This window comes from Triticum dicoccoides, chromosome 1B (genome assembly GCF_002162155.2).
Source record: "Triticum dicoccoides isolate Atlit2015 ecotype Zavitan chromosome 1B, WEW_v2.0, whole genome shotgun sequence".
NCBI lineage: Eukaryota > Viridiplantae > Streptophyta > Magnoliopsida > Poales > Poaceae > Triticum > Triticum dicoccoides.
Window position 1 is genome coordinate 311,754,466 of NC_041381.1, and position 72,089 is coordinate 311,826,554.

The following is a 72,089-nucleotide window of genomic DNA, read 5'->3' on the forward strand; positions in this document are numbered from 1 at the left end:
AGTCTTACTCAACTTCACACCTTGTAACACAGACAAGAACTCTCTCTCCGACTGATCCATTTTTGAACTTCTTCAAAACTTTATGAAGGTATGTGCTTTGTGAAATTCTATTAAGTGTCTCGATCTATCCCTATAGATCTTGATACCCAATATATAAGCAGCTTCACTAAGGTCTTTCATTGAAAAAATTCTTATTCAAGTATCCTTTTATGCTATACAGAAATTCTATATTATGTTTAGTCAATAATATGTCATCCACATATAATATCAGAAATGCTATAGCTCTCCCACTCACTTTCTTGTAAATACAGGATTCATCATAAGTCTGTATAAAACTATATGCTTTGATCACCTCATCAAAGCGTATATTCCAACTCTGAGATGCTTGTACCAGTCCATAGATGGATTGCTGGAGCTTGCACACTTTGTTAGCACCTTTAGGATCGAGAAAACCTTTTGGTTGCATCATATGCAACTCTTCTTTAAGAAATCCATTAAGGAATGCAGTTTTGACGTCATTTGCCAAATTTCATAATTATAAAATGCGGCAATTGCTAACATGATTCAGGCTGACTTAAGCATCACTATGGGTGAGAAGGTCTCATTGTAGTCAACCCCTTGAACTTGTCAAAAACCTTTCGCGACAAGTCGAGTGTTGCAGATGGTGACATTACCATAAGCGTGTGTCTTCTTCTTGAGGATCCATTTATTCTCAATGGCTTGTCGATAATCGATCAAATCCACCAAAGTCCACACTTTGTTCTCATACATGGATCCTATCTCAGATTTCATGGCCCTAAGCCATTTATCGGAATCTGGGCTCATTATAGCTTTCATAGTTCGCAGGTTCGCCATGGTATAGTAATATGACTTCAGGATAGGATTACCGTACCACTCTGGTGTGAAACGTGCTCTGTTCGACCTACGAGGTCTAGTAGTAACTTGATATGAAGTTTCATGATCATCATGATTATCTTCCTCTCTAGTTTGTGTAGGCATCACGGGAATGGATTTCTCAGATGTGCTACTTTCCAATTCGAGAGAAAGGTACAATTACCTCATAAAGTTCTACTTTCCTCCCACTCACTTCTTTCGAGAGAAACTCCTTCTCTAGAAAGGATCCATTCTTAGCAACAAAGATCTTGCGTTCGGATCTGTGATGGAAGGTGTACCCAATTGTTTCCTTAGGGCATCCTATGAAGACGCATTTCTCCGATTTGGTTTTGAGCTTATCAGGTTGAAGCCTTTTGACATAAGTATCGCAACCCCAAACTTTAAGAAACGACAGCTTAGGTTTCTTGCCAAACCATAGTTCATATGGTGTCGTCCCAACGGATTTAGAAGGTGCCCTATTTAACGTGAATGCAGTTGTCTCTAATGCATAACCCCAAAACGATAGTGGTAAATCGGTAAGAGACATCATAGAACGCACCATATCCAATAAAGTACGGTTACGACGTTCGGACACGCCATTACGCTGTGGTGTTCCAGGTGGCGTGAGTTGTGAAACTATTCACATTGTTTTAAATGAAGGCCAAACTCGTAACTCAAATATCCGCCTCCGCGATCAGATCATAGGAACTTTATTTTCTTGTTATGATGACTCTCCACTTCACTCTTAAATTCTTTGAACTTTTCAAATGTTTCAGACTTGTGTTTCATCAAGTAGATATACCCATACCTACTCAAATCATTTGTGAAGGTTAGAAAATAACGATACCTGCCGCGTGCTTCAACACTCATCGTACTGCATGCATCGTTATGTATTATTTTCAGTAAGTCATTAGTTCGCTCCATTGTTCCAGAGAACGGAGTTTTAGTCTCTTGCCCATGAGGCAAGGTTTGCAAGTATCAAATGATTCATAATCAAGTGATTCCAAAAGTCCATCTGCATGGAGTTTGTTCATGCACTTTACACCAATATGACCTAAACGGCAGTGCCACAAATATGTTGCACTATCATTATCAACTTTGCATCTTTTGGCATCAATATTATGAATATGTGTATCACTACGATCGATATTCAATAAACCATTCACATTGGGTGTATGACCATAGAAGGTTTTATTCATGTAAACAGAACAACAATTATTCTCTGACTTAAATGAATAAACGTATTTCAATAAACATGATCTAATCATATTCATGCTCAACGCAAACACCAAATAACATTTATTTAGGTTCAACACTAATCTCGAAGGTAGAGGGAGTGTGCGATGGTGATTATATCAACCTTAGAATCATTTCCAGCACACATCGTCACCTCGCTTTCAACTAGTCTCTACTACTCCTATTTCGAGTTACTAATCTTAGCAACTGAACCGGTATCAAATACCCAGGGGTTACTTCGAACATTAGTAAAATACACATCAATTACTTGTATATCAAACATACCTTTTTCACTTTGCCATCCTTCTTATCTGCCAAGTATTTAGGGCAGTTCTGCTTCCAGTGCCATTTCCTTTGCAGTAGAAGCACTCAGTTTCAGGCTTGGGTCTAGCTTTGGGCTTCTTCATGGAAGCGGAAACTTGCTTGCCACTCTTCTTGAAGTTCCCTATCTTTCCCTTGCCCTTTTTCTTGAAACTAGTGATCTTGTTAACCATCAACACTTGATGCTCTTTCTTGATTTCTACCTTAGCTGGTTTTAGCATCGCGAAGAGCTCGGGAATCGTTTTTGTCATCTCTTGCATATTATAGTTCATCATGAAGTTCTAGTATCTTGGTGATAATGACTACAGAACTCTGTCAATCACTATCTTATCTGGAAGATTAACTCCAACTTGATTCAAGCGATTGTAGTACCCAGACATTCTGAGCACATGCTCATTGGCTGAGCTATTCTCCTCCATCTTGTAGGCAAAGTACTTGTCAGAGGTCTCATACCTCTCGACACGGGCATGAGTCTGAAATACCAATTTCAGCTCTTGCAACATCTATATGCTCTGTGGCGTTCAAAATGTTTTTTAAGTCCCGGTTCTAAGCCGTAAAGCATGGTGCACTAAACTATCAAGTAGTAATCATATCAAGCTTGCCAAACATTCATAATGTCTACATCTATTCCTGGAATAGGTCTGTCACCTAGCGGTGCATCAAGGACATAATTCTTCTGTGCAACAATGAGGATAATCCTCAGATCACGGACCCAATCCACATTATTGCTACCATCATATTTCAACTCAGTTTTCTCTAGGAACATATCAAAATTAGGGGAGCTATATCGTGAGCTATTGATCTACAACATAGATCTGCAAATACTATCAGGACTAAGTTCATGATAAATTAAGTTCAATTAATCAAATTACTTAAGAACTCCCACTTAAATAGACATCCCTCAAGTCATGTAAGTGATATGTGATCCAAATCAACTAACCCATGTCCGATCATCACGTGAGATGGGGTAGTCATCAATGGTGAACATCTCTATGTTGATCATATCTACTATATGATTCACGTTCGACCTTTCGGTCTCCAGTGTTCCGAGGCCATGTATGTACATGCTAGGCTCATCAAGTTTAACCCAAGTATTCCGCATTGCAAAACTGTCTTGCACCCATTGTATGTGAACATAGAGTCTATCACACCCGATCATCATGTGGTGTCTCAACACGACTAACTGTAGAGATGGTGCATACTCAGGAGAACACTTTTACCTTGAAATTTAGTACTGCCATACTAAGCAAAATAAGATGCATAAAAGATAAACATCACATACAATCAAAATATGTGACATGATATGGCCATCATCATCTCGTGCTTTTGATCTCCATCTCCAAAGCATCGTCATGATCTCCATCGTCACCGGCTCGACACCTTGATCTCCATCGTTGTGTCGTGGTCGTCTCGCCAACTATTGCTTCTACAACTATTGCTAATGCATAGTGACAAAGTAAAGCAATTACATGGCGTTTGCATTTCATACAATAAAGAGACAACCATAAGGCTCATGTCAGTTGTTAGATATCCTAAAAAACATGATCATCTCATACAATAACGTATACCACATCATGTCTTGACCATATCACATCACAACATACCCTGCAAAAACAAGTTAGACGTCCTCTACTGTGTTGTTGTTAGTTTTACGTGGCTGCTACGGGCTTCTAGCAAGAATCATTCTTACCTACGCATCAAACCACAATGGTGTTTCGTAAAGTTTGTTGTTTTAACCTTCTTCAAGGACCGGCCGCAGTCAAATTCGATTCAACTAAAGTAGGAGAACCAGACACCCGCCAGCCACGTTTATGCAAAACTAGTTGCATGTCTGTCGGTGGAACCGGTCTCATGTGCGTGGACATGTAAGGTTGGTCTGGGCCGCTTCATCTGACAATACCATCGAATCAAAATAAGACGTTGGTGGTAAGCAGTATGACTATCACCGCCCACAACTCTTTGTGTTCTACTCGTGCATATCATCTACGCATAGACCTGGCTCATGATGCCACTGTTGGGAATTATTGCATGGAAAACAAAAAAATGTCTACGCACACGCAATGATCTATCCATGGAGATGCATAGCAACGAGGGGGGAATGTGTCTACATACCCTCGGAGACCATAAGCGGAAGCGTTTCTCAACGCAGTTGATGTAGTCGAACTTCTTCGTGTTTCAACCGATCAAGTACCAAAGACACCTCCGCATTTTGCACACGCTCAGCTCGATGACATCCTCATCTCCTTGATCCAGCAAGTTGTCGAGGTAGTAGATGAGTTCCGTCAGCACAACGGCGTGGTGACGGTGATGGTGAAGTGATCCTCGTAGGGCTTCGCCTAAGCACTGCGAAAATATGACCGCGGGTGTAAACGGTGGAGGGGGGTGCCGCACATAGCTAATAATTGATTTGGTGTGTGCTAGGCGCCCCCCTCCTCATATATATAGGTGGGAGGAAGAGGGGAGAGGCCAAGGGGCGCCCCAAGTAGGTCTGAATCCTACTTGGGCTCCTGCCCTGCTGCGCCCCCCGTGCCATGTTTGTTGGGGGGGAAGGAAAGAGGGGGAAGGGGGAAGGAAGGGGGAATCATATTCCCTTTCTTTCCTTTCCTCCTTCCCCTTTTCTTCTCCACCTTGGCCGGCCCATATGGGGGTGCACCAGCCCCTGGTGGCCGGTGTTGGGGAACGTAGCATGCAATTTCAAAAAAAAATCTACGATCACGCAAGATCTATCTAGGAGAAGCATAGCAACGAGAGGGGGAGAGTGTGTCCACGTACCCTCGTAGACTGAAAGTGGAAGCGTTAGGTCAACACGGTTGATGTAGTCGAACGTCTTCACGATCCAACCGATCTAGCACCAAACATACGGCACCTCCGAGTTCAGCACACGTTCAGCTCGATGACGTCCCTCAAACTCTCGATCCAGCAGAGGGTCGAGGGAGAGTTTCATCAACACAGCAGCGTGATGATGGTGTTGATGATGTGATCCGCGCAGGGCTTTGCCTAAGCACTATGATGATACTATCGGAGGAGCAAACGGTGGAGGAGGGCACCGCACACGGCTAAGATAATGTTGTGCCTTTGGGGTGCCCCCTACCCCTGTATATAAAGGAGGGGGAGGAGGCCGGCCACCAGGGGCGCACCATGGAGGGGGGAGTCCTACTAGGACTCCACTCCAAGTAGGATTCGCCCCCCCCCCCACTTTTTCCTTTTTTTCAGAGTGGCAAAGGGGGAAAGGGGAGGGAGTAGGAGAAGGAAAGGGGGGGCGCCCCACCCCTTGTCCAATTCGGATTGGCAACGAGGGCGCGCGCCACCTCTCTCCTCCACTAAGGCCCATGTAGGCCCATTACTTTCCCTGGGGGTTTCGATAACCTCCCGGTACTTAGAAACTTATCCGAAACTTCCTGAAACCATTCAAGTGTCTGAATATAAACTTCCAATATATCAATATTTACCTCTCGACAATTTCAAGACTCCTCATCATGTTCGTGATCTCATCCGGGACTCCAAACAAAACTTCGGTCACCATAACACATAACTCATAATACAAATCATCATCGAACGTTATGCATGCACACCCTACGGGTTTGAGAACTATGTAGACATGATCGAGACACATCTCTGATCAATAACCAATACTGGAACCTGGCTGCTCATATTGGTTCCTACATATTCAACGAAGATCTTTATCGGTCAAACCGCATAACAACATACGTTGTTCCCTTTGTCATCGGTATGTTACTTGCCCAAGATTCGATCATCGGTATCTTAATACCTAGTTCAATCTCGTTACTGGCAAGTATCTTTACTCGTTCCGTAATGCATCATCCCATAACTAACTCATTAGTCACATTGCTTGCAAGGCTTATAGTGATGAGCATTACCGAGAGGGCCCGGAGATACCTCTCTGATACACGGAGTGACAAATCCTGATCTCGATCTACGCCAACTCAAAAACCACCTTCGGAGACACCTATAGAGCATATTTATAATCACCCAGTTACGTTGTGATGTTTGATAGCACACAAGGTGTTCCTCCGGTATTCGGGAGTTGCATAATCTCATAGTTAGAGGAACATGTATAAGTCATGCAGAAAGCAATAGCAATAAAACTTAACGATCATTATGCTAAGCTAACGGATGGGCCTTGTCCATCACATCATTCTCTAATGATGTGATCCCGTTCATCAAATGACAACCCATGTCTATGGTCAGGAAACATAACCATCTTCGATTAACGAGCTAGTCAAGTAGAGGCATACTAGGGACACTTTGTTTTGTCTATGTATTCAAACATGTACTAAGTTTCCTCTTAATACAATTCTAGCATGAATAATAAACATTTATCATGATATAAGGAAATAGAAATAAAAACTTTATTATTGCCTCTAGGGCATATTTCCTTCAGTCTCCCACTTGCACTAGAGTCAATAATCTAGATTACATAGTAATGATTCTAACACCCATGGAGTCTTGGTGTTGATCATGTTTTGCTCGTGGAAGAGGCTTAGTCAACGGATGGAGTTGATTCAGATCCGTATGTATCTTGCAAATCTCTATGTCTCCCTCCTTGACTTGATCGCGGATGGAGTTAAAGCGTCTCTTGATGTGTTTGGTTCTTTTGTGAAATCTGGATTCCTTCGCCAAGGCAATTGCTCCAGTATTGTCACAAAAGATTTTCATTGGACCCGATGCACTAGGTATTACACCTAGATCGGATATGAACTCCTTCATCCAAACTCCTTCATTTGCTGCTTCCAAAGCAACTATGTACTCCGCTTCACACATAGATCCCGCCACGACGCTCTGCTTGGAACTACACCAACTGATAGCTCCACCATTCAATATAAATACGTATCCGGTTTGCGACTTAGAGTCATCTGGATCAGTGTCAAAGCTTGCATCGACGTAACCATTTACGATAAGCTCTTTGTCACCTCCATAAACGAGAAACACATCCTTAGTCCTTTTCAGGTCTTTCAGGATGTTCTTGACTGCTGTCCAGTGATCCACTCTTGGATTACTTTGGTACCTCCCTGCTAAACTTATAGCAAGGCACACAACAGGTCTGGTACACAACATTGCATACATGATAGAACCTATGGCTAAGGCATAGGGAATGACCTTCATTTTCTCTCTACCTTCTGTAGTGGTCGGGCATTGAGTCTGACTCAACTTCACACCATGTAACACAGTCAAGAACCCTTTCTTTGACTGATCCATTTTGAGCTTCTTCAAAACTTTATCAAGGTATGTGCTTTGTGAAAGTCCAATTAAGCGTCTTGATCTATCTCAATAGATCTTGATGCCCAATATATAAGCAGCTTCACCGAGGTCTTTTGTTGAAAAATTCTTATTCAAGTATCCTTTTATGCTATCGAGAAATTTTGTATTATTTCCAATCAACAATATGTCATCCACATATAATATTAGAAATGCTACAGAGCTCCCACTCAATTTCTTGTAAATACAGGCTTCTCCAAAAGTCTGTATAAAACCATATGCTTTGATCACAATATCAAAGCGTATATTCCAACTCCGAGAGGCTTGCACCAGTCCATAAATGGGTCACTAGAGCTTGCACACTTTGTTAGCACCTTTTGGATCGACAAAACCTTATGGTTGCATCACATACAACTCTTCTTTAAGAAATCCATTAAGGAATGTAGTTTTGACATCCATTTGCCAAATTTCATAATCATAAAACCCGGCAATTGCTAACATGATTCGGACAGACTTAAGCATTGCTACGGGTGAGAAGGACTCATCATAGTCAACTCCTTGAACTGGTCGAAAACCTTTCGCAACAAGTCGAGCTTTGTAGACAGTAACATTACCGTCAGTGTCAGTCTTCTTCTTGAAGATCCATTTATTTTCTATGGCTTGCCGATCATCGGGCAAGTCCAGCAAAGTCCACACTTTGTTCTCATAAATGGATCCCATCTCAGATTTCATGGCCTCAAGCCATTTCGCAAAATCTGGGCTCATCGTCGCTTCCTCATAGTACGTAGGTTCATCATGGTCTAGTAACATGACTTTAGAATAGGATTACCGTACCACTCTGGTGCGGACCTTACTCTGGTTGACCTACGAGGTTCGGTAGTAACTTGATCTGAAGTTTCATGATCATCATCATTAGCTTCTTCACGAATTGGTGTAGGAATCACTGGAACTGATTTTTGTGATGAACTACTTTCCAATTCGGGAGAAGGTACAATTACCTCATCAAGTCCTACTTTCCCCCCACTCACTTCTTTCAAGAGAAACTCCTTCTCTAGAAAGGATCCATTCTTAGCAACGAATATCTTGCCTTCGGATCTGTGATAGAAGGTGTACCCAACAGTTTCTTTTGGGTATCCTATGAAGACACATTTCTCTGATTTGGGTTCGAGCTTATCAGGTTGAAGCTTTTTCACACAAGCATCGCAGCCCCAAACTTTAAGAAACGACATCTTAGGTTTCTTGCCAAACCACAGTTCGTATGGTGTCATCTCAACAGATTTAGATGGTGCCCTATTTAGCGTGAATGCAGCCATCTCTAAAGCATAACCCCAAAACAATAGCGGTAAATCAGTAAGACACATCATAGATCGCACCATATCTAATAAAGTACGGTTACGACATTCTGACACACCATTACGCTATGGTGTTCCAGGTGGCGTGAGTTGCGAAACTATTCCACATTGTTTCAAATGAAGACCAAACTCATAACTCAAATATTCGCCTCCGCGATCAGATCGTAGAAACTTTATTTTCTTGTTACGATGATTTTCTACTTCATTCTATAATTCTTTGAACTTCTCAAATGTTTCAGACTTATATTTCATTAAGTAGATATACCCATATCTGCTCAAATCATCTGTGAAGGTCAGAAAATAACGATACCCGCCGTGAGCCTCAACACTCATCAGGCCGCATACATCGGTATGTATTATTTCCAATAAGTCAGTGGCTCGCTCCATTGTTCCAGAGAACGGAGTCTTAGTCATCTTGCCCATGAGGCATGATTCGCAAGCATCAAGTGATTTATAATCAAGTGATTCCAAAAGCCCATCGGCATGGAGTTTCTTCATGCGCTTTACACCAATATGACCTAAACGGCAGTGCCACAAATAAGTTGCACTATCATTACTAACTTTGCATCTTTTGGCTTCAATATTATGAACATGTGTATCACTACGATTGAGAGTCAACAAAAATAGACCACTCATCAAGGGTGCATGACCATAAAAGATATTACTCATATAAATAGAACAACCATTATTCTTTGATTTAAATGAATAACCATCTCGCATCAAAAAAGATCCAGATATAATGTTCATGCTTAACGCTGGCACCAAATAACAATTATTCAGGTCTAAAACTAACCACGAAGGTGGATGTAGAGGAAGCATGCCGACGGCGATCACATCGACCTTGGAACCATTTACGACGCGCATCATCACCTCTTCCTTAGCCAATCATCGTTTAATCCGTAGCCCCTGTTTCGAGTTGCAAATATGAGCAACAGAACTAGTATCAAATACTGATGTCTACTACACAACCTTCTTCTTGTAGACGTTGTTGGGCCTCCAAGTGCAGAGGTTTGTAGGACAGTAGCAAATTTCCCTCAAGTGGATGGCCTAAGGTTTATCAATCCGTGGGAGGCGTAGGATGAAGATGGTCTCTCTCAAACAACCTTGCAACCAAATAACAAAGAGTCTCTTGTGTCCCCAACACACCCAATACAATGGTAAATTATATAGGTGCACTAGTTTGGCGAAGAGATGGTGATACAAGTGCAATATGGATGGTAGATATAGGTTTTTGTAATCTGAAAATATAAAAACAGCAAGGTAACTAGTAACAAAAGTGAGCGTAAATGGTATTGCAATGCTACGAAACAAGGCCTAGGGTTCATACTTTCACTAGTTCTAGTTCTCTCAACAATAATTACATAACTGGATCATATAACTATCCCTCAATATGCAACAAAGAGTCACTCCAAAGTCACTAATATCGGAGAACAAACGAAGAGATTATTGTAGGGTACGAAACCACCTCAAAGTTATTCTTTCTGATCGATCTATTCAAGAGTCCGTAGTAAAATAACACGAAGCTATTCTTTCCATTCAATCTATCATAGAGTTCGTACTAGAATAACACCTTAAGACACAAATCAACCAAAACCCTAATGTCACATAGATACTCCAATGTCACCTCAAGTATCTGTGGGTATGATTATACGATATGCATCACACAATCTCAGATTCATCTATCCAAACCAACACAAAGTACTTCAAAGAGTGCCCCAAAGTTTCTACCAGAGAGTCAAGACGAAAACATGTGCCAACCCCTATGCATAAGTTCTCGAGGTCACGGAACCCGCAAGTTGTTCACCAAAACATACATCAAGTAGATCACGTGAATATCCCATTGTCACCACAGATAAGCACATGCAAGACATACATCAAGTGTTCTCAAATCCTTAAAGACTCAATCCGATAGGATAACTTTGAAGGGAAAACTCAATCCACTACAAGAGAGTAGAGGGGAAGAAACATCATAAGATCCAACTATAATAGCAAAGCTCGCGGTACATCAAGATCGTGCCAAATCAAGAACAAGAGAGAGAAAGATCAAACACATAGCTACTGGTACATACCCTCAGCCCCGAGGGTGAATGTTATGGCGCTGCTAGAAGGAGGGCGCGAGAGGGCCGGCCGGGGGCCTTTTGCCCTTGGTCGGGCAAGAGGAAAGGGATTTCCTTCTTAATTCTTGCTTGATTAGATTGATACATCTCCTCTCTTTATATAGAGAGGTTTACTTGACTCCCAAGCAAGGCTTACTTGACCCCTAAGCAAGCGACCCTTATCTCTAATTAACCCTAAGACTAACGGGCCCATTAGGCCCATTACATACTCTAACACTACACCCCACCTGGACATGCAGCTTGTCCTCGAGCTGCAGCCTAACCAAGTTATAACCATGACTTGACGAAACACAAACCTAACACCTAAAAACAAGCCTTTTACATCTCCACTTGTGTTATTACTCTCAACCTGAAATGGACTGGGACACTTTATTTTGGACGTGCATGTGTACAGCCACCTGGATCTCATGGACACCACCTGACAAAGGAGTGCATGTGTATGGCTGTTGGTCTGCACTACACATGGAAGAGTGGAGGGCTTGCGATGGAGAATGTCGAGGAGAGGTACGCCCCCAACCGCTGATGTTGCAGACTTTGAGGTCGCTGCCCACGGGGAAAACAGCATGCCCGCCGCCCGTGGGGGAAACGTCATGCCCAAGATCCCCGAAGCAGCGGACGAGATCGAGGTCCTTTGCGCAGCGAAGGGCAACTTGGAGGAGCGGCAACTGCAGACCACGCATCTCCCGCGCACGCCGACTCGCTAGGAGGCCGTGCGCAACAGCCTGCAGCCTCACCACCGCCGACAAATGGAGGGTAGCGATCCAAGACGGAAGCGGTGACGACGGCGGCGGGGAGTTGATCTGCTGGATGTGGACACCCTGGGATGGCGGCGGCGCTGATGGGAACAAGGTTGTCGCAGTCCCGTCGTAGGGCATCCCATATTGGGCGGTAGCCACTACAGCTGCAGCAGCCATCATCGGTCAGCTCCGCCGCCCAGTATGGGATGCCCTACGACAGGACTGCAATGACCTTGTTCCCATCAGCGCTGCCGCCATCCCAGGGCGTCCACACCCAGTAGATCAATTCCCCGCCGCCGCCGTCACCGCTTCCGTCTTGGATCGCTACCCGCCATGTGTCGGCGGCGGTGAGGCTGCAGGCTGCTGCGTGCGGCCTCCTAGCGCGTCGGCGTGTGCTGGAGATGCATGGTCCGCAGATGCCGCTCCTCCCAGTTGCCCTTCGTTGTGCAAAGGACCTCGATCTCGTCCGCTGCGTCAGGGATCTTGGGCATGCGGTTCCCCCACGGGCGGCGGGCATGCTGTTTTCCCCATGGGCAGCGACCTCAAAGTCTGCGACATCGGCGGTTGGGGGGCGCACCTCTCCTCGACATTCTCCATCGCAAGCCCTCCACTCTTCCATGTGCAGTGCAGACCAACAGCCATACACATGCACTCCTTTTGTCCAGGTGGTGTCCATGTGATCCAGGTGGCTGTACACGTGCACGTCCAAAATAAAGTGTCCCAGTCTATTTCAGGTTGAGAGTAATAACACAAGCCAAGATGTAAAAGGCTTGTTTTTAGGTGTTAGGTTTGTGTTGTGTCGAGTCATGGTTATAAGTTGGTTAGGCCGCAGCTCGAGGACAGGTTGCATGTCCAGGTGGGTGTAGTGTTAGAGTACGTAATGGGCCTAATGGGCCCGTTAGTCTTAGGGTTAATTAGAGATAAGGGTCGCTTGCTTAGGGGTCAAGTAAGCCTTGCTTGGGAGTCAAGTAAACCTCTCTATATAAAGAGAGGAGATGCATCAATCTAATCAAGCAAGAATTAAGAAGGAAATCCCTTCCCTCTTGTTCGGCCGTGGGCAAAAGGCCCCCGGCCGGCCCTCTCGCGTCCTCCTTCTAGCAGCGCCATAACAGTGAACTACTCCCTCCTCATCATGGAGAGCGCCGGGATGATGAAGATGGCCACCAGCGAGGGATCCCCCCTCCGGCAGGGTGCTGGAACAGGGTCCCGATTGGTTTTTGGTGGCTACATAGGCTTGCGGCGGCGAAACTCGCGATCTATTGTGCTCTTGGATGTTTTCGGGGTATATGGATATATATAGGAGGAAGAAGTAGGTCGGTGGAGCTGCAAGGGGCCCACGAGGGTGGGGGCGCGCCCAGGGTGGCAGGCACGCCTCCCTGCCTCATGTCCTCCTCGCTTCTTTCTTGATGTCCACTCCAAGTCCTCTGGATCACGTTTGTTCCAAAAATAACTCTCCTGAAGGTTTCATTCCATTTGGACTCCGTTTGATATTCCTTTTCTGCGAAACACTAAAATAGGCAAAAAAACAGCAATTTGGACTGGGCCTCCAGTTAATAGGTTAGTCCCAAAAAATAATATAGAAGTGGATAGTAAAGCCCATTAAACATCCAAAACAGATAATATAATAGCATGGATCAAAAATTATAGATATGTTGGAGACGTATCAAGCATCCCCAAGCTTAATTCCTGCTACTCCTCGAGTATGTAAATGATAAAACCAAAATTTTTGATGTGGAATGCTACCTAACATATTTATCAATTTATTCTTCTCTATTGTGGCATGAATGTTCATATACAAAAGATTCAAGATAAAAGTTTAATATTGACATAAATATAGTAATACTTCAAGCTTGCTAACCAAGCAGTTTATGTCTTATCAAAATAACATAGCCAAAGAAAGCTTATCCCTACAAAATCATATAGTTTGGCCATGCTTCATTTTCGTCACACAAAATGCTCCCATCATGCACAACCCCGGTTTTAGCCAAGCAATTGGTTCATACTTTTTAACGCACTTCAGCCTTTTCAACCCTCACACAATACATGAGCGTAAGCCATGGACATAGCATTATGGGTGGAGTAGAGGATGATGATAGGGATTATGTGAGAAAACAAAAAAGGAGAAAGTCTCACATTGACGCGGCTAATCAACGGGCTATGGAGATGTCCATCAATTGATGTCAATACGAGGAGTAGGGATTGCCATGCAATGGATGCACTAGAGCTATAAATGTATGACAACTCATCAAAAAGAAACTAAGTGGGTGTGCATCCAACTTGCCTGTTCACGAAGACCTAGGGCATTTTGAGGAAGCCCATCATTGGAATATACAAGCCAAGTTTTATAATGAAAAATTCCCACTAGTATATGAAAGTGACAACATAGGAGACTCTCTATCATGAAGATCATGGTTTTGAAGCACAAGTGTGGAAAAAGGATAGTAACATTGTCCCTTCTCTCTTTTTATCTCTTTTTTTATTATTTTTTTATTTGGGCTTCTTTGGCCTCTTTTTTTATTTGGGCTTCTTTGGCCTCTTTTATTTTTCATAAAGTACGGATTCTCATCCCGATTTGTGGGGGAATCATAGTCTCCATCATCCTTTCCTCACATGGGATGCTCTAGTAATGGAAATCATCACACTTCTATTTATTTACAACTCAAGAATTACAACTCAAGACTTAGGACAAAATATGACTCTATGTGAATGCCTCCGGCGGTGTACCGGGATATGCAATGAATCAAGAGCGACATGTATGAAAGAATTATGAAGGTGGCTTTGCCACAAATACGATGTCAACTACATGATCATGCAAAGCAATATGACAATGATGGAGCGTGTCATAATAAACTAAACGGTGGAAAGTTGCATGGCAATATATCTCGGAATGGCTATGGAAATGCCATAATAGGTAGGTATGGTGGCTGTTTTGAGGAAGATATAATGAGGTTTATGTGGGATAGAGCGTATCGTATCACGGGGTTTGGATGCACGGGCAAAGTTTGCACCAACTCTCAAGGTGAGAAAGGGCAATGCACGGTACCATAGAGGCTAGCAAATTGCGGAAGGGTAAGAGTGCGTATAATCCATGGACTCACATTAGTCATAAAGAACTCATATACTTATTACAAAAGTTTATTAGCCCTCAAAGCAAAGTACTACTATGCATGCTCCTAGGGAAAGGGTTGGTTGGAGTTAACCATCGCGCGATCCCGACCTCCACTCATAAGGAAGGCAATCAAAGAACACCTCATGCTTCAAATTTGTCACACAAGGTTCACCATAGGTGCATGCTACGGGACTTGCCAACTTTAACACAAGTATTTCTCAATTCATAAATACCCAACTAGCATGACTCTAACATTACCACCTTTATATCTCAAAACAATTATCAAGTATCAAATTTATCATAGTATTTAATGCACTCTATATGAAAGTTTTTATTATATCCCTCTTGGATGCCTATCATATTAGGACTAAATTCATAACCAAAACAAATTACCATGCTGTTCTAAAAGACTCTCAAAATAATATAAATGAAGCATGAGAGATCAACAATTTCTACAAAATAAAACCACCATCGTGCTCTAAAAAGGTATAAGTGAAGCATTAGAGCAAAATTATCTAGCTCAAAAGATATAAGTGAAGCACATAGAGTATTCTAATAAATTCCGATTCATGTGTGTCTCTCCCAAAAGGTGTGTAAAACAAGGATGATTGTGATAAACTAAAAAGCAAAGACTCAAATCATACAAGACGCTCCAAGCAAAACACATATCATGTGGTGAATAAAAATATAGCTCCAAGCAAAGTTACCAATGAATGAAGACGAAAGAGGGGATGCCTTCCGGGGCATCCCCAAGATTAGGCTCTTGGTTGTCCTTGTATATTACCTTGGGGTGCCTTGGGAATATCCAAGATTAGGCTCTTTCCACTCCTTATTTCATAGTCCATCGAATCTTTACCCAAAACTTGAAAACTTCACAACACAAAACTCAACAGATAAACTCGTAAGCTCCGTTAGTATGAGAAAATAAATCACCACTCAGGTACTATTGTGAACTGATTATAAATTCATACTGGTGTAATATATACTGTATTCCAACTTCTCTATGGTTCATACCCTCCGATACTACTCATAGATTCATCAAAATAAGCAAACAACACATAGAAAACAGAATCTGTCAAAAACAGAACAGTCTGTAGTAATCTGTAACTCTCGAATACTTCTGTAACTCAAATATTCTACCAAATTAGGAAAACCTGAGAAATTTGTGTACCAATCCAGAGCAGAAAGAATCAGATCAAAATCACGTTTATGTGAATTATGAAAACTAATTTACTGGGTGCAAAAGTTTCTGATTTTCAGCAGGATCAACACAACTATCACCGTAAGCTATCCTAAAGGTCTTACTTGGCACTTTATTGAAAAAAAGCTATAAAACATGATTACCACAGTATCATAATCACGTGAAAACACAAAAACAGTAAAGGTAAATATTGGGTTGTCTCCCAACAAGCGCTTTTCTTTAATGCCTTTTAGCTAGTCATGATGATTTCAATGATGCTCGCATAAAAGATAAGAATTGAAACATAACGGGAGCATCATGAAGCATATGACTAGCACATTTAAGCCTAAACCACTTCCTATACATAGGGATTTTGTGAGCAAACAACTTATGGGAACAATAATCAACTAGCATAGGAAGGCAAAACAAGCATAACTTTAAAACTTTAAGCACATAGAGAGGAAACTTGATATTATTGCAATTCTTACAAGCATATATTCCTCCGTCATAATAATTTTGAATAGCATCCTGAATGAATTCAACAATATAACTATCACATAAAGCATTCTTTTCATGAGCCACAAGCATAGAATTTTTATTACTCTCCACATAAGCAAATTTCTTCTCATGAATAGTAGTGGGAGCAAATTCAACAAAATAACTATCATGTGAAGCATAATCCAACTGAAAATTAAAATCATGATGACAAGTTTCATGGTTATCTTTATTCTTTATAGCATATGTGTCATCACAATAATCATCATAAATAGGAGGCATGCTTTCATCATAATAAATTTGCTCATCAAAACTTGGGGTACTAAAAATATCATATTCATCAAACATAGCATCCCCAAGCTTGTGGCTTTGCATATCATTAGCATCATGGCTATTCAAAGAATTCATACTAACAACATTGCAATCATGCTCATCATTCAAATATTTAGTGCCAAACATTTTAATGCATTCTTCCTCTAGCAATTGAGCACAATTATCGGAATCCTTATTTTCACGGAAGACATTAAAAAGGTGAAGCATATGAGGCACCCTCAATTCCAATTTTTTTTGTAATTTTCTTTTATAGACTAAACTAGTGATAAAACAAGAAACAAAAAGATTTGATTGCAAGATCTAAAGATATACCTTCAAGCACTCACCTCCCCGGCAACAGCGCCAGAAAAGAGCTTGATGTCTACTACGCAACCTTCTTCTTGCAGACGTTGTTGGGCCTCCAAGTGCAGAGATTTGTAGGACAGTAGAAATTTCCCTCAAGTAGATGCCCTAAGGTTTATTAATCCATGGGAGGCGTAGGATGAAGATGGTCTCTCTCAAACAACCCTGCAACCAAATAACAAAGAGTCTCTTGTGTCCCCAACACACCCAATACAATGGTAAATTGTATAGGTGCACTAGTTAGGCGAAGAGATGGTGATACAAGTGCAATATGGATGGTAGATATAGGTTTTTGTAATCTTAAAATATAAAAACAGCAAGGTAAGTAGTAACAAAAGTGAGCATAAAGAGTATTGCAATGCTAGGAAACAAGGCCTAGGGTTCATAATTTCACTAGTGCAAGTTCTCTCAACAATAATAACATAACTGGATCATATAACTATCCATCAACATGCAACAAAGAGTCACTAATAGCAGAGAACAAACAAAGATATTATTGCAGGGTATGAAACCACCTCAAAGTTATTCTTTCTGATCGATCTATTCAAGAGTCCGTAGTAAAATAACACGAAGCTATTCTTTCCGTTCAATCTATCATAGAGTTTGTACTAGAATAATACCTTAAGACACAAATCAACCAAAACCCTGATGTCACATAGATACTCCAATGTCACCTCAAGTATCCGTGGGTATGATTATATGATATGCATCACACAATCTCAGATTCATCTATTCAAACCAACACAAAGTACTTCAAAGAGTGCCCCAAAGTTTCTACGGGAGAGTCAAGACGAAAACGTGTGCCTACCCATATGCATAAGTTCTCGAGGTCACGGAACCCGCAAGTTGATCACCGAAACATACATCAAGTAGATCACATGAATATCCCATTGTCACCACAGATAAGCACATGCAAGACATACATCAAGTGTTCTCAAATCCTTAAAGACTCAATCCGATAAGATAACTTCAAAGGGAAAACTCAATCCGTTACAAGAGAGTAGAGGGGGAGAAACATCATAAGATCCAACTATAATGGCAAAGCTCGCGGTACATCAAGATCGTGCCAAATTAACAACACGAGAGAGAGAGAGATCAAACACATAGCTACTAGTACATACCCTCAGCCTCGAGGGTGAACTACTCCCTCCTCGTCATGGAGAGCGCCGGGATGATGAAGATGGCCACCGGTGAGGGATCCCCCCTCCGGCAGGGTGCCGGAATAGGGTCCCAATTGGTTTTTGGTGGCTACAGAGGCTTGCGGCGGCGGAACTCCCGATCTATTGTGCTCTTGGATGTTTTCGGGGTATATGGGTATATATAGGAGGAAGAAGTAGGTCGGTGGAGCTGCGAGGGGCCCACAAGGGTGGGGGCGCACCCAGGGGGCAGGCGTGCCTCCCTGTCTCGTGGCCTCCTGATACGTCTCCGTCGTATCTATAATTTTTTATTGTTCCATGCCAATATTATTCAACTTTCATATACTTTTGGCAACTTTTTATACTATTTTTTGGGACTAACATATTGATCCAGTGCCCAGTGCCAGTTCCTGTTTGTTGTATGTTTTAGTTTCACAGAAACCCAATATCAAACGGAATCCAAACGGGATAAAAACGGACGGAGAATAATTTTGGAATATTTGTGATTTTTGGGAGGAAGAATCAATGCGAAACGATGCCCGAGGTGGCCACGAGAGTGGCCCACGCCACCCCTCCAGGGGGGGGCGCCCCCCTATCTCGTGGGCCACCCATAAGGCGGTTGATGCCCTTATTTGGCCACAAGAAAGATAATTTTTGGAAAACGATTTGGGCGAAGGTTTCAGTCCAATCGGAGTTACGGATCTCCAGATATAAAGGAAACGGTGCCAGGGCAGAATTCAAGAACGCAGAAACAGAGAGATAGATCCAATCTCGGAGGGGCTCTCGCCCCTCCCAAGCCATGGGAGCCAAGGACCAGAGGGGAGACGCTTCTCCCATGTAGGGAGAAGGTCAGGGAAGAATAAGAAGGGGGGCTCTCTCCCCCTTGCTTCCGGCGGCGCCGGAACGCTGCCGGGGGCCATCATCATCACCGCGATCTTCACCAACACCTCCATCATCTTCACAAACGTCTTCACCACCTTCCCCCATCTATATCTAGCGGTCCACTCTCCCGCAACCCGTTGTACCCTCTACTTGAACATGGTGCTTTATGCTTCATATTATTATCCAATGATGTGTTGCCATCCTATGATGTCTGAGTAGATTTTCGTTGTCCTATTGGTGGTTGATGAATTGCTATGATTGATTTAATTTGCTTGTGGTTATGTTGCTGTCCTTTGGTGCCCATCACATGAGCGCGCGCGTGGATCACACCATAGGGTTAGTTGTATGTTGACAGGACTATGTATTGGAGGGCTAGAGTGACAGAAGCTTCAACCTAGCATAGAAATTGATGCATACGGGATTGAAGGGGGACCAATATATCTTAATGATATGGTTGGGTTTTACCTTAATGAACGTTAGTAGTTGCGGATGCTTGCTAATAGTTCCAATCATAAGTGCATAGAATTCCAAGTCAGGGATGACATGCTAGCTGTGGCCTCTCCCACATAATACTTGCTATCGGTCTAGTAAAGTAGTCAATTGCTTAGGGACAATTCCGCAACTCCTACCACCACTTTTCCACACTCGCTATACTTGCTTTATTGCATCTTTATCTAAACAGCCCCTACTTTTTATTTACGCATTCTTTATTACCTTGCAAACCTATCCTATCACACCTACAAAGTACCTCTAGTTTCATACTTGTTCTAGGTAAAGCGAATGTCAAGCGTGTGTAGAGCCGTATCAGTGGACGATAGGACTTGAGAGAGTATTTGTTCTACCTTTAGCTCCTCATTGGGTTCGACACTCTTACTTATGGAAAGAGGCTACAACTATCCCGTATACTTGCGGGTTATCAAGACCTTTTTCTGGCGCCGTTGTCGGGGAGTCATAGCGTGGGGTGAATATTCTCGTGTGTGCTTGTTTGCTTTATCACTAAGTAATTTTTATTTGCTATTCTTAGTTGTTTTCTATATTTAGTTATGGGTAGGAAACGCAAAATACCAAAAAAAACTAGTTGTACCTACTACACCAATGGTTGAAGAACCACTCAAAATCTATCACACTCCTGAAGCTTTTTACTTGGATCATCTTCGATCCCTTTGTGCTCGTGCTGAAACCCCCACTAGTTTAGTTGAGGGCAAATCTTTAGATGAGCATGCTTGTTTTGTGTGACATCGTATATCTGAAAAAGGGAAACTAATATGGGATCAAATTCAACGTTTGCAATGCTATGCTTGGAGTTTATGTGAAATATGTGAGTTTACTTGTTGTTCTGAAGATCCTAAGAAACACCTACCCTATCAATGTTTGTTTAGTGATAATGGAATCGTATCTTCGTATACTAAGGGTGTTTACAGTTACTATGATGTTCAACAAATTGAAGAATTTGTTGCTTTTAAAGGTGAAAGTGCGTTATATCGACTAGAGGGGGGGTGAATAGGCGATTTTTATGAATTCTTCACTAAGGAATTTGCCGGTGAGGAAATTCCTTAGCGAAGAACTACTTGCAGCGGAATAAGTACTCAGAAGTAAGCATGACAAAATACACACATGGTCATCATGATGAAATGAAGACAAACACAGAGTATAGAAAGCGTAAACACAGGATAAAACAAGATGAAGACAAACAGACTGAAGAAATTGAACTGAGGAAATTGAGAAAGTCTTCAGTCAAAGTCTTCAAACACAGATATGAACAATCACTCTACACAGTAATGAAGAAATGAAAGAGTTTAGGAAATAGAACCAGTAAGGTTGGTGAAGACAATGATTTGGTAGACCAGTTCCAACTGCTGTCTCAGTTGTACGTATGGTTGGAGCGGCTGAGTATTTAAACTCGAGGACACACAGTCCCGGACACCCAGTCTCTGAGCACGCAGCTCAGGACACCAAGTCCTCACCATATTCTCCTTGAACTAAGGTCACACAGACCTCGTCCAATCACTCGTGGTAAGTCTTCAGGCGACTTCCAAACCTTCACAGACTTAGGTCACTCGGCGATCCACAATTCCTCTTGGATGCTCTAGACCATGATGCCTAACCGTCTGGAAGAAGCACAGTCTTCAAAGGTAACAAGTGTCAGATCCACGCAGGATCAATATCTTCAGTGATGCTCAATCACTTTGGGTTTGTAGGTGTTTGGGTTGGGGTTTTTCCTCACTCGATGATTTTCGCTCAAAGTCCTCGGAGGATGGGTTGCTCTCAAATGACAAGTGTCAGTTTCTCTCAGAGCAGCCAACCAGCTAGTGGTTGTAGGGGGCGGCTATTTATAGCCTAGGGAGCAGCCCGACATGATAAGACATAAATGCCCTTCAATGATATGACCGTAATGTGGATAAGATATTTTGGGACAGCTGGCGCGCAGCATAGCAACGATCGGAATTTTGACTCTCAAATTCCTCAGGCCTATCATGTTCCTCAATGTGTAGGCAATCCGCACTAGCGAATTCTTAACTCCTCAGTCAGAACAAATTCCTCAGCGACCAGAAGAACTTCGTCTCTGTCACTGAAGAAATTGACTGAACTGTATGAGATTTCCAATGGCTTCACTCGAAGGGATTGGTAGGTGTAGGATTTTGAGTTGAGCATCACATGGAAATTTTTCCTTCGTATTTCCTCGACCCCCTTTAACAGTACGGTGTTTCCTATGACTCAAGAAGGAGAAAAACAAAACTATGAAAACGAAAGTCTTCAAGCTTCATATTTCTTGCATGAATATCAAGTCTTCACGGACACACCAATTTCTTCACTTTCAAAGTCTTCACGAAAGTCTTCAGGAATACCAAGATCTTCAGTCGAAGATATTCATTTTTAGGGGTCGACTTTCTCTGTAAATACAAACTCCTCATAGACTTATAGACCTGTGTACACTCACAAACACATTAGTCCCTTAACCTAATTCTTCAATACACCAAAATCACTAAGGGGCACTAGATGCACTTACAATCTCCCCCTTTTTGGTGATTGATGACAATATAGGTTAAGTTTTCAACGGGGATAAACATATGAAGTGTAAGTACTGATATTGAGGAATTTGATTGCAAGATATAGAAGAACTCCCCCTGAAGATGTGCACAGTGAGGAATTTGCTTTTGAAGCAATGCACACTTGAAGAGTTGAATCATGGAGATCTCCCCCTATATCTTGTAATTCATACATGCATTTGAAATATAATATGAAGAATTTGAAATGCATGATGAAATATGGTGCCTGAAGAAATTCAGCATGCGTGCAATAATATTAACGAGGAACAAGCATGCAGAATCAGAGCATAGTGCATCAAAAGTATCAGAGCACCATCGGTTTTAAGATTACAACTCGATCCAATAAAAGTTTCAGAAGAGCGATAGTTGTAACTTAGCAAAAAAAGACCATATAATAGACCCGCTTGAAGACTAACTCAGATTTCTCCCCCTTTGTCATCGAATGACCAAAAGGATCGAAACTGAGGACTAACACCCCTGAAGAATATCAAGTTGATGGAGGAGCGTCAGCGTTGTCGGGGTCGGTTGTCGTAGTAGGGCCTGCCGCAGTGTCATCCAAGTCTTCATTTTCATCAGTGTCGCACGATGAAGAATAGGAGCTGGCCACCAAGGGAGGAACCTTGACCCTCTTGAATTCTTCGGTGGAGGTGCAGACCAGTCAAATTCTTCCTTGAGACCCATTGTCTTCAGATCTTATGCGCTCTAGACATGAGATAGAACAGCCCAGGTATGGTTGAAGGTTTCATGGAGGTAGTAGTGGTTTTTCTTCATTGCATTGTGTGTGGAGGTCATGTTCTGAAGAATTGAACCAAACTGACGCTTGACCCATTTATGATTGCGATCAATTTTCTGATGAAGAATGAGGAGCAACTCACGATTAGTCATCACCCTGGGAGCTGTGGCTTGAGGAATTTTCTTGGAAGAGGTGTTGGTGGCAGAGTCATGTGTGGCAGAGTCATCATTGTTGGAGTAGGATGCAGCTTTGCGAAATTGACCATCCAATGGACGAATGCCTTCATTTATCACAACGGTTGCCTTGCCTTTGTCATCAACTGAGGAAAATGTCCGTTTGAGGACTTCAATTGGAGGCAAATAGCTGCCGTGGTTCAAAGTATCAGCCTTGTAATTGCGTGAAGACCTTGTCCTGATGAACCTCATAATCCATGGTGCATAAGGCTTTAGCTCAAATGGTGACATAGCAATATTGGCCAGAGTCCTCATGAAGAAATCATGGAAGTTGACGGGAACGCCATGAATGATATTGAAAAGCATATTCTTCATGATGCCAACGACTTCTTCATCATTTGAGTCGTGGCCTTTGATAGGACTCAATGTCTTCGTCAAAATGCGATAGATAGTCCGTGGCACATACAGTAATTCCTTGACGAGGAATTTGGTTCGACGGGCCTGCCCTGGCTTCAAAGGCTTCATCAGCACTTGCATGTAATGATTTGTAAGCTCAGGTTCACTGTAGATGCAACGAGCACCATCAAGGGGAGCACTGAGTGGGAGGGCATGAAGCAAATTAGTTGCTGGTGCCCTGTAGTGAGTATTTTCTGACATCCAGTCCAGCACCCATGAGTTCACGTCTTTAGAATTTCCTATGTTGTGCAGCATTGCATAGAATTGAAGAATGAGTTCTTCATTCCAATCACAAATGTCAGTGCAGAAATTCAGCAATCCAGCATCGTGAAGAACACTGAGGACGGGCTCGAAGCCTGGCAGAGATTCCATGTCCACGTGAGGAATATGTGCATGATCGAAGACTTTGTCTTTGTCGAATAGCACGAAGGAATAGAAATTGGCTTGACTAGCAGTCCAGAAACGCCTCTTCCTTATGCGAGCAGAATCATAGGGATTGTAGTCAGTGAACAACACATGCTCGTTGAAGAAATATGCAGCCTTGAACTTTTGCTTATTTGAGAATGGATCCTTTGGCTTGGGCAGAGGAGTGTCAGTGAGTTGCATCACAACCTCAGGAATCGCAATCTCCGGTTCTTCAGGCTGAGGAATTTTTGGTTCCTCTTCAGTGGCAGTCTGCATGTTCAAAGTATCAGCAGCAGCAGTTTCTTCAGCACTAGTGGCTAGAATTTCTTCATGCACAGACGAGGTAGGATGAGTTTCTTCAGAGCCTATTTGAACGGTTGGTGCAGGGGACTGAGGTATTTGTTGTATTGGTGTAAAGTGCGGAGAATTGGGATGCTGACTTTCCCAAAAGTCATCATTCATCACAGGCGCAGTGCATCCAATATCCACGTCTTCATCTTCAATTTCTTCAACGCCAGCCTCTTCAGCTGTGAACTGAGGCATTGGCAAGGAAGCAACATGCATTGAAGGGATCGCATCCACTTCAATTTCTTCATCAATCTGCTCTGACGAAGCAGCAGAATGATTTTCTTCATCAGATCTGCTAGGGATCACATATTCTTCACCAAAAGGAACAAGGTCCTTTGATGGCAGGGAGGAAATTGGAACAGGATCAATTGGATTTTCAAGTGAGCTGGTCATAGGCTTCATTTTCTTAGGAGCTGAAGAATCTGTAGCAGATGATGCTTTCCTTTTCTTCACTGCAGCTCTCTCTGCAGCCTTGGTCTTCCTCACATCTGATGCAGATGGAAGGGTAGGAGTTGGTGTAGGCGCAGGAGGAGCTGAGGAATCTGTTTGAATTTCCTTGGGCGCAACTGATGCAGTTGCCCTGACTTCTTCATTTTCTTCAGGCGCACCACTAGTGGATGCCCTGGCAATGTCTTCAGCGGCTGGAATTGAGTCATCAGCCCTAGAACTAGCATTTTCATCAGCAGCCTGAAAGTCATCAGCGGTGCTGGCATGTTTTTCAGTTTGCTGAGTAGAGGCTTCAGCTTGAGGAATTTCTTGTTGTGATGGGGCTGCAACATTGGTGAACTTCTCAGTCAGTTTAACGAACCTGACTTTGGCTCCTTGCCAATCAAGATAATAAGCATTGAAATCATCGCTGAGGGCTTTGATTTTAGACTGGATCTTGAGGAGTTCATCAGTTGTCATTTTGACAATGTTTTTTCCTCAGGAACTTCTCTTTCCTGAACTGAGCCTTCTTGATTTGTCTAGCCTTCTCAAATTTCCATTTCTCTTCAGTGATGAAATGGGTCAGCATGTGACTTTGGCCAGGAGTCAAATGAAAATCAGGCATAGGAGTGTTTTGGTCCTTGTGCCAGAGATCAATGTAGTCGAGGATCACCTTTGGATCCAAAAGCAGTGGCACATTTGTGCCTTTGGCTCTAGCAGACCTTTCTTCCCTGTCTCTGATGATTTCTACAAGTTCATCATCATCAGCTTCATCGTCAGATGGCACTTGGAAGGCAACCTGTTTCTTCTTCAGATTTGGCCGAGGACCTCGACCAGCTGTTGCCTTTGTGTTCAGCAGAGTGGGGCCTGATGAAGAGTTTGGTGCAGCTGAGGAACTTGCTGAGACACCAGAGGCAATAGAGATGCCTGCAGTTCTTTGGCACGTGGCCAAATGTACAGGTGTTGAGGACTTTGCCAAAGCAACTGAGGACTTTGGGGGAGGAGCTGAGGACTTTGGAGGAGCAGGAGCAGCATGAGAAACTGGCCGTGAGGGCTTTGAAGATTCTGGCCGTGAGGGCTTTGAAGATTCTGGCCGTGAGGGCACAGTTGGTGAAGCACTTGTCTTGTGAGCGGGCTTCTTTGCCATTGATTTTCTAGGCCTGACGGAGGCCTCAGTGGCAGCAGCAGTAGCAGAGTCTTCATTGAATTTCCTCACTGCTTCTTTGGCTTGTCTTGCCAACTTGGCTTGGCGTTTGGCCCATTCTACAGGGAAATCCTCAGGTATTTCAAACGCAGTTTTGACCTCAGGCCTCTTTCCTCCTTTCTGTGGTTTCTTACCGTCTGCCATATTCTTCAGTTGAGGGATTTGAACAATCGAATTCTCTGAAGAAGTATGCAACTTTTCTTCGAGGAACGCTGCAAATGAGTTAAGTTGATGAGAACCTAGTGATTCAGCAGCGGACATGAGTACCAGTGAACAGAGTATAGTTGCGAGGAATTTGGAGAGGTCATATGCGTTCTCAGAAGGTTTTCAAAGAGAACAAGTTTGAGGAATTTGACCAGATGAGTCTTGAAGAATTTCACTAAGCGTTCTTTGTCTTAGGTTCCAGAGTTGTATAGATTGAGGATCCACACAATTGAGGAATCTTGAAGATAAATGATGCTTAGAGAAACGAATCAAGAGCAGATGACTAGTGAGGTGTTTTGTGTGTGAGGATTTGAAGAATAAAACACCTTTGAAGATTTTGTAGAGAAAATTTGAATCAAAGAGGGCAGTAAAAGTAACTTTTAGTTACCCTGATGAAGAACACGACAAACTGAGAAGTGTAGATTTGAAGCTCGTCAGTTCAGATCTTCCACGCCCTAACTTGGCGGAGGAAGACAGCTACGGCGGCGGAGTGAAGATTTCCGCGGCCGGCGCGAGTACGACGGCGACGAGGTCGAGGCAGTGAAGCTCTTCCTCACCGGCGACGATGGAGTAGCGGCAGCGCTAGGGTTTGAGAAGCTCGAGCTCGAGAGAGAGAGCGGTCGAGCGGAGTAAAGGAAGTGAGGAACGGGTGAGGGGTTATTTATAGTCGAAGTGAAAACTGTTCGCCCGAAGATTTAGAACGAACATGCCCCTGATCCTTTTCATTCGCTTGACATGCGTCACCCACGTATTGAAAAGTGGAGATCGTGTTAGATCGTGGGTGAATAGAAAAGTCTAACGTGGGATACGGGACGGTTTGAGTGGCAAAACTGAAAATTTGGATAAGATTACTTTTAAAGTTCTGTTCGCAATTTCTTCAGCCGACAAGGACACAGTGAAGATTTTGAACGAGTTTCAAATAGAACGCACATGAAGAATTTGTGAATAGATTGGGTTGAGTATAGCATAGAGGGGGAAGGGTCCGATCACATTCACTTAGCAAAAAATGCAACTTGAAGAAATAGCCATAAGTGAATGTTGTAGAGGACATAAACCCACATATATATATAGCCAATGAAGAAAGACGACAGAAACAGTGAAGATTTTGCAAAGTTGAAGAATTTTAAAAACTGAAGAATTTCAAAAACTAAGGAATTTCAAAAATGAAGATTTTCAACTTTGGTGGTGGCGTGACCCACCGTATAAGAATGATGATTTCAGACACCGCGTTCAATTGTCGTAGGGTTCTGAGAATCAAATTCTTCATTAATTTCTTCACACTTAGAGTGTTATTCTTCATTGATTGAAGAAAAACGTTTCTTCATGTGTTGCACATCTAAGTCATCAATTTTGCATAAGTGTTAGGATGAGTGTCCTTTTTCAAAGAACATTCAAAGACTCTAAGATATTTAGCTCACACCGCAACTTGCTAAATCTCTTCTCATCCAAGGGCTTTGTGAAGATATCGGCTAGCTATTCTTCAGTCTTCACATGCTCAATTGAAATGTCGCCCTTCAACACATGATCACGAAGAAAATGATGACGAATCTGAATGTGCTTTGTCTTCGAGTGTTGAACTGGGTTGTGAGCAATCTTGATGTAACTCTCATTGTCACAGTAGAGAGGCACATTCTTCATGTTGATGACGTAGTCCTTGAGAGTTTGCTTCATCCACAGCAATTGAGCACAGCAAGAACCAACAGCAATGTACTCAGCTTCCGCGGTAGACAGTGATACGCAGTTCTGTTTCTTCGAGGACCAATAGACCAAAGATCGTCCGAGGAAATGACAAGTACCAAATGTTGACTTGCGGTCCACACGATCACCAGCATAGTCAGAGTCAGAATATCCAATGAGATAAAAAGTAGAGCCCTTGGGGTACCATAGTCCTAGTGTTGGTGTGTGAGCTAGATATCGAAGAATATGCTTCACGGCCTTATGGTGTGATTCCTTCGGTGTAGCTTGAAATCGGGCACACATGCAAACACTAAGCATTATATCTGGCCTAGATGCACATAAGTACAATAAAGAACCAATCATGGAGTGGTATACCTTGTGATCGAAGTCAATACCATTTTCATCAGTGCATAGATGGCCATTTGTGGGCATAGGAATTTTGACTCCTTTGCAATCTTGCATGCCGAATTTCCTCAGAACATCCTTCAGGTATTTCTCCTCAGATATGAATATGCCATTGTGCTGTTGACGAATTTGAAGACCTAAGAAGAATTTCAACTCTCCCATCATAGACATTTGATATTCTTCACTCATCATATAGGCAAATTCATCACTATAACGTTGGTCAGTACACCCAAAGATAATATCATCAACGTATATTTGGCACACAAACAGTTCACCATCATAAGATTTATTAAAGAGAGTAGGGTCGAGTGAACCGGGTGTGAAGCCATTCTTCACGAAGAATTCCTTCAAAGTATCATACCACGCCTGAGGGGCCTGCTTTAGGCCATAGAGGGCCTTGTTGAGTCTGAAGACTTTGTCAGGATTCTTTGGATCTTCAAAACCTGGGCGTTGAGCAACATATACTTCTTCCTCAAGCTTACCATTGAGGAATGCACTTTTCACATCCATTTGATATAAAGTGATATTATGAAGGTTAGCATAAGCAAGTAATATGCGAATAGCCTCAAGTCTAGCAACAGGTGCAAAAGTTTCATCGAAATCAATTCCTTCAACCTGTGTGTAGCCTTGAGCTACAAGTCGTGCCTTATTCATCACCACAAGGCCATTTTCATCTTGCTCGTTGCGGTAGATCCACTTTGTGCCAATGATATTATGCTTGCGAGGATCTGGACGTTTGACCAGTTCCCAGACATTGTTGAGCTCGAACTGATGTAATTCTTCTTGCATGGCCTGAATCCACTCAAGCTCCAGAAATGCTTCATCTACCTTAGTGGGATCTGTGATAGAGACAAAAGCATAGTGCCCACAAAAGTTAGATAGATGTGAAGCTTTTGAGCGGGTGAGGGGACCTGGTGCTTCAATGTCATCGATGATCTTTTCAACTTGCACTTCTTTTGCAACGCGAGGGTGAGCTGGTTGTCGTCGAGGAACTTGATCAGTATTTTCTTTAGCACCATTTTCTTCAGTATTTTCCTCAGGTGCATTAGCTCGATGATCTTCGTGTTCTGGAATGAATTCTTCAGTAGGAATGACATCCTCAGTAGCCTTGAACTTGATAGAATCCTCAGGTGCTGGTTCATCTATCACAGAAGGTAGGTGCTCTCTTTGCGAGCCATTAGTTTCATCGAACCGCACATCTATAGTTTCAACAACCTTGTGAAGAGCGTTGTTGAAGACTCTGTAGGTGTGCGAGTCCTTTCCGTAACCAAACATAAAACCTTCATGTGCTTTCGGTGCGAATTTAGCATTGTGATGAGGATCCCTAATCCAACATTTAGCACCGAAGACTTTGAAATAACTCACATTGGGTTTCTTGTCAGTGAGGAGTTCATAGGCAGTCTTCTTGAAGAATTTGTGAAGATATACTCTGTTTGTGATGTGTCATGCGGTATCAATTGCATCAATCCAAAAACGATGAGGCGTTTTGTATTCATCAAGCATAGTGCGAGCCATCTCAACAAGAGTTCTGTTCTTGCACTCCACAACGCCATTTTGCTGAGGAGTATAAGGAGCAGATAACTCATGAGTAATACCAAGTTCATCAAGATATTTATTAAGACCGAAATTCTTGAACTCAGTTCCATTGTCACTCCTGATGTGCTTGATCTTCACACCAAAGGTGGTTGAAGCCCTCGAGGAAAATCGTTTGAAGACTTCCTGCACTTCATGTTTGTAAGTAACAATGTGTACCCATGTGTAACGAGAATAATCATCAACAATAACAAAGCCATATAGGGATGCATCATTTGTCACAGCAGAATAATGATTAGGACCGAAGAGATCCATGTGAAGCAATTCAAATGGACGAGTAGTGGTCATGATAGTCTTCGCTGGATGCTTGGCCTTGGTCATTTTTCTAGCTTCATAGGCACCACACAAGTGATCCTTGAGGAATTTGACATTCTCAATGCCAATGACATGCTTCTCCTTCGCAAGCGTGTGCAGATTCCTCATGCCAGCATGACCAAGTCGTCGATGCCATAGCCAGCCTTCTGAAGCTTTTGCAAGTAAGCACACGGCAGGTTGTGGTCCTGTAGAGAAATCAACAATGTACAAGTCTCCTCTCCTAAAGCCTTCGAAGACTTTGGAATTGTCAGCTTCCATGATCACAACACAACGATACTTGCCAAAGACAACAACCATATCAAGATCACAAAGCATTGAGACAGACATGAGGTTGTATCCTAAGGACTCGACAAGCATGACTTTGTCCATGTGTCGATCCTTTGAGATCGCAACCTTACCTAGACCCAATACCTGACTTTTGCCTTTGTCAGCGAAGATGATATGCTTCAGATGTGACGGTGATAAGGGAGCATCCATCAAGAGATTCTTGTCACCAGTCATGTGATTTGTACATCCACTATCAAGGACCCACTCATTTGCTTTGGGTTGATCATCCTGCAGATGAATTAGTGCAGCTTACAAACTCATATACTTCATCAGTGAAGAATATGACATTTGTATCATCAAGTCAATTTCATCAAGTAAATTGATCAGTAATCAGTATGAGGACGTGTGAAATGAAAGTTCATTTCATCATGATTCGCCTGCGTCCTTTCAGGCAGTTTGTCAGGCCCCCAGCAAATTCTTCAGACGTTAAAGCACGTCTGGAGACCTGACCCTGCGAAAGAAGTTAGTTCTTTTTCTTCACCACCCACATCTAAAGGGGTGGCAAAGAATTCATCACTCTGCGAGCACCATATGAGAAAGGTGGCATAGAAGCTAGTCCACTTCGCTTCACATAAGAGGGGTTAGGGTAAGCATATGAATAAGCAGAGAAATTCTTCGAGGACTTATGCACATAATGATTTGAAGAATAATGCACATATTCATAGCCCTTATCTCTACCCTGCGAAACAAAAGGGTTAGCGCGATGATGATCATATGAGGACTTTGATCCTTTTGAGGAATTTGATCCACGTGGGGAATTTTGTCCGTATGAGGACTTGGATCCATATGAAGAATTTGGTCCATATGAAGAGTTTGATCTAGGGTTCCTATTCTTCACTGGTGGTGTCATGAGGACATTCACCTGAAGACTTTCAACATAACTTTTGGGAACCCAGATTTTCTTCATAGGGGAACCGTTCCTGCAGTTAGTGCCAACATATCTAGCAAATACTTCACCATTCTGATTTTTGAACAGTTTATAGTTGGAGTCAAATGACTCATCAGAAGAATGAGGAGATTCACATGTAAAGCCAGATAAGTTAGATGGATCAACTAGAGGTCCCTTTGCAGCAACCCATGAGGTTTTGGGGTACTGCTCAGGCTTCCAATATGTTCCATCAGCATTGAGTTTCCTCTCAAAGGCAATACCCTATTTCCTAGGGTTTCTGTTGAGGATCTGCTTTTTAAGCACATCACAAAGAGTCTGATGCGCTTTGAAGCTTTTGTACATCCCTGTCATATACAATTCCTTCAGCCCTGCATCATCAGTGATACTAGCAATGTCCTCAGATGAGGAATTAGTGATAGCAGAGGCAGGTGAAGAATTTGTAACATTTAAAGCATTTGAACATTCAGGTGAAGAATTAGCAGATTCACGTTCAATGCACTTTAAGCATGGAGGATCAAATTCTTCCTGAGTAGCACTGATTTGTTGAGCAAGTAATGAATCGCGCTCCTTCTGAAGATCTTCATAACTCACTCTTAGCTTCTCAAGATCTTGCTTTCTTTGAAGAAATTCATAAGAAAGCTTCTCGTGATCAGATAAGAGAGTTTTATGATGACTTTGAAGGTTGTCAAACTTAGACTGAAGTCTCTAAAGATTTTTAGTTAAGTCTTTAGTGCGGTCCATTTCATCACCCAACATATCATCACTCTTGTGTAGCATGTTTTGAAGTTTTTCAATAGCCTTTTGTTGTTTCACAGCAATCTTAGCAAGTTTAGAGTAGCTAGGCTTAAGATTTTCATTAGATTCATCCTCACTTGATTCAGAGGAGGGGTGAGGGAGTCCTGGACTAGGGGGTGTCCGGACAGCCGGACTATCATCGTCAGCTGGACTCCAAGACTATGAAGATACAAGATTGAAGACTTCGTCCCGTGTCCGGATGGGACTTTCCTTGGCGTGGAAGGCAAGCTTGGCGATACGGATATGTAGATCTCCTACCATTGTAACCGACTCTGTGTAACCCTAGCCCTCTCCGGTGTCTATATAAACTGGAGGGTTTTAGTCCGTAGGACAACATAACCATTACAACAATCATACCATAGGCTAGCTTCTAGGGTTTAGCCTCCTTGATCTCGTGGTAGATCCACTCTTGTACTACCCATATCATCAATATCAATCAAGAAGGAGTAGGGTTTTACCTCCATCGAGAGGGCCCGAACCTGGGTAAAAACATTGTGTCCCTTGTCTCCTGTTACCATCCGCCTGGACGCACAGTTCGGGACCCCCTACCCGAGATCCGCCGGTTTTGACACCGACATTGGTGCTTTCATTGAGAGTTCCTCTGTATCATCACCGATAGGCTTGATGGCTTCTTCAATCAACGACAATGCCGTCCAGGGTGAGACTTTTCTCCCCAGACAGATCTTCGTATTCGGCGGCTTCACACTGTGGGCCAATTCGCTTGGCCATCTGGAGCAGATCGGAATCTACGCCCCTGGCCGTCAGATCAGATTTGGAAGCCTAAACTTCACGGCGGGTATCCGCGGAGACTTGATCATCGATGGATCCGAGCCACAACCGAGCGCGCCGCACTGTCACTATGGGCATGATCTAACTCTGCCGCCGGACAGTGCTTTGGAGGCCGCACACGGATCCGCTCCGACCCATAGTCCAGAGCCGATCGTGCAGATCGAGGACGGGTGGCTGGACACCGCCTCGAGGGCTGCAACTCCTACGGTGATAGAGCCTAACACTGACTTTGTCCCTTATAAAGCTCGTGACTCCGAGGTGCCGGACTCTCTGTCGGACTCCGAACCTCCAGCGCCCCTGCCAATCGAATCCGATTGGGCGCCGATCATGGAGTTCACCGCCGCGGACATCTTTCAGCACTCACCCTTTGGCGACATTCTAAATTCGCTAAAGCATCTCTCGCTATCCGGAGAGCCCTGGCCGGACTACGGCCAGGATGGTTGGGATGCGGACGACGAAATTCAAAGCCCACCCACCACCCACTTTGTAGCCACTGTCGACGATCTAACCGACATGCTAGACTACGACTCCGAAGACATCGACAGGATGGACGATGATGCCGGAGACGATCAAGAACCAGCGCCTACAGCGCACTGGAAGACCACCTCGTCATACGACATATACATGGTTGATACCCCAAAGGATGGGATAGCGAAGAAGCAGCGGAGGCCGATTCCTTAAAGAAACAGCCCAAGCGCCGACGTCAGCGGCGCCGCTCTAAATCCCGCCACAGCAAGAATGGAGATTCCGGCACAGGAGATAATAACACCCCAGAAAGTGCCGAAGACAACCCCCTCCAGCAAGATTCAGCGCAGGAGGATGCGGAAGCAAGCCCTCATGAGAGAGCGGTAGACGAAGAGGTCGAGGATGATAATTACATACCTCCCACCGGAGACGAGGCAAGCCTCGACGACGGCGAATTCGTCGTGCCTGAGGATCCCGTCGAACAAGAGCGTTTCAGACGCAGGTTAATGGCCACAGCAAATAGCCTAAAGAAAAAGCAGCGGCAGCTTCAAGCTGATCAAGACCTGCTGGTCGACAGATGGACCGAGGTCCTCGCGGCCGAAGAGTATGAACTCGAATGCCCATCCAAGAGCTACCCAAAACGCAAGTTGCTCCCCTGATTAGAGGAGGAAGCATACATACCTTCATCACCAGCGCACAATACGGCTGACCGACCATCCCGTGGTCGTGACAGAGAGGCATCCAGGCCCTCCATCAAGACCGTACCCTGGCATCGCTCGAAAAGTACGAAGCCACGGGGGAACGCGCCGGACTTGCGGGATATATTGGAGCACAAGGCAAGACAATCCAGATCTATCTATGGATCACGCAGGCGCCCCACGACCCACGACGAATACCGTCGCGCCGGATACAACAGCTCCGGCCGGGCCGAACACAGCAGACAACGCTCCCTTGAGCTACGTCGTGATATTGCTCAATACAGAGGCGTCGCACACCCGCTATGCTTCACTGAAGAAGTAATGGATCATCAAATCCCTGAAGGGTTTTAACCCGTAAACATCGAATCCTACGATGGCACAACAGACCCCGCGGTTTGGATCGAGGATTATCTCCTTCATATCCATATGGCCCGCGGCGACAATCTCCACGCCATCAAATATCTCCCGCTCAAGCTTAAAGGACCAGCTCGGCATTGGCTTAACAGCCTGCCCGTAGAGTCAATTGGGTGTTGGGAGGACCTGGAAGCCGCATTCCTCGACAACTTCCAGGGCACATATGTGCGACCACCAGACGCCGATGACCTAAGCCACATAATTCAGCAGCCAGACGAATCGGCCAGACAATTCTGGACACGGTTCCTAACAAAGAAAAATCAAATCGTCGACTGTTCGGATGCAGAGGCCCTCGCAGCCTTCAAACATAACATCCGCGACGAGTGGCTTGCCCGGCACCTAGGACAGGAAAAGCCGAAATCCATGGCAGCCCTCACATCACTCATGACCCGCTTCTGCGCGGGAGAGAACAGCTGGCTAGCTCACAGCAACAACCTTAGCAAAAATGCTGGCAGTGCGGATACTAAGGACCACAATGGCAGGTCGCGTCGAAGCAAAAATAAATGCCGCGTTAACGGCAATAACAATGAGGATACGACAGCCAACGCCGGATTCCGAGGCTCTAAACCCGGTCCGCGGAAGAAGCCATTCAAAAGAACTACTCCGGGTTCGTCCAATTTGGACCGAATACTCGACCGCTCTTGCCAGATACATGGCACCCCCGAAAAACCAGCTAACCACACCAGCAGAGATTGTTGGGTATTCAAGCAGGCAGGCAAGTTAATTGTCGAAAACAACGACAAGGGGCTGCACAGCGATGACGAGGAAGAGACCCGACCGCTGAACAGTAGACGACAGAAGGGCTTCCCCCCACAAGTGCGGACGGTAAACATGATATACGCAACCCACATACCCAAAAGGGAGCGGAAGCGTGCACCGAGGGACGTATATGCGATGGAGCCAGTCGCCCCGAAGTTCAACCCATGGTCCTCTTGCCCGATCACTTTCGATCGAAGAGACCATCCGACCAGTATCCGCCATGGCGGATTCGCCGCATTGGTTTTAGACCCAATCGTCAATGGATTTCACCTCACGAGAGTCCTGATGGACGGCGGCAGTAGCCTGAACCTGCTTTATCAGGACACAGTGCGCAAGATGGGCACCCTCAAGGATTAAACCTACAAAGACGACCTTCAAAGGCGTCATACCAGGTGTTGAGGCCAATTGTACAGGCTCAGTCACACTGGAAGTGGTCTTCGGATCCCCGGATAATTTCCGGAGCGAGGAGTTAATCTTCGACATAGTCCCGTTCCGCAACGGCTATCACGCTCTGCTCGGACGCCCCGCGTTCGCAAAGTTCAATGCGGTGCCACATTATGCATACCTCAAGCTCAAGATGCCAGGCCCTCGTGGAGTCATCACTGTCAACGGAAATAGGAAACGCTCCCTCCGAACGGAGGAACATACAGCGGCTCTCGCGGCAGAAGTATAGAGTAGCCTTCTAAGGCAATTTTCGAGTCCGGCCATTAAACGACCGGACACGGCTAAACGCGCCCGGAGCAACATCAACCAAGACCACCTGGCACGTTCCGAGCACGCGTAGCAATGCGGCCCCAACCCCAGCCCTCGCATGATTGCAAGACCAGCTCTCCGCGTACATCATTACGCTCTGGAGATACCATGGGCATAGGGGGAGGGGCACGACCACAACAGACCCAGAGTGCGGCCCGACCACAACAGGGGCTCCCAAGTGTGTCGCTCTTTTTATTTTTTATTTTCCTTCTTTTTATACACAGGACTCCGTTCACCAGAGGCCCTGTCCGGCGGCGAACCCGCCGAACTCACGATGCAATAGCCAGGGAGGGAAAAAGGCTGCGACGAACACTTAGGTGGTCTCCATTACGAGCATTAACATTGATTATATACACCAGTCCGCAGCCCACCCCTGGAGGGGGACATGTTTAATTAGTCCAATCCCTTGCTTACCGCACTATTTCTATCATTCCGCACTCATAGCAGAATTCCTTGAATAAATAATGCAGCACTTTTTGCCTATAATTGCATTACTTTACATATATGTTCATTAATGAAATTTTTGCACCCGTATATTTTGGTACGGCCGAATACACCAGGGGCTTATGTTCCCCGCATTATGGTGTGATAAGTCTGAACACTTTCACAAGTGCGGCACCCCGAACTTATAGCATTATATGAATCGGCTCCGAATCATGTCTTGGGTCAATAGTTGGGTTTGCCCGGCTCCCACGTTTTGGTACCTTACGTTCCGTTCTGTCGGCTAAGGTAGCACTGGGAGAACCACTGCGATTGCGCCCCGGTTGAGCTGGGCGAGCGCCTCAGTGGAGAAAGCTAAAACTGACTGGCATGATAAGGCGAGAGACTGGTCGCTGTTCGAGAGGTCTTTTCGAGTCCCTAAAGACTTATGCCGCTTCGAGCGAAGAACCGGATAATGTCCGGCCAAGGCGTGGATAGCACCCCGAACTCGGTCTTCCGAATACTAGGGGCTTCGCCGAAATTTAAAATTATAGAATTCTATGGCTAAGTGAGAGTGTTTAAGCATTATAAGTCCGGTTGCCTTGTTCGCTGTGTTGAGCGCCTCCCTAGATGGACCCAAAAATGGGAACAAGAGTGCTCAAGTTTATCCCGAACACCCCAGCACTAGTGGCATGGGGGCTGAACTCGACGACTTGCCATCTCTCAAATTTTATAAGCGGCCGCACAAAAGGTAATATTTTAAATCAAACAAGCGTTGCTTAGCGCATATGAACAAAGTTTTCAGCGCACAGGATAACACATAGCGAGTTTACTCAATAATTACATCTCTGGGGCACTCATCCGCAATCTTGCGGGCACCCTTTAGGACAGTCTTATAGTACATCTCGGGCGTACGATACTCCTTGCCCGCTGGCGGCGCGTCAGTGATAAGCCTCTCCGCATCCAGCCTGCCCCAGTGCACCTTTGCGCGGGCAAGGGCCCGACGAGCACCTTTAATACAGGCGGAGCGCTTGATGACCTCCACCCAGGGGCACGCATCCACCAGCCGCCGCATGAGGCCGAAGTAGCTCCCAGGCATGGCCTCTCCAGGCCACAGCCGGACTATGAGGCCCTACATGGCCTGCTCGGCTACCTTGTGGAGCTCGACCAGCTGCTTCAGCTGGTCGCTAGGGGGCACCGGATGGCCGGCCTCAGCGTACTGAGACCAGAAGACCTTCTCCGTTGAGCTCCCCTCCTTGGCTCGGTAGAATGCGGTGGCATCGGATACACTGCGAGGCAGATCTGCAAACGCCCCTGGAGAGCTCCGAATTCGGGTAAGTAATAGGTAATTTACATTAACATGCTTGCTTTGCATGAAAAATGCCTTACCCGCCGCTATTTTCTTCACATCCTCAAACTCCTGAAGGGCCTTATGGGCCTCGGCCTTGGCGGCTTTGGCACTTTCGAGAGCCGAGGCAAGCTCAGACTCTCGAGTCTTTGAGTCGCGCTCCAAACTCTCATGCTTCTCCATGAGAGCCTGGAGCTCTTGCCGCACTTCCGCCACCCGCGCCTCCTGCTTTTCTCGCTCTGCCTGTTCCGCGGCCGCATTGCGTTCGGCCGCGGACACAGCCTCCTTCAGGGTTGCCACCTCGTTCGTGGCCCCTGCAGTACCCACATTATCCTTGTTATTGTTATTGCAACCTAAATCCTTTTCTGTAAGGTAACTATTCAAAGTGGTGTTACTCACCTTCTTTGTCCTCGAGCTGCTTCTTGGCACGGCCGAGCTCTTGCTCGGACCGCTTGAGGTCCTGCTTCAACGCACCGACCTCCGTAGTCAGTGCGGCAGAGGTCAGCAGCGCAGCCTGCAAACCCATATTGACACAATTTTTAACACTCCTGCGTATATCTTTTTTAGATCCTCAATCCGGTTTTTCTTTCCGAACACCGAACCGAGCATCAGGGGCTACTGTCTATGCGGTATTACATTACATATTTTTAACTTCTTACCTCAAAGCCTGTTAGAAGGCTACTGCAGGCTTCGGTCAGCCCGCTCTTGGCGAGCTGAACCTTCTGAATCACCGCACTCATGATAGTGCGGTGTTCTTCCTCGATGGAAGCGCCTTTGAGCGCCTCCAGCAAGTTGTCCGGTGCCTCCGGTTGGACGGGGGCCGCCGGTGTCACGGTCTTGCCCTTCTTGCGAAGGGGCCGCCTGCCGGACTCCGGAACCACTGCAGGTTCCGGCGTGGAGTCCGGCGCAAAGTCCGGGAGGCTGCCTTGTGGCGCCTCCGGAGCCTCCTCCCGATGGGTCCCTTCCCGGGATCCCACCTCGGCGTCCTCAGCGGCGCGAGGGGTGGAGGCAGTCGGGATGGAATCTACATCCGACGGAGTCAACGACCCGCTCGATGAATCGGGGAGATCATCATCAGCCGGACTGCAGGCAGTATGCGGCATTAGAAGGACACTATGTGACACAAAAGGGAAATTATAAATCATTCAGGAATCCGGATACTTACGATCTTGCCGGAGGCCTGGCCCTTGAGGGCCACTCTTCGTCGCCAACGTTGGCGTTGGTGGAGCTGTTGTTGGAAATATGCCCTAGAGGCAATAATAAAAGTATTATTATATTTCATTGTTCATGATAATTGTCTTTTGTTCTTGCTATAACTGTATTATCCGGAAATCGTAATACACGTGTGAACACATAGACCACAATATGTCCCTAGTGAGCCTCTAGTTGACTAGCTCGTTGTGATCAACATATAGTCATGGTTTCCTGACTATGTACATTGGATGTCGTTGATAACGGGATCACCTCATTAGGAGAATGATGTGATGGACAAGACCCAAGCCTAAGCATAGCACAAAGATCGTGTAGTTCGTTTGCTAGAGCTTTGCCAATGTCAAGTATCTCTTCCTTCGACCATGAGATCGTGTAACTCCCGGATACCGTAGGAGTGCCTTGGGTGTATCAAACGTCACAACGTAACTGGGTGACTATAAAGGTGCATTACAGGTATCTCCGAAAGTGTCTGTTGGGTTGACACGGATCGAGACTGGGATTTGTCACTCCGTATGACGGAGAGGTATCTCACTCCGTATGACGGAGAGGTATCTCTGGGCCCACTCGGTAATGCATCATCATAATGAGCTCAAGGTGACCTAGGTGTTGGCCACGGGATCATGCATTGCGGTACGAGTAAAGTGACTTGCCGGTAATGAGACTGAACAAGGTATTGGGATACCGACGATCGAGTCTCGGGCAAGTAACATACCGATTGACAAAGGGAATTGTATACAGGGTTTTGATCGAATCCTCGACATCGTGGTTCAACCGATGAAATCATCGAGGAGCATGTGGGAGCCAACATGGGTATCCAGATCCCGCTGTTGGTTATTGCCCGAGAGTCGTCTCGGTCATGTCTGCGTGTCTCCCGAACCCGTAGGGTCTACACACTTAAGGTTCGGTGACGCTAGGGTTATAAGGAAGACTAGTATGTGACTACCGAATGTTGTTCGGAGTCCCGGATGAGATCCCGGATGTCACGAGGAGTTCCAGAATGGTCCGGAGGTGAAGTTTTATATATGGGAAGTTGTCATACGGACACCGGAAAGTTTCGGGGGTCTATCGGTAATGTACCGGGGCCACCGGAGGGGTTCCGGGGGTCCACCGGGAGGGGCCACCCCTCCCGGAGGGCCACATGGGCCGCAAAGGCGAGGGAACCAGCCCCTGGAGGGCTGGGCGCACCCCCCACCTTGGGCTCATGCGCCTAGGGTTGGGGGGGAAACCCTGAGGGGGGCGCCCCCCTTGCTTGGGGGGCAAGCCTCCCCCCCTTGGCCGCCGCCCCCCTCTAGATCTCATCTAGAGGGGACGGCCCCCCTTGCCCCTTCCCCTATAAATAGAGGGGTGGGGGGAGGGCTGCTGTACCCATCTCTAAGGCGCAGCCCCTCCCCTCCCCAACACCTCTCCTCCTCCGCAAGCGCTTGGCGAAGCCCTGTCGGAGTACTGCTGCACCAACACCACCACGCCGTCGTGCTGCCGTTGGAGCGAGCTTCCTCAACCTCTCCTTCCCCCTTGCTAGATCAAGGAGGAGACGTCTCCCGTCCCGTACGTGTGTTGAACGCGGAGGTGCTGTCCGTTCAGCACTTGGACATCGGTGATTTGAATCACGTCGAGTACGACTCCATCATCACCATCACCTTGCAAGCTTCCGCACGTGATCTACAAGTGGTATGTAGATGCAAACTCTCTCCCATGACTCGTTGCTTAGATGAACTCATAGATGGATCTTGGTGAAACCGTAGGAAAAATTTTAATTTTCTGCAACGTTCCCCAACAGTGGCATCATGAGCTAGGTCTATGCGTAGTTCTCTAATGCACGAGTAGAACACAATTTGTTGTGGGCGTGGATCTTGTCAACTTACTTGCCTCTACTAGTCTTTTCTTGCTCAACGGTATTGTGGGATGAAGCGGCCCAGACCAACCTTACACGTACGCTTACGTGAGACCGGTTCCACCGATTAACATGCACTAGTTGCATAAGGTGGCTGGCGGGTGTCTGTCTCTCCCACTTTAGTTGGAGCGGATTCGATGAACAGGGCCCTTATGAAGGGTAAATAGAAGTTGACAAAATCACGTTGTGGTTATTCGTAGGTAAGAAAACGTTCTTGCTAGAACCCAATCGCAGCCACGTAAAAGATGCAACAACAATCAGAGGACGTCTAACTTGTTTTTGCAGCGATTGATCATGTGATGTGATATGGCCAGAAGTTGTGATGAATGATGAATTGTGATGTATGAGATCATGTTCTTGTAATAGGATTCACGACTTGCATGTCAATGAGTATGACAACTGGCAGGAGCCATAGGAGTTGTCTTTATTTTTTGTATGACCTGCGTGTCATTGAAGAACGCCATGTAAACTACTTTACTTTATTCTTAAATGTGTTAGCCATAGAAGTAGAAGTAGTCGTTGGCGTGACAACTTCATGAAGACACGATGATGGAGATCATGATGATGGAGATCATGGTGTCAAGCCGGTGACAAGATGATCATGGAGCCCCGAAGATGGAGATCAATGGAGCTATATGATATTGGCCATATCATGTCACAACTATATAATTGCATGTGATGTTTATTATGTTTATGCATCTTGTTTACTTAGGACGACGGTAGTAAATAAGATGATCCCTTACAAAATTTCAAGAAGTGTTCTCCCCTAACTGTGCACCGTTGCTACAGTTCATCGCTTCTAAGCACCACGTGATGATCGGGTGTGATGGATTCTTACGTTCACATACAACGGGTGTAAGACAGTTTTACACAGCGAAAACACTTAGGGTTAACTTGATGAGCCTAGCATGTACAGACATGGCCTCGGAACACGGAGACCGAAAGGTCGAACACGAGTCGTATGGAAGATACGATCAACATGAAGATGTTCACCGACGATGACTAGTCCGTGTCACGTGATGATCGGACACGGGCTAGTCGACTCGGATCGTGTAACACTTAGATGACTAGAGGGATGTCTAATCTGAGTGGGAGTTCATAATTTGATTAGAACTTTATTATCATGAACTTAGTCTAAAACCTTTGCAAATATGTCTTGTAGATCAAATGGCCAACGCTAATGTCAACATGAACTTCAACGCGTTCCTAGAGAAAACCAAGCTGAAAGATGATGGCAGCAACTATACGGACTGGGTCCGGAACCTGAGGATCATCCTCATAGCTGCCAGGAAGCAATATGTCCTAGAAGGACCGCTAGGTGACGCTCCCGTCCCAGAGAACCAAGACGTTATGAACGCTTGGCAAGCTCGTGCTGATGATTACTCCCTCGTTCAGTGCGGCATGCTTTACAGCTTAGAACCGGGGCTCCAAAAGCGTTTTGAGCATCACGGAGCATATGAGATGTTCGTAGAGCTAAAACTAGTTTTCCAAGCTCATGCCCGGGTCGAGAGATATGATGTCTCCGACAAGTTCTACAGTTGTAAGATGGAGGAAAACAGTTCTGTTAGTGAGCACATCTTGAAGATGTCTGGGTTGCACAACTGTATAACCCAGCTGAACATTAACCTCCCAGATGAGGCGGTCATTGACAGAATCCTCCAGTCGCTCCCACCTAGCTACAAGAGCTTTGTGATGAACTACAACATGCAGGGGATGATAAAGACCATTCCTGAAGTGTTCTCGATGCTGAAGTCAGCAGAGGCTGAAATCAAGAAAGAACATCAAGTGTTGATGGTCAATAAGACCACTAAGTCCAAGAAGGGCAAGGGTAAGAAGAACTTCAAGAAGGACAGCAAAGATGTTGCCGCGCCCGGTAAGCCTGTTGCCGGGAAGAAGTCAAAGAATGGACCCAAGCCTGAGACTGAGTGCTTTTATTGCAAGGGGAAGGGTCACTGGAAGCGGAACTGCCCCAAATACTTAGCGGATAAGAAGGCCGGCAACACCAAAGGTATATTTGATATACATGTAATTGATGTGTACCTTACCAGTACTAGTAGTAACTCCTGGGTATTTGATACCGGTGCCGTTGCTCATATTTGTAACTCACAGCAGGAGCTGCGGAATAAATGGAGACTGGCGAAGGACGACGTGACGATGCGCGTCGGGAATGGTTCCAGAGTCGATGTGATTGCCGTCGGCACGCTGCCTCTACATTTACCCACGGGATTAGTTTTGAACCTTAATAATTGTTATTTAGTGCCAAGTTTGAGCATGGACATTGTATCTGGATCTCGTTTAATACGAGATGGCTACTCATTTAAGTCTGAGAATAATGGTTTTTCGATTTATATGAGAGATATGTTTTATGGTCATGCTCCGATGGTCAATGGTTTATTCTTAATGAATCTCGAGCGTAATATTACACATGTTCATAGTGTGGATGCCAAAAGATGTAAAGTTGATAACGATAGTCCCACATACTTGTGGCACTGCCGCCTTGGTCACATTGGTGTCAAGCGCATGAAGAAGCTCCATGCTGATGGACTTTTAGAGTCTCTTGATTATGAATCGTTTGACACATGCGAACCATGCCTCATGGGCAAAATGACCAAGACTCCGTTCTCCGGAACAATGGAGCGAGCAACCAACTTGTTGGAAATCATACATACCGATGTGTGCGGTCCAATGAGCGTTGAGTCTCGCGGAGGATATCGTTATGTTCTCACTCTCACTGATGACTTAAGTAGATATGGGTATGTCTACTTAATGAAACACAAGTCTGAGACCTTTGAAAAGTTCAAGGAATTTCAGAAGGTGGAGAATCAATGTGACCGAAAGATAAAGTTCCTATGATCAGATCGTGGAGGAGAATACTTAAGTCATGAATTTGGTACACACTTAAGGAAATGTGGAATCGTTTCACAACTCATGCCGCCTGGAACACCTCAGCATAACGGTGTGTCCGAACGTCGTAATCGCACTCTATTGGATATGGTGCGGTCTATGATGTCTCTTACCGATTTACCGCTATCATTTTGGGGATACGCTCTAGAGACAGCTACATTCACTTTAAATAGGGCACCATCTAAATCCGTTGAGACGACACCGTATGAATTATGGTTTGGGAAGAAACCTAAGCTGTCGTTTCTAAAAGTTTGGGGATGCGATGCTTATGTCAAGAAACTTCAACCTGAAAAGCTCGAACCCAAGTCGGAAAAATGCGTATTCATAGGATACCCTAAGGAAACTATAGGGTATACCTTCTACTTAAGATCCAAAGGCAAGATCTTTGTTGCCAAGAACGGATGCTTTCTGGAAAAAGAGTTTCTCTCGAAAGAAGTAAGTGGGAGGAAAGTAGAACTTGATGAAGTACTACCTCTCGAACGGGAAAATGGTGCAGCGCAGGAAACCGTTCCTGTGATGCCCACACCAACTAAAGAGGAAAACAATGATGATGATCAAGGTACTTCGGATCAAGTTGCTACTGAACTTCGTAGGTCCACAAGGACACGTTCCGCACCAGAGTGGTACGGCAACCCTGTCCTGGAAATCATGTTGTTAGACAACGGTGAACCTTCGAACTATGAAGAAGCGATGGCGGGCCCAGATTCCAACAAATGGCTTGAAGCCATGAAATCCGAGATAGAATCCATGTATGAAAACAAAGTATGGACTTTGACAGACTTGCCCGATGATCGGCGAGCGATAGAAAACAAATGGATTTTTAAGAAGAAGACGGACGCGGATGGTAATGTTACCATTTATAAGGCTCGACTTGTCGCTAAGGGTTATCGACAAGTTCAAGGGATTGACTACGACGAGACATTCTCTCCCGTAGCGAAGCTGAAGTCCGTCCGAATCATGTTAGCAATTGCCGCATACTATGACTATGAGATATGGCAGATGGACGTCAAAACGGCATTCCTTAACGGACATCTTAAGGAAGAGCTGTATATGATGCAGCTGGAAGGTTTTGTCGATCCTAAGAACGCTAACAAAGTATGCAAGCTCCAGCGATCCATTTATGGACTGGTGCAAGCATCTCGGAGTTGGAACATTCGCTTTGATGAGATGATCAAAGCGTTTGGGTTTATGCAGACTTATGGAGAAGCCTGCGTTTACAAGAAAGTGAGTGGGAGCTCTGTAGCATTTCTCCTATTATATGTAGATGACATACTCTTGATGGGAAATGATACAAAACTTCTGGACAACATTAAGGCCTACTTGAATAAGTGTTTTTCAATGAAGGACCTTGGAGAAGCTGCTTATATATTAGGCATCAAGATCTATAGAGATAGATCCAGACGCCTCATAGGTCTTTCACAAAGCACATACCTTGATAAGATTTTGAAGAGGTTCAAAATGGATCAGTCCAAGAAAGGGTTCTTGCCTATGTTACAAGGTGTGAGATTGAGCTCAGCTCAGTCACCGACCACGGCAAAAGATAAAGAAGAGATGAGTGTCATCCCCTATGCTTCAGCCATAGGATCTATTATGTATGCCATGCTGTGTACCAGACCCGATGTAAACCTTGCCGTAAGTTTGGTAGCAAGATACCAAAGTAATCCCGGCAAGGAACACTGGACAGTGGTCAAGAATATCCTCAAGTACCTGAAAAGGACGAAGGACATGTTTCTCGTTTATGGGGGAGACGAAGAGCTCGTCGTAAAGGGTTACGTCGATGCTAGCTTCGACTCAGATCTGGATGACTCTAAGTCACAAACCGGATACGTGTATATGTTGAATGGTGGAGCAGTAAGCTGGTGTAGCTGCAAGCAGAGCGTCGTGGCAGGATCTACGTGTGAAGCGGAGTACATGGCAGCCTCAGAGGCAGCGCATGAAGCGATTTGGGTGAAGGAGTTCATCACCGACCTAGGAGTCATACCCAATGCATCGGGGCCGATCAAACTCTTCTGTGACAACACTGGAGCTATTGCCCTTGCCAAGGAGCCCAGGTTTCACAAGAAGACCAGGCACATCAAGCGTCGTTTCAACTCCATCCGTGAAAATGTTCAAGATGGAGACATAGAGATTTGCAAAGTGCACACGGATCTGAATGTCGCAGATCCGTTGACTAAACCTCTCTCGCGAGCAAAACATGATCAACACCAGAACTCTATGGGTGTCCGATTCATCACAATGTAACTAGATTGGTGACTCTAGTGCAAGTGGGAGACTGTTGGAAATATGCCCTAGAGGCAATAATAAAAGTATTATTATATTTCATTGTTCATGATAATTGTCTTTTGTTCTTGCTATAACTGTATTATCCGGAAATCGTAATACACGTGTGAACACATAGACCACAATATGTCCCTAGTGAGCCTCTAGTTGACTAGCTCGTTGTGATCAACAGATAGTCATGGTTTCCTGACTATGGACATTGGATGTCGTTGATAACGGGATCACCTCATTAGGAGAATGATGTGATGGACAAGACCCAAGCCTAAGCATAGCACAAAGATCGTGTAGTTCGTTTGCTAGAGCTTTGCCAATGTCAAGTATCTCTTCCTTCGACCATGAGATCGTGTAACTCCCGGATACCGTAGGAGTGCCTTGGGTGTATCAAACGTCACAACGTAACTGGGTGACTATAAAGGTGCATTACAGGTATCTCCGAAAGTGTCTGTTGGGTTGACACGGATCGAGACTGGGATTTGTCACTCCGTATGACGGAGAGGTATCTCACTCCGTATGACGGAGAGGTATCTCTGGGCCCACTCGGTAATGCATCATCATAATGAGCTCAAGGTGACCTAGGTGTTGGCCACGGGATCATGCATTGCGGTACGAGTAAAGTGACTTGCCGGTAATGAGACTGAACAAGGTATTGGGATACCGACGATCGAGTCTCGGGCAAGTAACATACCGATTGACAAAGGGAATTGTATACAGGGTTTTGATCGAATCCTCGACATCGTGGTTCAACCGATGAAATCATCGAGGAGCATGTGGGAGCCAACATGGGTATCCAGATCCCGCTGTTGGTTATTGCCCGAGAGTCGTCTCGGTCATGTCTGCGTGTCTCCTGAACCCATAGGGTCTACACACTTAAGGTTCGGTGACGCTAGGGTTATAAGGAAGACTAGTATGTGACTACCGAATGTTGTTCGGAGTCCCGGATGAGATCCCGGACGTCACGAGGAGTTCCGGAATGGTCCGGAGGTGAAGTTTTATATATGGGAAGTTGTCATACGGACACCGGAAAGTTTCGGGGGTCTATCGGTAATGTACCGGGGCCACCGGAGGGGTTCCGGGGGTCCACCGGGAGGGGCCACCCCTCCCGGAGGGCCACATGGGCCGCAAAGGGGAGGGAACCAGCCCCTGGAGGGCTGGGCGCACCCCCCACCTTGGGCCCATGCGCCTAGGGTTGGGGGGGAAACCCTGAGGGGGGCGCCCCCCTTGCTTGGGGGGCAAGCCTCCCCCCCTTGGCCGCCGCCCCCCCTCTAGATCTCATCTAGAGGGGCCGGCCCCCCTTGCCCCTTCCCCTATAAATAGAGGGGTGGGGGGAGGGCTGCTGTACCCATCTCTAAGGCGCAGCCCCTCCCCTCCCCAACACCTCTCCTCCTCCGCAAGCGCTTGGCGAAGCCCTGTCGGAGTACTGCTGCACCAACACCACCAAGCCGTCGTTCTGCCGTTGGAGCGAGCTTCCTCAACCTCTCCTTCCCCCTTGCTGGATCAAGAAGGAGAAGACGTCTCCCGTCCCGTACGTGTGTTGAACGCGGAGGTGCTGTCCGTTCAGCACTTGGACATCGGTGATTTGAATCACGTCGAGTACGACTCCATCATCACCATCACCTTGCAAGCTTCCGCATGCGATCTACAAGTGGTATGTAGATGCAAACTCTCTCCCATGACTCGTTGCTTAGATGAACTCATAGATGGATCTTGGTGAAACCGTAGGAAAAATTTTAATTTTCTGCAACGTTCCCCAACAGCTGTCCGGGGGAATAGTCCTTCCCCTCTTGGACCCTTCGGCCTCCCCTGTCGGGGAAGCCTTCCTCTTCCTCTCTCCTTCCTCTGGGAGAGAGTCTTCTTCCTCCTCCTCGCCTTCAGGGGAGGAGTCCGCCCCGGAGTCGTCGGACACCTGAAAACGGGAACTCTTTCGAGTACCCGTGGCCTCCTTCTTGGCCTTCTTTTCCGGCACCACATGCGGTGCCGGAACCAGCAGCCCCGCTAGACGGGCGTCTACTGGGTTTTCTGGCATGGGAGCCGGGCAGATGATCTGCTCGGCCTTCTTCATCCAGTCCTGTCAAAGGAAAAGGGAGATTGAAACCCGCGTAGGGTCAAACTATTAAAAACAAGTGTCCCGTAAAGGGGTAGAATCACTTACCTCGTCAGCTGGACGCTGCGAGCGAAATCCGTGATCTTCAGTGGCGGATGCGGGAGCTTCGGCGCCCTTGAACAGCACCCTCCAGGTGCCTTCGTGCGTCGTGTCGAAGAGCCCGCTCAATGCCGGGTGCTGTGCCGGATTGAACTCCCACAATTTAAATGCCCGTTGTTGGCAAGGGAGAGTTCGGCGGATGAGCATGACTTGGACCACATTGACAAGCCTGAGCTTCTTGTTCACCAGCTTGGAGTCCTGTCAGCTCCTCTGAACTACCCCATAGCAAGCCCTTCTCTTTCCAGGAGGTGAGCTGCGTAGGGATACCAGATCTGAACTCGGGGGCCGCCGCCCACTTAGGGTCGCGCGGCTCGGTGATGTAGAACCACCCCGATTGCCATCCCTTGATGGACTCCACGAAGGCCCATTAAAGCCAGATGACGTTGGGCATCTTGCCCAACATGGCACCTCCGCACTCCGCTTGGACGCCCTTCACTACCTTCGGCTTGACGTTGAAGGTCTTGAGCCACAAGCCGAAGTGGGGCTGGATGCAGAGGAAGGCCTCGCACACGACGATAAACGCCGAGATGTTGAGGATGAAGTTTGGCGCCAGATCGTGGAAATCCAGGCCGTAATAGTACATGAGCCCCCGGACAAAAGGATGCAATGGGAAGCCCAGTCTGCGGAGGAAGTGGGGAAGGAATACGACCCTCTCATGAGGCCTGGGGGTGGGGATGAGCTGCCCCTTGTCGGGCAGCCGGTGCGCGATGTCGCCGGAAAGGTATCCGGCGCTGCGCAGTTTTGTGATGTGCTCCTCCGTCACAGAGGAGGCCAGCCATTTGCCTCCCGCTCCAGACATGGTCGGAGAAGGTCGAGACGAGATGCGCGGACTTGGGCGCTGGAGCTCGAGAGTGCGCGGAGATGGATAAGCAAAGGAGGAAGAAGGCGTAGGTAAAAAGGGTGGATCCTTATCCCCTTATATATGGGCGGACGGAAACTATGCGTCCCCACCGGCCTAGTAGAACTCGCGCATCTCCCAAGCGCCACCATCAATGGCGCGGTTGGGTTACCCACGTCCGTATTGATGAGAATCCCGGGATAAGGGGAACACGATCTCTGCTTCGACAAGACGCGCCAAGGAAACCGCTTCGCTAAACGCGCTGAGGTGGTATAATAAAAAACGATTCAAGTAAAAGCTTGGTAGTGGCGTGACGTCATGCTACAAGATACGTCAGCAGATTGAACTTGTGTACATATTATTCTCTCTACGGTGGAATGTGGAATTTATTTTGCAGAGCCGGACACTATCCTGGTGTTCACAATCTTCTATGAATTATTCGGAGGAGGAACCCGCCTTGCAATGCCGAACAATATGCGCGCCGGACTCATCATCATTGAAGCCTGGTTCAGGGGCTACTGAGGGAGTCCTGGACTAGGGGGTGTCCGGACAGCCGGACTATCATCGTCAGCCGGACTCCAAGATATGAAGATACAAGATTGAAGACTTCGTCCCGTGTCCGGATGGGACTTTCCTTGGCGTGGAAGGCAAGCTTGGCGATACGGATATGTAGATCTCCTACCATTTTAACCGACTCTGTGTAACCCTAGCCCTCTCCGGTGTCTATATAAACCGGAGGGTTTTAGTCCGTAGGACAACATAACCATTACAACAATCATACCATAGGCTAGCTTCTAGGGTTTAGCCTCCTTGATCTCGTGGTAGATCCACTCTTGTACTACCCATATCATCAATATCAATCAAGCAGGAGTAGGGTTTTACCTCCATCGAGAGGGCCCGAACCTGGGTAAAAACATCGTGTCCCTTGTCTCCTGTTACCATCCGCCTGGACGCACAGTTCGGGACCCCCTACCCGAGATCCGCCGGTTTTGACCCTTTCAAGGGGTATTTAGTTACCTCAGCAGCCTTTGCCATGAAGCAATAGGTGGGAGCGTAGTCGTCATTGCCTTCATCAGCGTTGTCGGTGTTGCCATTTTCTTCAGAGTTGAAGATAGACTTGCTGACAAATGCGGTAGCAAGAGCTAGACTTGCCACACCTGACTCAGACTCCTCGGATTCCTCCTCTTCCTCATGATCCTCAGATTCAGCCTCAGAATCCATTTCCTTGCCAATGAATGCCCGAGCCTTCTTGGAACTGCTCTTCTTGTGAGATGAAGACTTTGAGGATTTTTATGATGAAGACTTTGAAGATTTCTTCTTCTTCTTGGCATCATCAGAACCATAATCCTTGTATTTCTTCTTCTTTAATTCCTTGTCCCACTAAGGACAATCTTGAATGTAGTGACCAGGCTTCTTGCATTTGTGGCATAGCCTTCTCTTATAGTCACTTGATGAGGAATCACTGCTCCTTGAAGATTTTCCAAAGCGACCACGTCTTGAGAATTTCTGGAACTTCTTCACGAGCAGTGCTAGCTCCTGGCTCAATTCTTCAGGATCACCAAGGCTACTACCAGAATCTTCACATTCAGATTCAGACACTGCCTTGGCCTTCAGGGCACGTGTTTTGCCATAGCTTGAACCATAGAGATCTCTCTTTTCAGCAAGCTGGAACTCATGAGTATTTAGCAAGCTGGAACTCATGAGTATTTAGCCTCTCGAGGATATCAGTGGGATCTAGTGACTTGTAATCAGCACGCTCTTGAATCATCAGTGCCAGAGTGTCAAATGAAGAATCGAGTGATCTCAGCAATTTCTTCACCACCTCATGGTCGGTGATGTCAGTGGCACCGAGCGCTTGAAGCTCATTTGAGATATCAGTGAGGCGATCAAAGGTTTCCTGAACATTTTCATTGTCGAGTCTTTTGAAGCGGTTGAAGAGATGTTGAGTTGAGACTCCTTCATTTACTTTGGAGATCCTATCCCAGATAAGCTTAGCAATTTCCAAAGCACTCACTCTACCATACTGCCCTTTACTCAGATGACCACATATGATATTCTTCGCTTGAGAATCGAGTTGCTTGAATCTCTTCACATCAGCAGCATTCAGGGAAGGTGTGACTGAGGGAACACCATTTTCCACAACATACCAGAGATCGTTGTCAATTGCTTCAAGGCATTCGCGTCTTATTCTTCCAGTAGGGGTAGTCCGTGCCATCGAAGGTAGGACACCCAGCAGAGACCTTGATCATACCTGCGGTCGACATAACTAGAACTCCAGGTGGTTAAACCAAAATCACACAGAACAAGGGAGTACCTTGCTCTGATACCAATTGAAAGTGTGTTATATCGACTAGAGGGGGGGTGAATAGGCGATTTTTATGAATTCTTCACTGAGGAATTTGCCGGTGAGGAAATACCTTAGCGAAGAACTACTTGCAGCGGAATAAGTACTCAGAAGTAAGCATGATAGAATACACACATGGTCATCATGATGAAATGAAGACAAACACAGAGTACAAAAAGCGTAAACACAGGATAACACAAGATGAAGACAAACAGACTGAAGAAATTAAACTGAGGAAATTGAGAAAGTCTTCAGTCAAAGTCGTCAAACACAGATATGAACAATCACTCAACACAGTAATGAAGAAATGAAAGAGTTGAGGAAATAGAACCAGTAAGGTTGGTGAAGACAATGATTTGGTAGACCAGTTCCAACAGCTGTCTCAGTTGTACGTCTGGTTGGAGCGGCTGAGTATTTAAACTCGAGGACACACAGTCCTGGACACCCAGTCTCTGAGCATGCAGCTCAGGACACCAAGTCCTCACCGTATTCTCCTTGAACTAAAGTCACACAGACCTCGTCCAATCACTCGTGGTAAGTCTTCAGGCGACTTCCAAACCTTCACAGACTTAGGTCACTCAGCGATCCACAATTCCTCTTGGATGCTCTAGACCATGACGGTTAACCGTCTGGAAGAAGCACAATCTTCAAAGGTAACAAGCATCGGATCTACGCAGGATCAATCTCTTCAGTGATGCTCAATCACTTTGGGTTTGTAGGTGTTTGGGTTGGGGTTTTTCCTCACTCGATGATTTTCGCTCAAAGTCCTCGGAGGATGGGTTGCTCTCAAATGACAAGTGTCAGTTTTTCTCGGAGCAGCCAACCAGCTAGTGGTTGTAGGGGGCGGCTATTTATAGCCTAGGGAGCAGCCCGACATGATAAGACATAAATGACCTTCAATGATATGACCGTTATGTGGATAAGATATTTTGGGACAGCTGGCACGCAACACAGCAACGGTCGGAATTTTGACTCTCAAATTCCTCAGGGCTATCATGTTCCTCACTGTATAGGCAATCCGCACTGGCGAATTCCTAACTCCTTAGTCAGAAAAAATTCCTCAGCGACCAGAAGAACTTCGTCTCTGTCACTGAAGAAATTGACTGAACTGTATGAGATTTCCAATGGCTTCACTCGAAGGGATTGTAGGTGTAGGATTTTGAGTTGAGCATCACATGGAAATTTTTCCTTAGTATTTCCTCGACCCCCTTTAACAGTACGGTGTTTCCTATGACTCAAGAAGGAGAAAAACAAAACTATGAAAACGAAAGTCTTCAAGCTTCATATTTCTTGCATGAATATCAAGTCTTCACGTTCACACCAATTTCTTAACTTTCAAAGTCTTCATGAAAGTCTTCAGGAATACCAAGATCTTCAGTCGAAGATATTCATTTTTAGGGGTCAACTTTCTATGTAAATATCAAACTCCTCATAGACTTATAGACCTGTGTACACTCACAAACACATTAGTCCCTTAACCTATAAGTCTTCAATACACCAAAATCACTAAGGGGCACTAGATGCACTTACAAAAGGTGCTTATGAGATTGCCTCTTTGATTGAAAAGTATGATGCTACTCTTTACAAATCTGAAAATTTGCCATATTTCAATATTGTTATGATAATTATGCTTCTAATGCCTATGTTAAACCATATATTGAGGACTTCTCCGCTGTCCAAGAAGAGACTAATATTTTGCAGGAAGCTATGGAAGAAGAAATTGATGAAACAGTGAGCTCATTGGATGAAAAAAATGATGAGGAGAGCGAAGAACAAAAGGAGGAAGAGCGGATTAGCTACCCGTGCCCACCTTCTAGTGAGAGTAACCCTCCAACTCATACATTATTTAATTCCCCTTCGTGCTTACCGAAGTATGATTGCTATGAGGATTGCTATGATCCCTTGAATTTGTTTGAAATATCCCTTTTTGATTATGCTTGCTATGCTTGTGGCCAAGATGCCAATATGAATTATGCTTATGGAGATGAACATGCTATAGTTCCTTATGTTAAGCATGAAATTGTTGCTATTGCACCCACGCATGATAGTCCTATTATCTTTTTGAATTCTCCAAACTACACTATATCGGAGAAGTTTGTGCTTATTAAGGATTATATTGATGGGTTGCCTTTTACCATTGCACATGATGATTTAGATAGATATAATATGCATGTGCTTGCTGCTCCTACTTGCAATTATTATGAGAGAGGAACTACATCTCCGCCTCTTTATGTTTCCAACATGATAGAATTGCAAAAAACTGCTTATACTATGCATTGGCCTTTACTATGTGTGCATGAATTGTTCTTTTATGACATGCCAATGCATAGGAAGAGAGTTAGACTTCGTTGTTGCATGATATATGTTGCTTTGTGCTCAGTACTAAATTACAAATCATTGTTAATTAAAATTGGCTTTGATATACCTTGGGATCCGGGTGGATTCCTTACTTGAGCACTATATGCCTAGCTTAATGGCTTTAAAGAAAGCGCTGCCAGGGAGACAACCCGGAAGTTTTAGAGAGTCATTTATTTCTGTTGAGTGCTTTCATATAGTTTAAAAACAGAAACATAAAGAGGGGAACCTAAAAACTTTTCAAAAAGGAAAGTGAAAGTGAGAAAGACAAGCATTGTTGAAGTGGGAGCTAGCCATGAACTTTGTTCATGCTCACGGAAACTTTGTGAATCTTGATTACAGAAACTTTTCAACAAAAATAATTATCCCCTTGTACAATTCCATTGTATTATAAAAATAATGTGCCAAGGTTTGCCTTTAGGATGTTTACAATGCTTGTTGGTTTGTACGGTGCAGGACAGAAACTTTGACTGTAGTGCGCAATTTTACATTTTTAACTGGAACGTCAATTGGTTCTGATTCCTTTTGCACTGTCTTGCTATACAACTTTTTTATTTTTCCTAATTTTGGTAGAATTTTTGGGGTACCAGAAGTATGGTGGATGTTCAGATTTCTACAGACTGTTCTGTTTTTGACAGATTCTGTTTTTGATGCACAGTTTGCTTGTTTTGATGAATCTATCAATTTGTATCAGTGGATTAAGCCATGGAAAAGCTATATTACAGTAGAAACAATGCAAAAACAAAATATGAATTGGTTTTCAACAGCACTTAGAGTAGTGATTTGCTTTATTATACTAACGGATCTTACCGAGTTTCTGTTGAAGTTTTGTGTGGATGTAGTGTCAAATCGAGGATGTCTCGATATGAGGAAAAGGAAGAGAGGCAAGAGCTCAAGCTTGGGGATGCCCGAGGCACCCCAAGTAAAATATTCAAGGAGACTCAAGCATCTAAGCTTGGGGATGCCCCGGAAGGCATCCCCTCTTTCTTCAACAAGTATCGGTATGTTTTCGAATTCGTTTCGTTCATGCATTATGTGCAAGTCTTGGAGCGTCTTTTGCATTTAGTTTTCACTTTTATTTTATGCACCATGCTGGTATGAGTTTTTCCTTGGTTGATTTATAGAATTCTCATTGCACTTCACTTAAATCTTTTGAGTATGGCTTTATAGAATGCTTCATGTGCTTCACTTATATCATTTGAAGTTTGGATTGACTGTTTCTCTTCACATCGAAAACCGCCATTTGTAGAATGCTCTTTTGCTTCACTTATATTTGTTAGAGCGTGGGAATATCTTTTTTAGAAAGAATTAAACTCTCTTGCTTCATTATATCTATTTAGGGAGATGACAGGAATTGGTCATTCACATGGTTAGTCATAAAATCCTACAATAACTTGTAGATCATTGAATATGACATGTTTGATTCCTTGCAATGTTTTGCGATATAAAGGTGGTGATATTAGAGTCGTGCTAGTTGAGTAATTGTGAAATTGAGAAATACTTGTGTTGAGGTTTGCAAGTCCCGTAGCATGCACGTATGGTGAACCGTTATGTAACGAAGTTGGAGCATGAGGTGCTCTTTGATTGCTTTCCTTATGACTGGCTGTCGGGGACGAGCGATGGTCTTTTCCTACCAATCTATCCCTCTAGGGGCATGCGTAGTACTACTTTGCTTCGAGGGCTAAGTAGACTTTTGCAATGTGTATATGAGATCTTTATGACTAATGTGAGTCCATGGATATACGCACACTCACCCTTCCACTTTGCTAGCCTCTATTGTGCCGCGCAACTTTCGCCGGTATCATAAACCCATTATTTACCTTCCTCAAAACTGCCACCATACCTACCTATTATGGCATTTCCATAGCCAGTCCGAGATATATTGCCATGCAACTTCCATCATCATCGTATACATGACTTGAGCATTCATTGTCATATTGCTTTGCATGATCGGAAGATAGCTAGCATGATGTTTTCATGGCTTGTCCGTTCTTTGATGTCATTGCTATGCTATATCATTGCACATCCCGGTACACCGCCGGAAGCATTCATATAGGGTCATGTCTTTGTCCGAGAGTTGTAATATTGAGTTGTAAGTAAATAAAAGTGTGATGATCATCATTATTAGAGCATTGCCCCAGTGAGGAAAGGATGAAGGAGACTATGATTCCCCCACAAGTCGGGATGAGACTCCGGACTTTATGAAAAATAAAAGAGGCCAAAGAAGCCCAAATAAAAAAAGAGACCAAAGAAGCCCAGCAAAAAGAAAAAAAATGAAAAAATTGAGAGAAAAAGAGAGAAGGGGCAATGTTACTATCCTTTTACCACACTTGTGCTTCAGAGTAGCACCATGTTCTTCATAGAGAGAGCCTCCTATGCTTTCACTTTCATATACTAGTGGGAATTTTCATTATAGAACTTGGCTTGTATATTCCGATGATGGGCTTCCTCAAACGGCCGAGGTCTTCATGAGCAAGCAAGTTGGATGCACACCCACTTAGTTTCCAGTTTGAGCTTTCATACACTTATAGCTCTTAGTGCATCCGTTGCATGGCAATCTCTACTCACTCACATTGATATCTATTGATGGGCATCTCCATAGCCCGTTGATACACCTAGTTGATGTGAGACTATCTTCTCCCTTTTTGTCCTCACAACCACCACCTTATACCACCATGGTGCTATGTCCATGGCTTGCGCTCATGTATTGCGTAAGAGTTGAAAAGGCTGAAGCGTGTTAAAAAAGTATGAACCAATTGCTCGACTTGTCATCGGGGTTGTGCATGATGAGAGCATTTTGTGTGACGAAGATGGAGCATAGCCAGACTATATGATTTTGTAGGGATGAGCTTTCTTTGGCTATGTTATTTCGATAAGACATAATTGCATGGTTGGTATGCTTGAAGTATTATTGTTTTTATGCCAAATGATAGACTATTGCTTTGAATCACTCGTGTCTTAATATTCATGCCATGATTAGACTTATGATCAAGATTATGCTAGGTAGCATTCCACATCAAAAATTATATTTTTTATCATTTACCTACTTGAGGACGAGCAGGAATTAAGCTTGGGGATGCTGATACGTCTCCGTCGTATCTATAATTTTTGATTGTTCCATGCCAATATTATTCAACTTTCGTATACTTTTGGCAACTTTTTATACTATTTTTTGGGACTAACATATTGATCCAGTGCCCAGTGCCAGTTCCTGTTTGTTGCATGTTTTATGTTTCGCAGAAACCCAATATCAAACGGAGTCCAAACGGGATAAAAATGGACGGAGAATAATTTTGGAATATTTGTGATTTTTGGGAGGAAGAATCAACGCGAAACGGTGCCCGAGGTGGCCACAAGAGTGGCCCACGCCACCCCTCTAGGGGGGCGCGGCCCCCTATCTCGTGGGCCACCCGTAAGGCGGTTGATGCCCTTCTTTGGCCGCAAGAAAGCTAATTTTTGGAAAACAATCTGGGCGAAGGTTTCAGTCCAATCGGAGTTACGGATCTCCAGATATAAAGGAAACGGTGCGAGGGCAGAATTCGAGAATGCAGAAACAGAGAGATAGATCCAATCTCGGAGGAGCTCTTGCCCCTCCCAAGCCATGGGAGCCAAGGACCAGTGGGGAGACCCTTCTCCCATCTAGAGAGAAGGTCAAGGAAGAATAAGAAGAAGGGGGGCTCTCTCCCACTTGCTTCCGGTGGCACTGGAACGCTGTCGGGGGCCATCATCATCACCGTGATCTTCACCAACACCTCCATCATCTTCACCAACGTCTCCATCACCTTCCCCCATCTATATCCAGCGGTCCACTCTCCCGCAACCCGCTGTACCCTCTACTTGAACATGGTGCTTTATGCTTCATATTATTATCCAATGATGTGTTGCCATCCTATGATGTCTGAGTAGATTTTCGTTGTCCTATTGGTGGTTGATGAATTGCTATGATTGATTTAATTTGCTTGTGGTTATGTTGTTGTCCTTTGGTGCCCATCATATGAGCGCGCGCGTGGATCACACCATAGGGTTAGTTGTATGTTGATAGGACTATGTATTGGAGGGCTAGAGTGACAGAAGCTTCAACCTAGCATAGAAATTGATGCATACGGGATTGAAGGGGGACCAATATATCTTAATGCTATGGTTGGGTTTTACCTTAATGAACGTTAGTAGTTGCGGATGCTTGCTAATAGTTCCAATCATAAGTGCATAGAATTCCAAGTCAGGGATGACATGCTAGCTGTGGCCTCTCCCACATAATACTTGCTATCGGTCTACTAAAGTAGTCAATTGCTTAGGGACAATTCCGCAACTCCTACCACCACTTTTCCACACTCACTATACTTACTTTATTGCATCTTTATCTAAACAGCCCCTACTTTTTATTTACGCATTCTTTATTACCTTGCAAACCTATCCTATCACACCTACAAAGTACCTCTAGTTTCATACTTGTTCTAGGTAAAGCGAACGTCAAGTGTGCGTAGAGTCGTATCAGTGGCCGATAGGACTTGAGAGAGTATTTGTTCTACCTTTAGCTCCTCGTTGGGTTCGACACTCTTACTTATCGAAAGAGGCTAAAACTATCCCGTATACTTGTGGGTTATCACCTCCTCGCTTCTTTCTTGACATCCACTCCAAGTCCTCTGGATCATGTTTGTTCCAAAAATAACTCTCCCAAAGGTTACATTCCGTTTGGACTCCGTTTGATATTCCTTTTCTGCGAAACACTGAAACAGGCAAAAAAACAGCAATTTGGACTGGGCCTCCGGTTAATAGGTTAGTCCCAAAAATAATATAGAAGTGCATAGTAAAGCCCATTAAACATCCAAAACAGATAATATAATAGCATGGAACAATCAAAAATTATAGATACGTTGGAGACGTATCAAATACCCAGGCGCTTCTACGAGCATTAGTAAGGTACACATCAATAACATGTATATCAAGTATACCTTTCACTTTGCCATCCTTATTATCCGCCAAATACTTGGGGCAGTTCCGCTTCCAGTGACCAGTCCCTTTGCAGTAGAAGCACTTAGTTTCAGGCTTAGGTCCAGACTTGGGTTTCTTCCCGGGAGTAGCAACTTGCTTTCTATTCTATGAAGTTCCCCTTCTTCCCTTTGCCCTTTTTCTTGAAACTAGTGGTCTTGTTAACCATCAACACTTGATGCTCCTTCTTGATTTCTACCTTCGTGTCAAACTAGTGGTATTGTGAAGAGCTCGGGAATTGTCTTTTCCATCCCTTGCATATTATAGTTCATCACGAAGCCTTTATAGCTTGGTGGTAGTGATTGAAGAACTCTGTCAATGACACTATCATCAGGAAGATTAACTCCCAGCTGAGTCAAGTGGTTATGGTACCCAGACATTCTGAGTATGTGTTCACTGACAGAACTATTATCCTCCATCTTGCAGCTATAGAACTTGTTGGAGACTTCATATCTCTCGACTCGGGTATTTGCTTGAAAGATTAACTTCAAGTCTTGGAACATCTCATATGCTCCATGATGTTCAAAACATCTTTGAAGTCATGATTCTAAGCCGTAAAGCATGGTACACTGAACTATCGAGTAATCATCAGATCGAGCTTGCCAGACGTTCATAACATCAGCATCTGCTCCTGCAGCAGGCCTTGCAGCTAGCGGTGCTTCAAGGACATAATTCTTCTATGCAGCAATGAGGATAATCCTCAAGTTACGGACCTAGTCCATGTAGTTGCTACCATCATCTTTCAACTTAGCTTTCTCTAGGAACGCATTAAAATTCAAGGGAATGGTAGCACGGGCCATTGATCTACAACAACATAGATATGCAAAAAACTATCAGGACTAATTTCATGATAAATTAAAGTTCAATTAATCATATTACTAAAGAACTCCCACTTAGATAGACATCCCTCTAGTCATCTAAATGATCACGTGATCCATATCAACTAAACCATGTCCGATCATCACGTGAGATGGAGTAGTTTTGAATGGTTAACATCTTTATGTTGATCATATCTACTATATGATTCATGTTCGACCTTTCGGTCTCAGTGTTCCGAGGCCATATCATCATATGCTAGGCTCGTCAAGTTTAACCCGAGTATTCTGCACATGCAAAATTAGCTTGCAACCGTTGTATGTGAACGTAGAGCTTATCACACCCGATCATCACGTGGTGTCTCGGCATGACGAACTATAGCAACGGTGCATACTCAGGGAGAACACTTATACCTTGAAATTTAGTGAGGGATCATCTTATAATGCTACCACCGTACTAAGCAAAATAAGATGCATAAAAGATAAACAACACATGTAATCAAAATATGTGACATGATATGGCCATCATCATCTTGTGCCTTTGATCTCCATCTCTAAAGCACCGTCATGATCTCCATTGTCACCGGCTTGACACCTTGATATCCATCGTAGCATCGTGTCGTCTTGCCAACTATATCTTCTACGACTATTGCTACCGCTTAGTGATAAAGTAAAGCAATTACAGGGCGATTGCATTTCATACAATAAAGTGACAACCATATGGCTCCTGCGAGTTGTCGATAACTTTGTTACAAAACTTGATCATCTCACACAACAATTTATACACATCATGTCTTGACCATATCAACAACATGCCCTGCAAACACAAGTTAGACGTCCTCTACTTTGTTGTTGCAAGTTTTACGTGGCCGCTATGGGCTTCTAGCAAGAACCGTTCTTACCTACGCATCAAAACCACAACGATTTTTTGTCAAGTGTGATGTTTTAACCTTCAACAAGGACTATTTGTAGTCAAACTCGATTCAACTAAAGTTGGAGAAACAGACACCCGCCAGCCACCTGTGTGCAAAGCACGTCAGTAGAACCGGTCTCATGAACGTGGTCATGTAATTTTGGTCCGGGCCGCTTCATCCAACAATACCGCCGAATCAAAGTAAGACGTTGGTGGTAAACAATATGACTATTATCGCCCACAACTCCATGTGTTCTACTCGTGCATATCATCTACGCATAGACCTGGCTCAGATGCCACTGTTGGGGAACGTAGCATGCAATTTCAAAAAATTTCCTACGATCACGCAAGATCTATCTAGGAGATGCATAGCAACGAGAGGGGGGGAGTGTGTCCACGTACCCTCATAGACCGAAAGCGGAAGCGTTAGGTTAACGCGGTTGATGTAGTCGAACGTCTTCACGACCCAAATGATCTGGCACCAAACGTACGACACCTCCGAGTTCAGCACACGTTCAACTCGATGACGTCCCTCGAACTCTTGATCCAGCAGAGGGTCGAGAGAGAGTTTCGTCAGCACGACGACGTGATGACGGTGTTGATGATGTGCTCCGTGCAGGGCTTCGCCTAACCACTACGATGATACTATCGGAGGAGTAAACGGTGGAGGGGGCACCGCACACGGCTAAGATAATGTTGTGCCTTGGGGTCCCCCCTGCCCCCGTATATAAAGGAGGGGGAGGAGGCCGGCCACCAGGGGGCGCGTCATGGAGGGGGAGTCACACTAGGACTCCACTCGTATGTTTCGCCCCCCCCCCCACTTTTTCCTTTTTTCTGGAGTAGGAGAAGGAAAGGGGGGCGCAGCCCCCACCCCTTGTCCAATTCAGATTGGCAAGGGGGATGCGCACCACATCCTATGGCCGGCCCTCTGTCCTCCACTAAGGCCCATGTAGGCCCATTACTTTCCCTAGGGGGGGGGAGGGTCCGGTAACCTCCGGGTACTCCGAAACTTATCTGAAACCATCCCGATGTCGGAATATAACCTTCCAATATATCAATCTTTACCTCTCGACCATTTTGAGACTCCTCGTCATGTCCGTGATCTCATCCGGGACTCCGAACAAAACTTCGGTCACCATAACACATAACTCATAATACAAATCGTCATCGAACGTTAAGCGTGCGGACCCCTACGGGTTCGAGAACTATGTAGACATGATCGAGACACATCTCCGATCAATAAACAATAGCAGAACCTGGATACTCATATTGGTTCCTACATATTCTATGAAGATCTTTATTGGTCAAACCACATAACAACATACGTTGTTCCCTTTGTCATTGTATGTTACTTGCCGGGCATTCGATTATCGGTATCTTCATACCTAGTTCAATCTTGTTACCTGCAAGTCTCTTTACTCGTTCCGTAATGCATCATCCCGTAAATAAATCATTAGTCACATTTCTTGCAAGGCTTATAGTGATGAGCATTACCGAGAGGGCCCAGAGATACCCCTCCGATACACGGAGTGACAAATCCTAATCTCGATCTATGCCAACTCAACATACACCTTCGGAGACACCTGTAGAGCATCTTTATAATCACCCAATTATGTTGTGACATTTGATAGCACACAAGGTGTTCCTCCGGTATTCGGGAGTTGATAATCTCTTAGCCAGAGGAACATGCATAAATCATGAAGAAAGCAATAGCAATAAAACTTAACGATCATTATGCTAAGCTAACGGATGGGTCTTGTCCATCACATCATTCTCTAATGATGTGATCCCGTTCATCAAATGACAACACATTTATCATGATATAAGGAAATATAAATAACAACTTTATTATTTCCTCTAGGGCATATTTCCTTCAGCTGGTGCATTTCCCCTCTTGGCCCATAAGGCCCATATCTTTTGCCAAGGGTGCCCGGAACCCCTTCCGGTGATCCGATATGTACCTGGTACCCTCTGGAACACTTCTGGCGTCCGAATACCATCGTCCTATATAGAAATCTTTACCTCTCACCATTTCAAGACTCCTCGTCATGTTCTTGATCTCATACGGGACTCCGAATAACATTCGATCACCAAATCACATAATTCATATAATACTATATCGTCAACGAATGTTAAGCGTGCAGACCCTACGGGTTCGAGAACTATGTAGACATGACTGAGACACCTCTCCGGTCAATAACCAATAGCGAAACCTGGATGCCCATATTGGCTCCTACATATTCTACGAAGATCTTTATCGGTCGAACCGTTATGACAACATACGTAATTCCCTTTGTCCATCGGTATGTTACTTGCCCAAGATTCAATCGTCGGTCTTCATACCTAGTTCAATCTCGTTACTGGCAAGTCTCTTTACTTGTTTCATAATACATCACCTCGTGACTAACCTCTTAGTCGTTTGCTTGCAAGCTTATGATGTGTATGACTGAGAGGGCCCAGAGATACCTCTCCGATACTCAGAGTGACAAATCCTAATCTCAATCTATGCCAACTCAACAAACACCTTCGGAGATACCTATAGAGCATCTTTAGAATCACCAAGTTACGTTGTGACATTTGATAGCACTCAAGACATTCTTCCGATATCCGGGAGTTTCATAATCTCATAGTCGAAGGAATATGTATTTGACATGAAGAAAGCAATATCAATAAAACTGAACGATCATTATGCTAAGCTAACAAATGGGTCTTGTCCATCACATCATTCTCCTAATGATATGATCCCATTATCAAATGACAACTCATCTCCATGGTTAGGAAACCTTAACCATCTTTGATCAATGAGCTAGCCTAATAGAGGCTCACTAGGGACACGGTGTTTGTTTATGTATTCACACATGTATTAAGGTTTTTGATCAATACAATTCTAGAATGAATAATAAACCTTTATCATGAATAAGGAAATATAATATAACAAATTTATTATTGCCTCTAGGGCATATTTCCTTCATGAAATTACTCCCATGAATGCATTACATATCATTCTACATCATTTGGATAAGCTTCATGCACCTTGTCATGATTAATCTTATCGGACGAACTCATGCTTATTTGATGGAAACCTTGTGTGCACTAACCATTGTATTTCCGAGTGTTGTTTGTGTTTGCTCTTTTTGCATGTATACCCCTCCTGAGACACTTTGGAGTACTTGGATTGCGCAATGTCTTCAACTTAGTCCAACTACAAGTCCGTCCACGACAACCGTTTCCATGGTGATGAGGATCACAATCCGAGGTCGGATCTTTCCCAAGGGGGGGGGGATGATGTGGAGCATCCTATGATAATCCCCATGTACATTATGACTACTCCCCAAGCCCCAAGTGTCCATACAATGAGACATCGAGCATACGCCATTGGACCTAAGGTGAACTCGCTCCTTTCCGAATCTTCCCTTTTCTGCATGTAAGACATGGATGCTACCTCAAGCGCGGACCCTTGTGCATACTCAGGTACACCCGAGGAGATCATGGAGAGCCCAAGGACTAAGGCCAACTGTGCGCAGGAGCGAAGGAAGGAGAAGGAAGAAGAGCCAGCTACTACAATAGCCACACATCTGGCCCCGGCCGGACATCTAACCCCCTGCCCCGGAAATCCGGCATCGGCTATCCAGAGAGCACCGGAAAGGACCAACGCAGCCGGGACATCAGGTCATCACCCCGGACATCTGGCTCCTCCTGAAGCCCCGGACATCCGACCCCTTCGCCCGGACATCCGGCCCTGCCTATCCAGAGAGCACATGAATGGGCAAGTCTAGCCCGGACATCCGGCCAGAGGCACGGACATCCGGCTCCTCGCGAGCCGCTGATACATCGCCAATGTATCTACTTTTCCAAACACTTTTGCCCTTGTTTTGGACTCTAACTTGCATGATTTGAATGAAACTAACCCGGACTGACACTGTTTTCAGCAGAACTGCCATGATGTTGTTTTATGTGTAGAAAAGAGAAGTTCTCGGCATGTCCTGGAAATCCACGGAGGCACTTTTTGGAATTAATAAGATTTTTTGGCGAAAGAATCAATACCAGGGGGCCCACAGACTGTCCACGAGACAGGGGCGCCCCCCCTCCCCCAGGGCGCGGCCTCCTATCTCGTGGGCCCCCTGGACCTCCACCGACCTCAACTCCAACTCCATATATTCACGTTCGGGGAGAAAAAAACCAGGGAGAAAGTTTCATCGCGTTTTACAACACGGAGCCGCCGCCAAGCCCTAATCTCTCTCGGGAGGGCTGATCTGGAGTCCGTTCGGGGCTCCGGAGAGGGGGATTCATCGCCGTCGTCATCATCGACCATCCTCCATCACCAATTTCATGATGCTCACCGTCGTGCGTGAGTAATTCCATCGTAGGCTTGCTGGACGATGATGGGTTGGATGAGATTTACCATGTAATCAAGTTAGTTTTGTTAGGGTTCGATCCCTAGTATCCACTATGTTCTGAGATTGATGTTGCTATGACTTGCTATGCTTAATGCTTGTCACTAGGGCCCGAGTGCCATGATTTCAGATCTGAACCTATTATGTTTTCATGAATATATGTGTGTTCTTGATCCTATCTTGCAAGTCTATAGTCACCTATTATGTGTTATGATCCGACAACCCCGAAGTGACAATAATCGGGATACTTCTCAGTGATGACCGTAGTTTGAGGAGTTCATGTATTCACTATGTGCTAATGCTTTGTTCCAGTTCTCTATTAAAAGGAGGCCTTAATATCCCTTAGTTTCCGTAAGGACCCCGCTTCCAAGGGAGGGTAGGACAAAAGATGTCATGCAAGTTCTTTTCCATAAACATGTATGACTATTTACGGAATACATGCCTACATTACATTGATGAATTGGAGCTAGTTCTATATCACCCTATGTTATAACTATTGCATGAGGAATCGCATCCGGCATAATTATCCATCACTGATCCATTGCCTACGAGATTTTCACATATTGTTCTTCGCTTATTTACTTTTCCGTTGCTACTGTTACAACTACTACAAAAACATTTATCTTTACTTTTGCTACCGTTACCTTTATTATCATACCAGTTTTGCTACTAAATACTTTGCTGCAGATACTAAGTTATCCAGGTGTGGTTGAATTGACAACTCAACTGCTAATACTCAAGAATATTCTTTGGCCCCCCTTGTGTCGAATCAATAAATTTGGGTTGAATACTTTGCCCTCGAAAGCTGTTGCGATCCCCTACACTTGTGGGTTATCAAGACTAATTTCTGGCGCCGTTGCCGGGGAGCATAGCTCTATTCTCTGAGTCACTTGGGATTTATATCTGTTGATCACTATGAAGAACTTGAAAGACGCTAAAACCAAGATTTTTCCCTCAACTATGAGGGGAGGTAAGGAACTGCCATCTAGCTCTGCACTAGATTCTCCTTCCATTATTAGTAGGCTTGCGACACCTAAACCTACTACTGCTATGAATTCTAATATGTCGCATGTTATCGATGATGCCACTTCTGCTATGGATGATGAAACTACTTCTGTGCGTGATACTACTTTGCCATTAGGTGAATTTCTAGATGAACAACTTGCTAGAGTTAGGGGGAATGAAAATATTGAAGAACCTATTATTGATGATAGTGATGATGAAGGTTCCCCCAATGATTATGTATTACCTGTTGTTCCTAATGGTTATGTTATGAATGAAGAAGCTGCTAGGGAAATTTTTTTCTTGCAATGATAGAAATGATCTTAAGAAATTATTAGCTAAATGGAAGCAGCAGTCTCTTAATGTTGGAATGAAACCCGATCCTGCTTTTGCTACTTCACCTATCTGTGTTACTGATAAGGATTATGAATTCTCTATTGATCCTGAGTTTATTACTTTAGTTGAATCTGGTCCTTTTTATGGCCTTGAATCTGAAACTGTTGTGGCACATCTTACCAAGTTGAATGATATAGCCACCCTGTTTACTAATGATGAGAAGTCTCGCTATTTATATATCCTTAAGATATTTCCGTTCTCATTAAAGGGTGATGCTAAGACTTGGTATAATTCTCTTGCTCCTGGTTGTGTGTGTAGTCCCCAGGATATGATTTATTACTTCTCTCCTAAATATTTCCCTGCTCATAAGAAACAAGCTGCTTTGCGGGAAATATATAATTTTGTGCAAATTAAAGAAGAGAGTCTCCCACAAGCTTGGGGGAGGCTTCTCCGGTTACTTAATGCTTTGCCCGATCATCCTCTTGAGAAAAATGAAATACTTGATATCTTTTATAATGGACTAACCGATGCTTCCAAGGACTACTTGGATAGTTGTGTTGGTTGTGTTTTCAGGGAAAGAATAGTAGATGAAGCTGAAATATTATTGAATAATATGTTGACTAATGAAAATAATTGGACTCTTCCCGAGCCAGTTCCTGAAGTAATTCCTGAACCAATTGAGCCAACTCCTGAGCCTATTCCTAAACCCTTCTCAGTCCTGAAGATATGTAAGAGGCAAAGAAATCAATGAAAGAAAAAGGTATTAAAGCTGAAGATGTTAAGAAGTTACCTCCTATTGAAGAAATACATGGTCTTAATTTACCACCTGAAGAACCATATTGTCTTGATAACCCGACACAGGTAGTAAAGGTAAATTCTCTCTATAGATATGATAAAGTTGAAATACCGTCTACTAAATTTCATAGCCCATGCTTAGATGAATTTGATGACTTTATGGCTAGACAAGAAAGTTTTAATGCTTATGTTGGTAGAGAGTTAAAGAATAATGCTTTTGAGATAGGACGCGTAGGTGATAATCTGGCTAGAGTTAAAGATGAACTTCACCGCGTTAGCAACTATGCTTCTATGGTTGCTACTCAAGCTGAGCAAGTACTTAAAGCTCAAAATGATTTGCTTGATGAATTAAATAATAAAAATGACTTTGCGGTTAGAGTGGCTACTAGAACTGGTAGAATGACTCAAGAACCTTTGTATCCTGAAGGCCATCCTAAGAGAATCGAGCAAGATTCTCAGAGAAATAACTTAGAGGCACCTAGTTCTTCTAAAAAGAAGAAAAAGAAAAATGGTAGGACTTTACATGCTTCTAGTGAACCTATTGTAGACACACCTGAGAATCCCAATGATATTTCTATTTCTGATGCTAAAACACAATCAGGTGATGAACATGAACCTAGTGATAATGTTAATGATAATGTTCATGTTGATGCTCAACCTAGCAAAAACAATGATGTAGAGATTGAACCTGATGTTGATCTTGATAACCCACAATCAAAGAATCAACATTATGATAAGAGAGATTTTGTTGCTAGGAAGCACGGTAAAGAAAGAGAACCATGGGTTCAGAAACCCATGCCCTTTCCTCCTAAACCATCCAAGTCAAAGGATGATGAGGATTTTGAGCGCTTTGCTGAAATGATTAGACCTATTTTCTTACGTATGCGCTTAACTGATATGCTGAAAGTAAATCCTTACGCTAAGTATATGAAGGATTTCATTACAAACAAAAGGAAGATACCGGAAGCTGAAATTTCCACCATGGTTTCTAATTACACTTTTAAGGGTGGAATACCAAAGAAACTTGGAGATCCGGGTGTACCAACTATACCATGCTCTATTAAAAGAAATTATGTTAGAACTGCTTTATGTGATCTTGGAGTCGGTGTTAGTGTTATGCCTCTCTCTTTATATCGTAGACTTGAATTGAATAAGTTGACACCTACTGAAATATCTTTGCAAATGGCTGATAAATCAACTGCTATACCTGTCAGTATTTGTGAGGATGTGCCTGTTGTGGTTGCAAATGTCACTATCTTAATGGACTTTGTTATTCTTGATATTCCCGAGGACGATAGTATGTCTATTATCCTTGGTAGACCTTTTCTTAATACTGCAGGGGCTGTTATTGATTGCAACAAAGGCAATGTCACTTTTCATGTTAATGGTAATGAGCATACGGTACACTTTCCGAGGAAACAATCTCAAGTTCATAGCATCAATTATATTAAAAAAGTTCCAACTATCATTTTTGGGGGTTTTGAATTTCCTCTCCCTACTATCAAGAAAAAGTATGATATTCTTATTGTTGGGGATTTTCATATCCCCATTGAGGTAACTTAGTGTTGTTCGAAATTTCTCCAGTTCTGTGTTATTCGGAATGAGTTTGTTAACAAGACTTGATCAACCTTGTTAGTGGGTTCATTTTGATGATCACGAGATGGATGAAACTAGAAGGCACAACCTTCTGTACCCTCTTTTTACTTTCTGTTTTTTTAGAATAAATAAAACAAAAATAGTATTATCTGTCTGTTTTCTAAATTATCCGTGCATTAAAAAAATAGTCCGAAAATAAAAGTGCTCCAAATGCCTTGCAAATTTAGTATGATTTTTTCTGGAATATTTGAGGATTTTAGGCACTGAAAACACTGCAGGAGGGGCAAGCACCAGGCCACGCGAGAGGAGGGCGCGCCCCCCCTATAGGGCGCGCCCCCTGTCTCGTGGGCCCCTGGTGCCTCCCCTCCACTTATGCCAGCACCCACACACTTCATCTTCTACCCAAAAAATCCCCATCCAGCTCAAGCGTGAGTTCTAGCTCGTTTTGCTGCGATTTTCGATCTCTTAGCTCAAAGCTCCATTCACAAAACTGCTTTGGGAGATTGTTGCTCGGTATGTGACTCCTACATTGGTCCAATTAGTTTTTGTTCTAGTGCTCTATTCATTGCAAATTTTTCCTGCATAGGTGACCATGTTCTTGAGCTTCCATGTTAAATTTTTGAGGTCCCAAGCAATTCCAATGCATGATATAGGCTCTAGGCACTTGTAGGAGTAGTTGTTATCAATCTTGTTTAGTTTTATTCACTTTTATTTTGAAGTTACTAAAATTTCAGAAATTTTCAGAAAATATTGAGGAACCTTTTGAGGGGCTTTTCTAGCCAAAGCTCTCAGGAAAAACAAGCCAAAGAGAAGGAAAAAGCGAAATATAATCTTCCTCGCTTAGCGGAAGTACAGTCGTGTGAATGGCCATGCGAGGATTTCTTGAAAGAAGCCGGAATTCATGAAGACTTTTATGCTTTAATCGAGACTATAGGCCTCACCGGTTTCATGAACGACCGAATCGATCAGTATCTCTTACTTACCAATACTTTCGTGCAAAACTTTTATTATTATCCTAAGAAGTCACCGCCTGCAGTATCATTTCATTTATATGACGAATTCAAAGAAATGTCTTTACATCATTTTTGTGCGGTATGTAGGATACCTTATGAGGGAGAATTAGAGGAACCCCATCGTGAAGATGTGGGTGGTTTCGTTAAAACTATTGCTGTAGAAGAGCCAAAGAAGGGCTCTGAGGCAAAAGTCTCTAGCATACACTTTCCTATTTTACGCTACTTTGCCATATTTGCTAGTAGATGCTTGATTGGTCGTGGAAATAGTGGAAATTTGAGCGTTCCAGATATTATTATTCTTCAACATGCTTTGATGGGAGACAATACTTTTAGTATGGGTGCCGTCGTTGCTAAACGGCTAGCCCTAAATCGTACAAAAGGCCCCATATTTGGAGGTATCTATGCTGCACGTCTTGCTAAACATTTTCAGATACCCATTAGGCACCATGAGGAGGATGAGACATCTTAGATTACAAGAGCATGGTAGCACACAAGTTTATTGTTGACAATGAAGAGAAGACGCTCTTGTATAAACTTAGATTCAATAAGAAACACAATGAGATTATTATTTTGCATGCGCCTCTGTTGTTTGATTTGCTTGCAGAAAATCGTCTTGTCACACCGGAAGCGGTGAACAATCATCGAGCTCAAGCTTTTACTCGAGAACCTGAACCTGAGCCGGAACCTGAGCTGGACCCTTATCGTGCATCATCTGTCCAGTGGGACCCAGAGATGACCAGCCAGTGGTACCCTGATTACACCTCCCATTACACCGGGGAGAGTAGCGGCGGTCCTTGGTACTGGACCAACTTAGGCCAAAAGCCTAATCTTGGGGGAGTACGTATTTCTCACCGACTTTACATTCATGTTCACACACTAGTCGTCAGTGCTCATACTCTTTCATTGTATTATCCATGCTAGTTTAAATTTCTTTTTTCTAGTTTCCTTCTTGTGTGTTTGATAAACCTTAAGAAAAAACAAAAAAAATTAGTTAGTTTAATTTCCATGCTTGTAGTAGAAATTAAAATGAAAACCCAAAAAGATTTCTAGTTCTTCTTCCTACTTGTTGGGAGCTTTCCCGTGTAAATAGTTGTATTTTCTTTTTCTTTCCTTTGGGGGTCGAGAAGACCATATTGAAAATGCTTAGTGGCTCTCATATGCATGATTGTTTATTTAACTTAGAGCCCATATTACCCTGTCTTCTCTCTTGAGTTGAATGCTTGCAGATTCCAGCTTAGTCCAATGCACGTGCACTCTTATTATTATACACATCGTTCGGTCATGCGAGTGAAAGGCAATAATGATGATATATGATGAACTTATTGGGATGAGAAAAACTGGTATGAACTCGACCTCTCTTGTTTTTGTAAATATGATGAGTTCATCGTTCCTGAGTCAGCTATTATGAAGTAAACATATTTGCAATGACATTTAGAGATTATAGTTGCTTGTGCCATGCTTGATTAGATATGAGTTATAATGGTTTACCTTGCGTGCCAACATGCTATTAGAATGATTATGATGTGGTATGGTGGGATGGTATCCTCCTTTGAATGAATTGAGTGACTCGACTTGGCACATGTTCACGCATGTAGTTGAATCAAATCAACATAGCCTTCACGATATTTATGTTCATGGTGGATTATATCCTATTCATGCTTGTACTCGGTGTAAATTAATTTTAATACATGCTTACGACTGTTGTCGCTATCTCAGCTGGTCGCTTCCCAATCTTTTGCTAGCCTTCACCTGTACTAAGTGGGAATACTGCTTGTGCATCCAAACTCCTTAAACCCCAAAGTTGTTCCGTATGAGTCCACTATACCTACCTATATGCGGTATTTACCTGCCGTTCCAAGTAAATTTGTATGTGCCAAACTCCAAACCTTCAAATGAAATTCTGTTTTGTATGCTCGAGCAGCTCATGTTACAACTAGGGCTGCCTATATCTTCCATGCTAGGTGGGTTATTCTCACGAGGAGTGGACTCCGCTCCTCATTCACGAGAAAGGGCTGGTAACCGAGATGCCCAGTCCCATGATCCAAAACAATCAAAGCAAATCAAAATAATTAAACAAAACTCCCCCAGGGCTGTTGTATGTTGGAGGCACTCGTTGTTTCGAGCAAGCCATGGATTGATGCTTGTTAGTGGTTGGGCGAGTATGAACCTTTACCATTCTGTTTGGGAACTGCCTATAATGCATGTAGTATGGAAGATACAGCCATCTCATAGTTGTTGT